The sequence below is a fragment of the Papio anubis genome, chromosome 19, assembly GCF_008728515.1.
Source record: "Papio anubis isolate 15944 chromosome 19, Panubis1.0, whole genome shotgun sequence".
Lineage (NCBI taxonomy): Eukaryota > Metazoa > Chordata > Mammalia > Primates > Cercopithecidae > Papio > Papio anubis.
Genome location: NC_044994.1, coordinates 23,306,009 through 23,375,003, shown reverse-complemented (window position 1 = coordinate 23,375,003; position 68,995 = coordinate 23,306,009). Strand labels below are relative to the sequence as shown.

Below are 68,995 nucleotides of genomic sequence, written 5' to 3'. Positions count from 1 at the left end.
GCAGGGTTGAATGGAGGTTCTGTTTTAAATTCTTTGAGAAATCTCCAAACTGCTTTTCACAATGGCTGAACTAATTTACATTCCCACCAACTGCGTATAAGCTTTCCCTTTTCCCTGCAGCCTCACCAGCAACTGGTTTTGTTTTTTTTTCTAAACTTTTTAATAAAAGCCATTCTGACTGGTTTGGGATGGTATCTCATTGTGATTTTGATTTGCATTTCTCTGATGATTAGTGATGTGGAGCATTTATTCATGTGTTTGTTGGTCACTTGTATGTCTTCTTTTGAGAAGGGTCCATTCATGTCTTTTGCCCATTTTTTAATGCAGTTATTTGGTTTTTGCTTGTTCAATTGTTTAAGTTCCTTAGAGATTCTGAAAATTAGACATTGTTGGATGCATAGTTTGCCAATATTTTCTCTCATTCTGTAGGTTGTCTGTTTACTCTGTTGATAGTTTCTTTCACTATGCAGAAGCTCTTTAGTTTAATTAGGTTCCACTTGTCAATTTTTGTTTTTGCTGCAATTGCTTTTGAAGACTTAGCCATAATTTTTTTGCCAAGCCCAATGTCCAGAATGGTATTTCCTAGGTTTTCTTCTTATAGTTTGAAGTCTTACATTTAAATCTTTAATCCATCTTGAGTTGATTTTTGTATATGATGAAAGATAGGGGTCCAGTTTCATTCATCTGCGTATGGCTAGCCAGCTACCTCAGCATCATTTATTGAATAGAAAATCCTTTCCCCATTGCTTATTTTTGTCAGCTTTGTCAAAGAGCAGATGCATGTAGGTGTGTGGCTTTATTTCTGAGTTCTTTGTTCTTTTCCATTGATCTATGTATCTATTTCTGTACCAGACCCATGCTGTTTTGGTTGCTGTAGCCTTATAGTATAATTTGAAGTCAGGTAATGTGATGAAGCAAGCTTACTTTATATAGACATTAATAACATTAATGAGGGCTCCACCTTCATGAGCTAATCACCTCTCAAAGGTCCCAACTCCTAATACCATCACCTTGGGGATTAGGAATGCAACATATTAATTTTGAGAGGACATGAACATTCAGACAATAGCAACTCTGAAAGAGAGCTGAAGGAAAATTAACTAGTTCTAAATGTTAGTAATTTGGATACAAATTTTACTGTATTTAGTAGACATTATTTGTGTTATGTGTGTTTTTGGGGCAGAGGGGTTAATAACTATTTTTAGGCTCTTTGTGAAGATGGGTTATTTTCCATTTTTATTTTATTTATTATTTGTTGGTTTCACAGAGCTGAGTAAAGTAAGAATGTCTTGACTCTGATATCATTTACTGCACATTCTCAATGTCTTCATTTTTGTCATCTTTGGCAGTTTCCTCTTTGTAGAAGCTAAAATATATATATTTTTAGCTTATTTATTCCTAATTATGGCTTCTAGTTTGTCAATAGTTATCTAATTATATCCCTATTTATAATTAAAGTAAATGTACTATGTCACTGAGGCATATTAAAATGTATACAAATTTAGATCTGCTCCAAATTCCAAAACTATTAACTTGGTTTTTTTTCCTATAACTTAGCTCTCTAAATTACAATTTCCTTATTTCGCTCCCTAGTGAATTTTGGGAGATTAAATTAGATACTTTTATGTAAAGAAAATAGCACATAATTTCTTCTCTTTTAGTGTGTTCCACTTTTCAGAATTTCTAGTGAGTGTTTACATATTTTACCTGTTTACTAAAACCTATAGTATGGGGTATAGATCTGACTTGATTTTTTCCACATATTAATATCTAATATTTAGTGATAGTCATTAAATATGATTTTCCTTTTTTTGTTTGCTACTCTGGTTCATAATGCATAATTTGTGATAATTGTCTCCCTGTATTTGAAATTTGATATTATATTGATATTTAAGTTTTATTTTGGCTTTCATGATTAAATATATTATTCATCTTAAAAAAGAATTCATTATCCTTACTTCACAAACCATAATGTTGTAAAAGGAAGGCTTTTAGGCTTTTGATAAAAGTGTTGGTAAAAGAAGACCAACCAGAAGGCTTCCAGGATTTTTCTAAGGAGGATTGAGCTCCATTAATAATAAAACCTATTAATTATGTCACTTGTCTAGAGTTTCCCCACTGCAAGTCTTATATTCCTGTTTTCCAGTCTCATGTTTATGTTTGTCTTTATACTGAAAGCAGATTAGTTTTCTTGGTGATGAATTCTCAACAGTCAAGTTTATAGAAGATGATGTATAAAGCAAAATATTAATTTATTAATTTGCAGTGAGTAATAGCTCTTTTCATGGGCAATAACTTTGAAGTTCATATCCTCTCTGCAAAGGATGCCCTCTGCTTGCTCTGCTTGCCCTAGCAATCAAGGTAGCAGTCCAAAAATTATTCACTGGTCATGAACAGAGAGCAAAGATGAATAGATATTTTGACATGCCCTTCGCCTAAGCTGCAGGAATATTTGATAAAACATTTTTGCTCTAGGAGAGGGAAAAATTACATTTATCCTGCCAGAGAACAACACTTGTTCTTGAGTTCAGCAGGTTCAGAATCTTTCCATACGTTTGATTTCATCTATCAGCTGATCTTTTATACTTTTTAAAATTTATTAATCTCACGGAGTTCTGGGAGTACATTTCTACTGCTACTATGATTTATTTTTTTTTATGTGAAGAAAGATACATTCTTGTCCCAACTTTAGAATCCCTTTTTTGGACTATATTTTTCAAATCTTTGAAAAATGTTTATGTAAAAATAAACCATTTTTTCTTTATCCTATGGCTCTAATGAAAAATTAGTTAAGTCTAAATTTTTACATAGCTCATCTTTTCCTAAAATGCATGTAAGATAATTGGCCGAGACACATTTTACAATCTCACAACATGTAGTCATATTGTCATTCAAAGAGGTGCCATCACACCAATGGGCAATTTGGAAAAAGTAGTTCTGTTTGGAGTGGTGAGAATTTGATAAGCAATTTGCTGTAATTGAGGGTGTCAGTTCTCTTATAGACTGTCAATGCAAAGATGGGTTTTAGAACCATGTGAGTATAAACGAACTGCATTTATTCATGTGCTGAACAAGTTTCTGTTTGTTGCTGTGCTGACTTCTGTGCATCACATATTAATTCAACATTTGTCATTTAATTATTTTCATACCCAACTAATGGCAATATAATGTAATTTTTTTGTTGTGCCTTAAAAAAAAAACAAAACAAAAAACAACAACAACAACAAATAAATGGGGTTTTGCTCTTGTCACTCAGGCCGGAGTGCAATGGCGCGATCACGACTCCCTGCAACCTCCGCCTCCTGGGTTCAAGCGATTCTCCTGCCTCAGCCTCCCAAGTAGCTGGGACTACAGGTGCCCACCACCATGCCCAGCTAATTTTTGTATTTTTAGTACGGACGGGGTTTCACTACGTTGGCCAGGCTGGTCTTGCACTCCTAACTTCAAATGATCTGCTTGCCTTGGCCTCCTAAAGTGCTGGGATTACAGTCGTGAGCCACAGTGCCTGGTCTGTTGTGCCTTTTAAAATAAGCTAGGTGCAAGAACATGTCTCAGAGAGTGGGTAAATTGGTATGATGTTATTAGTAACAACTTATTAAAATGTTGGGCTTATGTTTACAAAAAAATGATAACTTTGATGAATTCATAGCCTTTCCTTCTGGCAGTAGATATCAAAACCAATTATTCAGGCCATTCCTAAGTTTGTAATGGTAAAGCCAAGTCATGTATTGTAGAAAAATGGTTATATGTGTAAGCACTCTATGGGGGGCAAGCATCTAATTAACATAAATGATATGAAAGTTAATGACACAGGGGACCTGAAGATTTTTCTATTTCACACCGTTGGATATTGTTACCTAATCTATTAATGTGGTAGCATCTGACCCATTCTTATTTACAGGGAAATGTTCAAGAAAGGCCTGTCACGTCAGCAAATTCTGAGGTTTCTCATGGCATCTATTACCAGAGTGCCACAATATCCCAATAGCTGTTAACAGACCTTGACAAGGCTTTCTCCATATTTTTCTCCTATCATTTCAGTGCCCACTCACCCAAAGGGCCAGCTCCTGCATTTTTTCACTTCACTGATGCCAAAGCCTCTTTGCCCACCTGTGCAGCAGACGCAGGGAATTAACTATTTCCAGAAGTGACCCTTAGTTATTCACTGATGGCAGCTGGTTGTATAAATACACTATCTCCCTTATTTATCCGATGGCTTAACCACAGGGCATGTACTACAGTGGCTCCCAGTGTTTTCCCCAGAAGGACTAAGCTTTGATTGCCCATGGTTGTAACTGGCTTGATAGGTACAATTTATTGGTAGCTTTCCCTTGCATGTTTCATCTTCCTGTTACCTACCAGTGGTTCCTTTACCTCCTTCCAAAATTGCTCTGTAATCCTGTCTCAGAGTTTGCATCTGGGTGATCCCAATATAAGGCAGTGATCAAAACAAGCTGAGAATCACATGTCTATAATTCATTAAGCTGAAACTGGCATATACTTTGAGACACACAGTTAATAAATTGAATGGATCAAAATATTTTCCTTCGAAAAAATGTGACAAATTATATTCTGGGTCCAATCAGATGCAAACTTTGGTAAGAATCAGAGCCTGATATTCTGAGTAGTTTAGAGAAAGTTCTGGAGGCAGAAATTCTTCCTTCTAGGTTTTATATAAGAGCTAAAGAAAGAAGAGGTATGACTGAGAAACAGGCGCAGACTGGGATATACCAAGTTGCTCGGCTTCCTTTGTAAAACTAGGAAAAGCAGTTCTCTCAGGGTCAGCCGGAATTTGTCTTATTTGAACTCAATAGCCAAGCAGATGACTAGAAACTGGCATCATTTCTAAACTGTTCGACCAACCTAACATTCTCCATTTGTGCTTATTATGTTTGAGTTTTTTCAAGGCAATTCGTAGTGAGATTTAAATTTAATCTGTTGCTCAGTGACCTTTTTCCCTACTTTTTTTTTCTGTAATTGATCTGTCCAGGGCTTTTGTTTTGTTTTTGTCACTTGTTTTGCTACCTGCTATGGTTGGATCACTCACTCACTTGGATTATCGCAGTAGCTCTTTAACATATCTTCTTGATTTTTGTGACTTCCTTCCCAAAGTGTCAACCCTGTAGGTAAAATGTTCCTTTAAAAATACAAATCCAGGCTGGGCACAGTGACTCATGCCTATAATCTCAGCACTTTGAGAGTGCAAAGCGGGAGGACTGCTTGATCCCAGGAGTTCGAAACTAGCCTGGACAACATTACAAAACTCTGTCTCTACCAAAAATACAAAAATTGGGAGGGCATGGTGGCTCATGCCTGTAGTCCCAGGTATTCTAGAGGCTGAGGTGGAAGGATCTCTTGAGTTCAGAATGTTGAGGCTGCAATGAGTCATGATCATGCTACTGCACTCCAGCCTGGATGACAGATCAAGAACCCATCTCAAAACAAACAAACAAATAAACAAACAACCCCAAACCTGAACAAAGCACTCCTCAGCCCCAACTCCCCAGTAGCTCTCCATTACATTCAGAATAAATTTGTTAGGATGGCCTGCAAAGCCAAGCTCAATCTCAATCTTTTCCTCTGGGATCCTACCTCCCGCTGCTTTCCTTCTTTTAATCTCTCCACACACAGAGATCTTGCTCTTGCATGAATATCCCTCTGTCTGAAATGTCCTGTACCCAGATAGCCACATGGCTTGCTCCTTAATGTTCTTTACATCTCTGTTCAAATATTACTTTTCTAATAGAACCCTGCCTCAATTACCCTATATAAAAGTGCGTCCCTCCTGCCGTGCAATCCCTCTCCTGAATTATCCCACTTTATTTTTCCCTTGATCATTTACTGTCATCTAACATACCATATATGTACATGTTTATTTCTTTATTGTCAGACTTCCCTCATCTCCATTCTATCTTGATCATAAACTCCACAAGGAGAAGGACTTTATCTTTCACTGTCATGTCACCACTGCTTGGTGTAACTATTTGGAATTCAATAAATATCCGTAGAGTAAATGAATGAATACATGAAAACATTGACGAAGGAAAGAATATATGAGGAAATAATATTTAAATTGCTACCTGAAGGATGAAAGGATGCTGCTATATAAAAGTGAGGAGGAGAATGTTTCATGCAGAGTGAGTACCATTTGCAAAAGCCAAAATGTTTCCTTAATTAATTTCTTTTCAACTTTTCCATTACAACAATCACAGTGCAAATTAACGTCATCCACTGTGGACCAATGCTACATCAAACAGCTCCCTGCAGGCTTTTCTGGGACATTCACTGGAAATCCATTGAAATTTTAAAAATAGGGGGGTTGACCAAACACTTGAAAAAATGTTCATCATCACTGGCCATCAGAGAAATGCAAATCAAAACCACAATGAGATACCATCTCACACCAGTTAGAATGGCGATCATTAAAAAGTCAGGAAACAACAGGTGCTGGAGAGGATGTGGAGAAATAGGAACACTTTTACACTGTTGGTGGGACTGTAAACTAGTTCAACCACTGTGGAAGACAGTGTGGCGATTCCTCAAGGATCTAGAACTAGAAATACCATTTGACCCAGTCATCTCATTACTGAGTATATACCCAAAGGACTATAAATCATGCTGCTATAAAGACACATGTACGCATATGTTTATTGCGGCACTATTCACAATAGCAAAGACTTGGAACCAACACAAATGTCCATTAATGATAGACTGGATTAAGAAAATGTGGCACATATACACCATGGAATACTATGCAGCCATAAAAAAGAATGAGTTCATGTCCTTTCAAGGGACATGGATGAAGCTGGAAACCATCATTCTGAGCAAACTTTCACAAGGACAGAAAACCAAACACCACATGTTCTCACTCATAGGTGGGAATTGAACAATGAGAACACTTGGACACAGGAAGGGAAACATCACATGCTGGGGCCTGTTGTGGGGTGGGGAAGGGGGGTGGGATAGCATTAGGAGATATACCTAATGTAAATGATGAGTTGGTGGGTGCAGCACACCAACATGGCACATGTATACATATGTAATAATCCTTCACATTGTGCACATGTACCCTAGAACTTAAAGTATAATTTAAAAAAATAGGGGGGTTGACTCAACCTGATTAATATTTTGAAAGGTTACATAGGTTCATCTATACAAAATTGTTTGAAGAAGATTGATGTGGAAGCAGAGAGACTACCTAGGAGGCAGTTGCCAGTAGGATGGTGACAGATAAGGATTAAAACTATTAAATGGTTTGGCTCTGTGTCCCCACCCAAATCTCATCTTGGATTATAATCCCCATGTGTCAAGGGAGGGAAGTGATTGGATCGTGGGGGCAGTTTCCCCCATGCTGTTCTCATGATAGTGAGTGAGTTTTAATGACATCTGATGGTGTTATTAGCATCGGCATTTCCCCTGCTTGTAATTCTCTCTCCTGCTGGCATGTGAAGAAGGTCCTTGCTTCCCCTTCGCCTTCTGCCATGATTGTAAGTTTCCTGAGGCCTCCCAAGCCATGCAGAACTGTGAGTCAATTAAACCTCTTTCCTTTCAAAATTACCCGTATCAGGTAGTATCTTTATAGCAGTGTGGTAATTGACTAATACAAACTATTAAATGGCTTCATATATATATAGGTTATAAAATAAACAGAACTTCCTAATGGATAAAATTTGGGTAGTGAGAGAAAGAATGAGATCAAGGAGTCCTTAGTTTATGGCTTGAGTAAGGGGTAGATGGGATAATATTTATTGGAATGGGGAAACTCTGGAGGTAAAATCATAAGTTTAATTTTGAACATTTAAAAAGGGGTCTTGATGAGGTCTCACAGAATCAGTGTAAAATGTTAAGAGAAGAGGGCTTGGGACCAAACTTTGGATTGGATAAATGAGAAACAAGGGAAATAGAATGAGCAAGACTGGCTGATGAAATACAGGGGATATCAAGAGAGAACGGTATTACACAAGCCAAGACACAAGAGTGTTTCAAGGAAGAAAGAAGGGTTACTTTTTAAAGATTTTTCCCAGAGGTTAAGAAAGAGGGAGAACAGAAAAGTGGGCCTTGTGCTTGCAATGCATAGATCTTAGATAAGCTTGATAAGGACCATTATGACAATCTGATGGGAGGACTTTGAAGTCTGATGGGACATGGAAAAGACAGCATGTGTACATGAACCTCAAGAAGCTTGATGAAACAAGCAAACAAATGAGGCATTAGCTGCAAGGAGGGGTGCAGATGAAAATGTTTTACGGAGTGGAAGGAAAGGAAGGAAGAGAGGAGAGAGAGAGTAGACAGAGGAGACAGGAAGAGAATGAGAGAGAAGAGATAAAAAGAGAGAGTGGAGAGAGAAAAAAGATGGGAGAAAGAGAGAGGAAAGAGAAAGAAGATAAAAAGAGAGAAGAGAGAGAAGGAGAGGAAACAGAAAGAGAGAGAGAGGAAAAAGAATAGGAAAGGTACTATTATGGAAGGAGCAAAGTCCTTGATTTGAGCAGAACTGGAGGACTGTGTTTTCATATGAGTAGGCCACAAATCCATGGAATAAGCCCATGGGAGGGACGAGATGGGTGCAAGTACCAGTGGATATGGAGGTTTCGCAGAAGAAGATGAATGCATTTGAAATGGATGACTTTTGATTTCTCAATGAACAATAGGATTAGGTCATCAACAAAGAATGAGAAGGGAAGAGGGGGTGTGGGAGGCTTGAGGACAAGGAAGACACAGAGTAGCAATCTAGTATGATGAGATGGGACATCTATAAGAGAAGCAGATAGGATTTCAGGGAAGTATCTGATGTTATGCTGAGATTTGAGATTGAGTGTTTAATATTTAAAAAGTCAGCTCACTTGGATAATTTGTTTGGCTGTTTGTGTGGAGACATAGATTGAGGGCGAAAGGTCTGGGACGAGAGACAGAGAGCAGGGAAAGTAGGTTGAAGGCTTTCACATGAGTGAACTCTAGTTGTACTCATGAAGCTAGATTAGACAGAGAGGTGAAGCTGACAGTGAGAAAGTGGTGAGAGTCAAGACACTGAAGCTTTGATAAAGTGGAGAAATGACAACAACATGAGCCCATGAGCTGCAGGGATGAGAGGGAAATGGTCAGAGGCTGTAGAGGCAGAAACTGAGGCATTCCAGGTACCAATATGCCAGGTTATGACAAGGAAATGGCAGCTGAGTGAAGGGGGGAAATGGAGGTTTAGAATGAGAATCCAGGTCTTGGGTGGTTCATCCATGTGGATGTTTAAGTTACTATGAACACTTTCAGAAGTTGATAAAGTCACAAAAGACTTTAGGCCAGGACATTGGAGGCTTCATTAAAAGTGGAGACATTATGAAGAGGAGAGAGGGAAAGGATCATACGAGTCTGAAAGAGGAAGATTTTGCGCACCATGAAGTTGATAATAGTCTGGAAGTGGCACTGGAGAACAAAAGGAGATGCATCTCAGTAAAGATGAAAGGGTATGATTTAAAAGTCAAAAAAGAAAAGTCACTTTAAAAGAAATAAAATGCTGGTGTATGCAAAAATAAAAATGCAGAGTATGAAAGAAAGAAAGGTAAAAGTATAAAGATGCTACAAGTATCAAATAAGAACTAAAAATGCAGCTTTTTATCATCTGCTCATTTGTGGGGCCAACCACCTGGTCAAGACTGGGCTCTAGCATCTGTAATTAGTGGTCCAGAGAGTAGGTTCCTCAGTACACATTAAAAAAAAGACAGCTAGGAAATGGAGAATGAAAACGTATTTTAACGTTGCGAAAATAAAAGAATTATCTCTCTTCCAATACAGGATGATAATAATGACTAGATTTGATAACTTTGGTTTTACCATCTAAAACCTTCCCCTTGCTTACAATTCAGAAAAGATAAGGGAGGCATATTAATCATTTTATTGCTGTATGCATAACTCTTTGGAAATTACAAATCAACTTAAAAAAAAAAAACCAACAGATAACCAAGCAAGAAACTAGCACCCAAATAATCCAAAAATGTTTATATTGAAACTTGAATAAGAGAACCTTGTTTTAAACACCACTAGAGATGAATATTAGAATTTTAAAATGCTTGTAAAACTAATAGCAAAAGAAAAATAAGTTAGACTAGGTACAGTTTGATGATAAAGTGTTTAGTTGTTTAGTAATTCAAATACAGCTAAACTGGGGAGAGAATGTAGACAATTAAACAAGATTACACATTGTTTTAAAATTATTTGATGGATAATAGGTTGATCTTGTCAAGATTTGTCCTAACATAAATTGAATAATCTGGAAGTGGAAGACAGATTTGATTTCAAGGAGAGTAGCACTCTACTGTGGACTGCTGTATCCTAGTACAATGGGAAATGGGTCTTAAAAAATACCAGAAATTGTAAAAACAAAAAGTTGGAATTTATGAAATAGGCATGGGAAAATGTGGCAAATGCTTTAAAAAGTTTTTTTGGGTTTTAAATGTCTTTCCAAAATAGTCATGGGCATTTATGGTAAAGATTATAATGCCTTTCAACTTCAGCAAAAGCCAAAAGGTGTCATGTGTTTTGTACCATGAAAATCAAACATTGGTATAAATTCAGAAATAAATTGCCTAGATTACTAAAAACGTCTACTTACTAGAGTAAAAAATGTAATTTTTGAAGACATATAATTAAAATTTTGTCAGAACATTTTCTTGAATAAAAATTACAATGCTAAAAACTTTATACACAAATGTAGAACAGATGTCTAGATGAAGATATGTAAATATGCCTAAATATGTACTTTTTCTTTTGATTTTTCAGTGCAAATACAATTACATCAGGCAACACACTCAGAAGTAAATAATATGTAGCAGGTGTGTCTGGAATTCAGTACCAAAATTAGCTCGAGATGTTATTTTGGTTGATATTAAATGGTAAAGTATTTATAACACACTGATTTTTGCCACTAAAGACTACCTCTTTAGAAAGCCAGATAGATATTTTATAAACATTGTGGTTTGTTTTCAAACCATACATACATAGCATTAAATTACTACCTCTTTCTTCTTCATTTTGTTAAGAGCAAGTTGATCTGAAACTCAACTTGAATCCTAATTATAGTATTCACTTATAAAATGATTTCCATATCTCTTCTTGGTCTATGACATGATATATATGATCTAGAGTAAATATCTAAAAAGAAGAATGAAGTTCTGTCCAAAGCTTGTTCATTGAAAAATGACATGCCTTTAAATAACTACTAAAATCATTGATGTCTTAAAAAGGTAATTTTAAAATTTAGGACTAAACGGAAAATCAATGTGCAACCCTGGAAGAAAAAATTGGTTGGAAAGTATCTTCCCAGAAAGATAGATACTTCAATTTTTCTTGTTTTTCCCATCAATGTGCAATCCTGGAAGAAAAGTTTGGTTAGAAAGTATCTTCCAAGAAAGATAGATGACTCATATGGCTATGTTTTTTTCTTGTTTTTTTCCCATTGTTTAACAGTGTTTGGAAGTTCAAATGTAACTAAATTGGGGGGATCTTAACAACCATCGGATTTTAACAGCAACAGTTATTAAAGACAGTGATTTTGTTGTTTGCAAGACGACCTAAAAAATATCTCTGGAAGATATCAGATGTCTTAAGAAAAGGCTTGTGATGATATTTCATATCAAAACAGCAAGCAAGTTTCCTGTGGTCAGCTACCATTCCCTTTAATAAATTACTTAGTTAATTCATTAATAATTATTTCTATTCCTTAAAACTCCTGGACCCAGGCATACTCAAGTATATTTTAATAAATACCTTTTGACTTTATTCCTGGAAAGATTACCCATCCTTAATGAAGCCCCCTAAGTGGCAGAAAAAGAAAAGACTCCCTTTGAATGACTTTATTTATACCTCTGCATTTGGCATACTACAGACTATCAAAATTTTACATATTCTATGAGTTAAAAGAAGGTGTATACTGTGGCTTTTAAAATATTAGCCTTATCTGCTGTTATACAGAGCAAAACAGCTCTAGCTTAAATAATTCACTCCTATCCCCTTTTGACCAGTGTAGGAAGTCGAATATTCTTTGGCCTTGTAATTTCCTGGGAAATTTGAGTAATCGGGGTAAATTCTTTAAAAGTTGTATATAATTCACAACTCCAGGGTAAATTTTTTATTCTAATTTTATTTTGTCATATAGAGTTTCAGTTTAGTGAGCTTATAGTAACATTGTATTTAAGAAAGGAAAATGTTTCTCTACCATGCAATAGTAAATGTACCTTTTCCTTAGAATGCTTTCTTTTTAGAGATTTTTAATTGGGTAATACTATATAGCAAACACACAGAAATGGTATATCATAAATAGGACATTACTAAATTTTGAAACTAGAAAAATATGTTATACTGTATAATTTGGACACTACCTATAAATCAGAGCATAAATAAGCCCAGATCTTATTGACAAATCAAATCAGGAATTTAAAATTTATACTAGTGAGAAAAATTAGGGGGTTATCTATTATTATTTCACTCTTATCAATACAATATTGTCAACTCTGTTAAAGGTTTCTGATTGATCCCTGCAAAAGGGCAGCAGAGGTTGGCTAAAGCAACCACTGTTTTACGTGCTAAAAGCGAATAATTAGTATGGTATTACTTTACAAAATAATTCTTTTCCAACTTTCCCCATTAAACATTCTACATGTTCTAAAAACATTTTTTAGATCCCCTTTAAAAAAAAATTCCCCAAAGCTTAAGCATACTGCAAGCTGCTTCTGTTTTTCTTGTCCACGGCTCAGCCTATGTAAATCATTTTAACTTCAGAGCTATGTAATAAAGAGCTGGATATGAATGAATATCACATACTAAAAACAAAACCTGAAAACACAGTTCAGTTCCCATTTGCTTACTTGGAAGGTCATTTACCACTAGTGATGACAACCATGTCTGGCCTCACTTGCTTCAATTCGAGAAGTAAACTTAGAAAGTTTCACTTTCTTAAGTCAAAACCACAGTGGTAAAGGGAAAGGTGAGTGTGATATTCCTCAACCTCACCAGTAAGCAATATTCGTCAAGATTACATCTATCACTAAACACAAACTAGAATCAGAAGAATCCTTGACTCCACAGGAGATTTAACTGAGACCCCAAATTAAGATTCAGGCTCAGGCGTTGCTAGTTTACCCTGAAGAAACCTCATCCTATTGTCACTCTCTAATGGAATTTCCCTCCTAGGAAACACTTCCTAATTTGAAATTTATTTTATGTAGTGCAATAATTAAGGAGGAGTGCTTGATGGTTTGTGGACTTGACTATGTAGTCAAACTTAAAAAATTTTTTTTTTTTAATTTTTATTTATGTTATCTGTGAAACTGAGGGCATCTGGCACACATTTTAGATTTTTCCCACAGACATGAACACATATTGCATATTTAGTTCTTTTTAAATTTTGCTCAAGCTATATGGAAAAGCAAAACAGAGCAAGGACAATTATGCCAATTGCCGTTGTAAGGCCAGTTACACGCTGGAGATAGACTACAGGCCATTCAGGCACAAAGAAGGCTCTGCCTCAAGTTTTAGTTCCTTAGTCCTAATATAAGAAAAAAGTTTACGAATGCTAAGGAGAGCTCTCCCCTAGCAGCGGTGTTTCCATTTATTTTTCTCATTGTGATTTCTCACCTTGCTCCTAGATGACCTGAGCATGAAGTTGTGCGTTATAAATCACATTGTTAGTTTTTTAGTGGTGGGAATTGGATCTAAACCACAGTGACTATGAAAAAGTGAGCTGGGGTCCTGACTACTTGCTATATTGCACGGTACTGTACTTTGTGATTCGACTTCGAGCTGTGCTAGGGGAGGCAGACCCAATGGTTTGGTTAAAGTGATGGTCAGAGGAACTCCTCATGTGGCCAATGGTGGCTGTCCCTCCCAAGCTGCTCAGGCCAATGCCACCACCACTTATGCCAGCTCCACTCAGGGCCCCACCCCCAGCGCCCATGCTGGTGCCAACCAGGCCACTGCTGCCTATGCCACTGCTGATCCCAGTGGTGCCACTAATTCCAGTTACACCAGCACCAGAAACAACCCTCTCTGTCACAATCACATTGTGGGCATTGGTTAACTCGGGGTGCATACTAAGACTACCTATCATGCCGGAAGTTGGTTGGATTACTCTTTCTGTCACTACCACATTTGAGGACTCTCTAGGATGATGAATAGTCAGAGAGGCAGGTAGACTAGAGCTTGGTGCTATTACCCTTTCTGTCACTATGACATTTGACCCATCTCGCAAGTCAGGCATCTCTAACATTCCATGCAAATCAGTGCCAGAGATTGGGCCGACCACTCTCTCTGTCACCACCACGTTTGATGCTTGTCGGTTATCGTGAAAGTGCACAGAGGGCTTCAGAGTGTCAGAGGTGGTGTAAGACTCGGTCACAGTGACATTACCATAGCCCAGAGGATCGAGAATAGGCTTAGGATGCTGCACACCAGGTCCCGAGGGATAGGTGCTCTCAGAAATTACTGTGGTAGTGCCGAAATGTGGGGAGATTGGTGGGTGTCCACTAACAATGGGCTCTGTTTCCTGAGGAAGGCAAACTGGTTCAGTGCTTTGGGGTGGCCAAAAAGGATCAGGGTCTGGATATGATTCAATTTCTTTTCCTAGGCTGATGTCTGCCAACTTCTTAAATTTAGGTCCCAGAGTATCCAAGAAGCTGTCATCCGGATCTTCTCCAATGAAGCTACAGCAACCCACAGAGCCAGCAGGGGAACCTACACCTTCGATGTCATATATGAGCAAACAGTCATTGGATGGGCGTCCTTCATCTTCATCTGCATAAGCGTATGCTTTCTGGATTCATAGGGGAAAGAGAAAATGAAATTATAAATGCATATTTCGTAATAATAGAACTGCCTTTATCATTAGTTTTTCTTCCAGAGCATTTCCAAAGAGGAATGAAATAAAACAAGATTCTGACATCTACTAGAGACGCTTTAAAAATCATTTTATAATTGTTTGAAATAATTCGGTTAAAAATTATTTTAAGTATAATTCCAATAATGTGATTTTTAAAATTTACTTAGATGGACTTATTTATAATTGTGTACTTTGGACATAAAACCATACACACAAAAAAACACATGAATTATTTATAACGAAGTTAGAGGGAGGTATATAAAAATGCTGAACTTGAAGGACATAAAAATGTGTTGTTTTGTTTTTTGACTGGAAAAGGTAGTTCATAGTCGATTTGGGTTCACTCAGGATTTTGTTTCTTTCCTTCAGATGGAGTGAATATGATGATTCTGTGAAGTTTTATTGCAACATGGCTTTTTCAGCACAGCAACAGGAAAATTTGACTCTGGGTCTGTTCTACAAAATTAAAGGTGGGCAAAGACGTTTTTAAAAAATATAATCTCTCTAAATTCAAAGTAAAAGTTCAAAGACATATATGATTTTGTTTCATCTTTGCCGTTCATAGTAGTGGATTGTAAACTTTCAGGTTAACAGAAATATCTTATAGGAAACCAACTCATTGTGCCATTCATATAAAAAAAGTTATTGAGCCTTTGCTATTTGCCAGACACTCTGTGTTTGGAACTTAGCTATGCATAATGAACAATACCAGGTACAGTTCTTCTCTCACAGAGCTTACATTTTGGTTGAGTGAGACGGAAAATACAGAAGCCTATGGTCAGGAGGTGGCAGATGCAGGGTAAAGAAAAAGAAAATGATGGGTGTTGTTCTTTTAGATAGGGTAATCAAGGAAGGGGTCTCTGATAAAGTGATATTTGATCAGAGAGTGGAAGGAAGATATTTCTATGTTATTAAAACATAATATAAAATATTTTGTTATATATATGAATAAGTATTCCTATGGTTATCAACAAGCCTCATTACTGTCTATGGCTATATGAAGGCTTTTACCAATATTTCATTTAAAAACATCAGCCACTCTTTAAACCAACCACTAGGTTAGTTAATGAACCATTTTAGGCCAGAATGTAGAAGGACAGAAATGTTTTTCTAGTTGGTATCAGGACAGGAACTTCCTGAAGGTTGAGTATCATATGGTGTGTAACCATAGACAATTACATCTCTTCCTGTGAATGGCAAAGTTAATTCTCCTGCAGCTGCTTCTCCAGGTTTCATGCTCTTCCCACCACCTGCAGCACGTTCTTACAATGTTTTGGAAGTAGACTATGGCTCTTGACCCCACTCTTATTAACTATTGACTCTGTGTCTAGAGCTGAACTATGTACTGGCAATATAATGTAGAGAACATATGGGTGAGACACTAAAAGTGGTGGTAAACATATAAACTGACAGATTTCAGCAATGATAGGTTCTATAAATGTGTAAACAAAGTACTGCAGAAATAGAGATGAGAAAACATTACTCCTATTTTGGATGAGAGGGTTCACTGTAAAAACTTTGGAGGGAGAGTGATATTTGGACTGGGTCTTGAAGGATGGGTAGGAGTTTGTGAGAGACATAGTGGGATGCAAGCATTACAGGATGCAAGCACAGGATGAGCAAACGCATGGAGGTGAAAAGTCTGTGGCAAAGGTGCTCAGCAAGTGGAGTTGATGGCAAGGAGTAATTGGAGATGAGAGGGAGGGTTCATTTTGTGAACAATCTTAATTAACATGTTAAGGACTTTGGATTGCATGCCATGAACAAAAGAGAGCTGAGAGCCATTGGCTGTTCTTAAGTTGGGGAATAAAGTGCTCAGGTCAGAGCTTTAGATCTATAATTAATTAACAGCCTGGATTGTTGGACACAAAGGCTGAGAATCTAGTTAGGAGACTCTTGCCCAAGCCCCTTTAGGAATTAGTGAAAGCTTGGGGTGAAGAGCAGCGGGCACATGGATGGCGAGAAAGACATGTGGCTAGGGACCTTACCTGACAGAAGTAGCTTTCCATGAAATTCATATTCAGACCTCCTTCTCTACATTCCCTCATAGAATTTCTTCTTAATGTTCCAGAGTACTCTTGACATATCTCAGGCATTCCTGAAGTTTTAACTCCCTCTGTTAGTTCAAATCCTGTCATTCTCTCTCCTCCTCCCAGATCTTGCATTTCTCTGCCACCATACTCATTTGTATAAACTCCTAAAAGTGTTGATCAAATTAAGTTTATTTTCTTTAGTCTATCACAAACTAAAAAAATTAACAACTTGCCTTATAATACATGATTTTTTCATTTAGGTATGCATTTGTGAACAAAGAAATAAAAAGATAATACATAAAGAAATGAGATATAAATACAATATTGAGCTCAAAATAATATTATTAATTTGTTAATTTGATAATTATCTGTTGAGAGATTACTATATTCTCTGCTGGAAGTGAAGGCTGCAGAGGACTTGTGAAAATCTATGCCCTAAAGAGTTTGATTTCAACCTGAAGGAAATTGGAAGAAAAATACTCAAATTCTGAAAGTTAAAAAGATAGTGTAAGAATGCCCCAATGTGTAACTAGAAGCACAGGACATCCAGAAAAAGACATGAGAACCACTGGCTTTCAGAAAGGAGGCCATGGCTATGTGAGGAGAAAGGTTTTCATGAAGAATCTTGGGTTTGCACTTGGATGTGAGGAGTAAGTGGAAGCCTGTTACTGTATTTGAGGTAGATACTTGCTTCAGTAGCACATATACTAAAATTAGAACTATACAGAGAAGATTAGCATTGCCCCTGCACAGGATGATACACAAATTGGTCAAGTGTTTCATCTTTTTTAAATTAAAAAAAATAAAAAGAAATATTTGAGGTAGGTGAGATAAAATGATGACTGGGACCGTGGAACTGCTATGGAATGATGAATGTTGTCAGTGGGATATGTATCCACTGGTTTTAGTACGTAAAGGATCTTGAGTTTGGGAACAGTGTGCTTTTCATGTTTCAATTGTCCTTGGTACCTCTTATGGTGCTTTGTTCAAAATCTGTGCAAAAGTTTGTAGACTTAATGGGAACAAATGTGTAGATAAATACTGATGGATTTGATGATTTGATAAGTCTTGAGAACTGTTTTGATGTTAGTGAATGTGAGTCAACAATGAGATTCTGCTTTTGAGGTGAGAAGACATTGGGGTTGTTAATGAAAATGGACAAATCAGGTGGAGAAATAGATTTAAAGATTACTGTGTCCAATTCTTTGAATAAGTTCCAGTTCTACAAGTTATACACATGTCTATGCCTGTTAGAGTTTAAAGTAGAAAACAATGGTTACTGTTTAAAAAGACTAAGAGAAAAATAAGCTAACCAATAATATTTATTTACCTTGAGAAAAGTAATGTGATACAACTATTTTCACAGATATGGATGTTATTTTAATTGTTCTTTTATTATAGTGGTAGTTATCCAGTTACTGTGAAATTCTAATTGTTCCCTGGTTTCTGCCTGTGAACTGGTCTAGATTCCTGTTTTAAGGCAAGTTGTATTTATACAGTCTTACCCATGTGCTAGAAGAAACTCCACCACGTGCACACAATCTCAGTTGAGAGCTTTGAAAGATTTTGATAGTGTTTCATCTACTTGCTTTGAATTAAAGAAATTGGACAAATATTTTTTAGGTAATATTTGTGATGATACTGAAAATGGATGTAATTTTTTTCTATGTTATAATAAGCAGCTAAAGTCAAAGCAATTCTGAATCCTTAAATTAATTGTGTATAAAGATTTTAGCCTCAATCAATGAGCACAGGTCTATTTTAGTTGGGTTGTGCTTTAATTTGAATTAGTGTATATATGTGTATGAAATATGTGTATCTTGTCTGTTAATGAAATTTGCTCTATTAAATTAAAAATCTTGACTAAAACTTACTCATGGTTATAATTCAGTACTTCTGCATATATAGAGATCCCAATTTGGTCATCTTCTAAGTACTCTTTGACGGTTGAGGAAAATTTTTAAAATGCAGCATATAAGAATAATAATTACTGTAGGTTTTTCCTTGCCATTTAATTTACAAATTAGTCATTTAAAAAAGAATGATATAAACACTTTTGAAGAAAAATAAGACCATCAAACAACAATATGCAAAGAGAGAAAACAGACTTCCTAATCATTTGAGTTGTTAAACAATTTTTTTTTCTTACCTGAGTTGTCAATGCATTCAATTATATTTGCATTATCAGGTGGTATTTGTGGTATGATGGTGGTCATAACCTAAAAGACAGGAAACAACATTGCCATTTGTAATGACCAATGACTGTAATCTTTCTATAGTCATACATTTGGTTTATTCTCAAATTACCTCAGGTTTCCTGGAAAAAAAAATACTGTTTAGGAAATGCTGAAATCTATTTAAAATTTGAACTTCACTTAGAAAACCTTCCCTGGTTACTTCCATCTAATTTTGTTGTGCTTTTGATTCCTCTTCATTTTCCCCATTAGATTTCTCAGCACAAAAAACAGCATAGACTGTGAGTGATGGTGGCCATCTTGGTTCATGTGTAAAGACTGAATTTCAGTGACTACCAAAGGCTATTTATTAGAATATGGCACTTACCCCGGGTTCAGGCTGTGGTCCTTCTACTGCCCATGAATGAATTGCTCCATCTGAACATTCAGGAACAGGCTCAAAGCCAGCTGCACTACGAGGAGCACCTCCACAATCACAACAAATCATCAAAAATGGGACCACTGGTGGTAGAAGGATAGTAATACTAGATTAGCGCTTGGTGCAAATAAAAAACAGAACAACCTGACTTTTTATGGTCAAATTTGAATTCCTAATATAATTCCGGTTGGTTCTAAAATTATGAAAGTTTCAGAATACAAGCTGAATAATGGTCAGAGCCCAAAGCAAATGGGAGCTTCTGTATATTAGACTGCATTCAATTTTAGCTTGTTTTATAGTATTAAAAATTACAAATAGTGGGCCTGGCATGGTGGCTCACGCCTGTAATCCCAGCACTTCGGGAGGCGGAGGCGGGTGGATCGCTAGAGTCCAGGAGTTTGAGAAAAGCCTGAGCAACATGGTGGAACTCCATCTCCACAAAAAATACAAAAATTAGGCATGCATGGGGGTTTTGCCTGTAATCTTAGCTACTCTGGAGGCTGAGTTGGGAGGATGGCTTGAGCCAGGGAGGTTGAGGCTGCTCAACCAGGGAGGTGGGTGGTGGTTGTGCCACTGCACTCCAGCCTGAGTGACAGAGTGAGATCCTCTCTCAAAAAAAAAAAAAAAAAAATTACAGATAGTATTACATTATTAAAACCAATTAATCTTTCCATGTCATTATTTAGAAAAATATTAAAGGAGAGAAGAAGGAAAGATGAAAGGTCAGGCAATATAGTTGATCCTTTGTGTACTCTCCTCCATGTCTTTATTTTCTTCCTTTCACATATGCTTGCCTTTATTTCAATGGTAAAATCTTATTCATGCTTCCAGCAATTCTCCTTGAGGCTACTATTTCCCCCATGCAGGTGTCTTTTCTTTCAACAACTCTTATACAAATAGAAAACATCACGCTGCTTAGCAGTGTCTTCTGTTGTTAATCAAGTGGAGTTTTCTTATTTTTCTATTTTTTATCAGCCTCTTATATAATCTAATCTTGGTAAATGGTTTTGAATAAATGGATGAAAGACAGAATTTGTAAATTAAAAATGTGAAGAAGGAGGAAAGGAAAAAAGAAGGAAGTAAATTAGGGAGGAAGGAAGATAGTAAGGATAGAAATAAGGGAGAGAGGGAGAGAAGAAAAAAGAAAAAAAGAGAAGAAGCCCATGTGTTGGTTTTCTGAAAATCTACTAGAGGAAACTTTGGGTCTACAGGTAATGATGACTCGAAGGCCCATATATAATTTGTAAATCTTTACTTAACTACAGTACCCAGAGGTAGTCAGCAATATAAAAAACCAACTCAGGCTGGCCGCGGTGGCTCATGCCTGTAATCCCAGTACCATGAGAGGCCAAAGCAGGTGGATCACGAGGTCAGGAGATCGAGACCACCCCAGCCAATATGGTGAAACCCCGTCTCTAATAAAAATACAAAAATTAACCGGGTATGGTGGTGCGCGCGGGTAGTCTCAGCTACTCAGGAGGCTGAGGCAGGAGAATCGCTTGAACCTGGGAGGCGAAGGTTACAGTGAGCTGAGACTGCACCACTGCACTCCAGCTTGGGCAACAGAGAGAGACTCAATCTCAAAAACAAAAACCAAAAAACAAAAAAAACCCAAAAAACAAAAATCTCAACATGAAAGTCAGGTATTATTTACAGTAGTGATAATCAGCAGTTGGGTAATTAAGTTGCTCTTATGAAGTATTAAATTTAAATATTTTACAAGGTAAGTTGTAATCAATATGCATAACAAATAGAGAATGAACTCTTTTCATATGTATTTTATGTTATATTCTGCAGCTTCACTCGCATTTTTGCCTTCTTCCTGTCTTGGTTCATTTTGATGAGAATGCTTTTTTCTTTCTCTCTTTCCCTTTTCCCCGTTTCATAGAAATTTTCCTAGTTATTACTTCAATTAATTATGAACCAATAAGAATAAACTCTTATTTGTCAATGTAGAAATTTCATTTTTTGGAAATATGTTTTAAATTTTGGAAAAAGAACTCCAGCTTTAAGCTGTGTTATCACCATGACCAGACTTGTTTAGATGAGTCCAATATTGATGAAAACTTAAAACAAAAAATGAGTTGTTTAAAATCAGAGATAACCCAGTTCACAAATAAATGTAGCAAAAAATATCTGTCGCTGTTCATGTGCAAAGAAAAATGAAAGTAGAAAAAAAATATTTTGTATGTAAGTGCTGTGACTTTATATTTTGTGTGTGCGTTTGATTTAAATATCTGAGGTACCTTCTGACCTTAAGATTTTGATTCCACATTTGAAAATGACAATGTTTGCATTAATTTAATTGCAATGTGCAGACTACAACCTACTTACTTTAGAGGTCCTGTTCTCATTTCTCAAAGACTGTGCCATGTGGTTTATCTTGCTCTAATTTCTATCATCATTCAAGGTAATGTTAAAGGCCACCTGGAGAATCCACTGTATTCTACCTTTATGGCTAGACCCTTGACTAGTGCTACTCTAGTGGCCATAGAACACGCTAAATGCTTCCTGTGTGGTACTTCTTTTTCATCATCAAAGCATTGTTTTAAGGTAAGTGTTATTTCATACATGACAAAAACAAGGCTCAGAAAGGTTAGGTGACCTTCAGAAGAATCAGACAATTCGGCTTAGAAACCAGAGTTTAACCCTAGGGACTCTCCTTTTATTAATACTATGCAGTGTTAGTATTGATTCCGGATTCCTGATCGACGAGTTGAGCGGATCGATCTCGACGCCCGTGAGCGTTGTCCGACACGGATCCGGATCGACGGAATGGATCCTGATTTCTGCGCCCTGACGATCGATCACGCCCGCCCGCGCGGCAAGCGCGGCGCGCAAGTACCGCAAAGCGCAAGCAGTGGCAAGCAGCAGCAAGGCAAGTAAAAGCAGCGCAGTCTTTTCTTTCTTTCCTCTTTTTCTTCTGACTGAACCCCTGCCTCCTGGGTTCAAGCAATTCTCCTGCCTAAGCCTCTTGAGTAGCTGGGATTAGAGGCACCTGCCACCATACCTGCCTCATTTTTGTATTTTTAGTAGAGACGTGGGTTTCACCATGTTGGCCAGGCTGGTCTTGAACTTCTGACCTCAAGTGATCTGCCCGCCTTGGCCTCTCAAAGTTCTGGGATTACGGGCGTGAGCCACCAGACCCGGCCCCCTCTGTAGCCTTCTCTGATTGTCTTCTTCACTGCAATAGCAATTTGAGCCTGCTTGTCATGGCATTTCCCCATTACATTGAGACTTATTGCAAATAAGTTTTTATCCTCCACAGTCCTGTAAGGGGTCAAGAAGTTTAATTTTTTTCACCTTATAAACCCAGTGCCAAGCGTAGAAATTTCTTTATAATTGCACAAAATGAGAGTTTGTAAAATACGTTTTATCAAAGAATCAGAAAACGTATCTCTTCCCCCACCAGTGTTTGGGGTACACATATGCATAGGATTTGCTAAAGTACTCACGTCCTAAGACCAAGAACCCCATGATGAGCAGTCCAATGCCAGCAGGACCGAAATGCACATTGTCTGCGAATACTCCATTTTGGTATGCAGTAGAAGTTACTGGGTGAGAGAGGGTATCAATTGTGCTGGTTTCATAGTCAGTGGAAGAAGTACTTTCTTCTCTGCCAGTATTGGTAACTTCAGTGCTCGCCTGTGTATTAGTCCTGTCATTTCCATCAACATTTTGAATGTCAATATTAATTGTACCAGTGCAAGTTCTTTGAAGAGCATCTGTAATAACGTTCAAAATGGAAGAAATATTTTAGACATTTAGTGTAGTAATGGTTGGACAATACCAAATTATTTTTTACCTCAATATTTATTTCAATGTCTTTATTCCCATAATTTCTCCTCACTTGCCAAATCATCCCTTGTTTTTGACTCGATTTTAAAAATCAATTAAATTATTATATTATTATTATAACTATTAGTCATAGTAATACTATTTATTGGATTATTTCTTTACATTTGGATATTATTTATAATTGGACATTATATATAATTTGGATATTATATATAATTTGAAAAGTATAGAATTACAGAAAGAAGCAAAACAAAACCAGAAACCAAATTCATGGTAGCAGCACCCAAGGACAACCCTCGTTGATATTTTTTAAAATGATCTTTTGTCCTTAATTATAATGCCTAATGGTTGCTTATTATTTATGTTACACTGATGTGATCATATGGTTCATTCCTTTTTTTACTTTAAGCTATAAGTATTCTTTTGTATTTTAATAAACTTTTTATTAATATAGTTCCTGATGGTTATATAATTTTATATCAAATGGACCAAGGTTTACTTACCCAGTTGTCTATTATTGATGTGGTTTTCAATATTGAATTATTAGTGCTGTAATTAACATCTTGTGCATTCAGCTTGTTATATTTAAACTTTTCCTAAGATTATTGAAAGTGGAATTATTCAGCAAAAATATGGGAATAATTTGAGGTTGTTTTTGTAATCTTTATTACATAGATGTGAGCTCAGTTGTCTGACTTTATTAATTGATGTAACCCTAGAATCTGGCACAATGGCTGACATTTAGTTAGGACTCAATTATACACTTTCTAAATAAGTGAATAAAAACATTTCTGAAATATAACAGAAATACGTTTAAATCCAGTCTGTATGTTATCAAAGCCCATGTCCTTTCAGCTCAACTATGCTAATCCTGCTGTTTTGTTTTTGTTGCTATTTTTATCATTATCATCACATCCTTCTAAACCTATATTGTTATTGTTCCATTTTAAAAAAGAGACAACAGCTATAGATGGAATAAATAACTTCTCTAAGATTATATAGCTAGTACATGATGGTAGAAGACACAAATCTAGTCTTATTTCAGGACTCACGATCTTAGCTACTAAATTATACTGCCTCAAGTTGTTAAAGATATGAGTCTATAATGCCCAATGTGACAATTTTTGTTGGAAAGGGGTTACTTTAAAATGTGATAATTAAAATTTTAGTATCTTAAGATATATACAGCTTTCTCTAGAAAAGATAAAAATGTCAATTGATTTCTTACCATCTATAGAGAGAATTGTTCCTTGGTATTTTCCTCCGAGCATATTATACTGTTCCCTGGTAACTTTATTTTTCAAAGTGATTATGCCTGTTCTTGAATCAACAGCTAGAAGGTCAGCTGGATTATTTCCCATTACATATCTGTATTTGAAAGAAAATGATACAAATTAATGTCAGCTATCTAAAAAAAGAAATTTTATTTTAAAATGTATTTTTTTTTCAGTGAGTGGTTATAACCCCTAGATATAGTTTTCAATTACTAGAGACTTTATTTTTTCGGGGCAGTCTTAGCTATATGGGGCCACTCAGGGGTACATCAAGATTTATATTTAAGAAAAAAAAAATACTGAGCACCCATTTCTGATGGAGTGTCCTTTTATGCCCGGTTGGATATCAGAATAATCCTTTGATGCTTGCAGTCTCATTTTCATTTGATTTAGGTAGCAGCAGAACTATTACAGAAGACCTAGATCCTAGGATTTCCTGGGCTGCTCCTAATTCTAAACTTTTCTTTTACAAAGAAGTTATTTCATCAACTTGGCCTGCACTTCCCCCCTGTTTCCACTCCTCCTCTCCGCATACACTAGAACTTGAAAAGACCTCTTCTGAATTCCAAAATATGGCCTTGCCTTGAGCCTCTATTCTATTCTCTTCTCATCTTTGACTTCCATGTTTTTCTTCTCATCTACTATTTGTGAAACAAACACTGGTCAGGTAATTCTGTCTCTGTCTCTGGCATTCTGCTAAGCTCTGGGTTGGGTCTACCTTCAGTGAATTCACTCCTGTGGGGTACAAGAGAGCTCATCAGCAACATGGTACAGTGTGACAGGACCTCTAACAGAACTACTCACACTATGTGAGGAGAAAACCAAGAAAGAACTTTTAAAACACACGGGTGGGCCGAGTGCGGTGGCTCTAGCCTGTAATCCCAGCACTTTGGGAGGCCGAGGAGGGTGGATCACCTGAGCTCTGGAGTTGGAGACTGACTTAGCCAACATGGTGAAATCCCTTCTCTACTAAAACAAAAATAGCCGGGTGTGGTAGCATGTGCCTGTAATTCCAGCTACTTGGGAGGCTGAGGGAGGAGAATCGCTTGAACCAGGTAGGCGGAGGTGGCAGTGAACTTGGATCGAACCACTGCACTCCAGCCTGGGTGACAGAGTGAAACTCCGTCTCAACAAACAAACAAACAAACAAACCCCAAACAACAAAAAATGCATGGGTAAAGTGCTTCTCCCATTCTTCTTGTCACAGTCACATGTGCAAACACAGGTACATGTACACACACAGATTTTCTTTTGTGACTTGGTAGAAATATTTGCATATATAGTTTTAAAAAATGACATGGCATAGTTTTCCTTAATATAACTAATTTTTCATACCAGCGTTATTGACCCATATTGAATGCTGAATAAAGTGAAGAATATAATTGAAATGAGCTAATAAAATCTAATTGATTTAAAGCCGGGCAGATTTGCAATCGGAAAATCATTCCATAAACTCTTCTGAGGGACAAGTCATGGCCTATAGTAATCAGCTAATTGATCAGTAAGATACAGAAATACAGGAGTGTCAATACTTTTGAGATATATTATTTTCACACATCACATCTTTACAGTTTAACATCTTACATCTTGCATGAATTTTTATGTTTCCTTAAGTTAAACATTTTAAATGAACAGTTTATAGTACTTTTTACAATTAAATGATAGTTTCAAAACTAAGGAAAAGTACTTTAACTCAGATACTTATAATCTATAAAAAGAACATATGTACTTAAGTTCAGTATGTAAGGAAAATTAGTTGAAAATCTCACTCTTACCTAACAGTCGTTGAAGGTCCACCTGTGTCCAGGTCAGTAGCTACAAAGTCTCCCACTTTGTAATTTGATCCCATATTACCAGTTACAACATATGTCTTTGAACCTGGACGAAACACTGCGCCTTCAATTACATTTAACACAGTCACAGTAATTGCAGTTGCTGTCAGTTTATACTGAGACATAATTGAATGATGAAATTCAGCTTTATTTCTGACACCAATACTAAGTTGCAGATTCTGCATAGCTTCATAATCTAAGGGCTAGAAAATACAGAGTAAAATAGTTTTAGTATAAGAAGAGAAAACGTTCCAGGTGAAAGAGAAATCCTTTGATAATAGCAAAAAAAAAAATATGATTCTCTTTCTTTTATGAAACAAAAATGCACACAAATACACAATTTTTAATCTTTAATTGATGTAAATTTGTGCAAATAAAGTAAGAAACAATTCAATTGCCCTAGATTCATTGTTGAAAAGTTGCAAATGTATGATATGAGCTCTAATTGTTCACCAAACAAATTAAAAACTTAAAATAATATGGATAGTCAAATTTATGTATTTTTTAGTGCAAAGGCAATTTATCTTACCTTCAATCATTTTACGTTTTTCAGAAAGTAGCTATTTATTACACAGTATGGGTCAAATATATTAGGGTTTCAATCATTTGAATGGTTTTATCTATAAGAACTATTTAGAAGAAATTTCACATCTGTAAGTGTGACTCTTTGAACAAATCAGATAATATAATGTAATATATATACTATAAAGAAATATTTTCTTCAACTTGTTCTAGGAAATATTTATCTCATAAAATAATCAAGTAGTGATTTTCTTTATGAAAAATGATATTAATATCTACAACACATAAAATCCACAAACAATTATGCCATTAGGCCCATATATACCAAATATATTTTTCTAAAATTTCACAAGAGTAATTTAGATAAAAATAGAGATTCACGCATTGAGCTCTCTTATTTAGCTAAAATTTTGAACCTTTGTTCTAATGTTGGTTTTATTTGCAATTCAAAGAATGGCTGTAAAATCAAATGTATGTATACATTACACACATATAAAAATATGTGTGTATATATATATGTGTGTATATATATATATATAGCTATAACAAAGGATTTAATATATGATATGTCTGGGCAAACAATTATCATTCCCATTTTACAAATAGAGATATTGAGGACAGATAGGCTGAATAATTTTCTAAATAATATAATAGTTTGGGGCAAAATAGATTAGACTCCAATTTCCCCAGTATTGAATCCTAAATAGTATCATGGAAAGAATGTGAGCTTCATATCTAGAGAAAACTAGGTTTAAATGTTGGCTGTAGTACTTACTAGCTATGAGAACTTACGCAGGTTCTGTGCTCTCTTGGAGCCTCAATGTCTTTATCTGCAATATGGAAATAATATAACCTAATTTGCAGGGATGCTTTGAGGGATAAACTAAAGCACCTGCACACTGTATCAAGTTAAATATAAGCTGTAGGCATGGTGACACTTTAAGAAGACACAGGGGCGGGGCGCGGTAGCTCAAGCCTGTAATCCCAGCACTTTGGGAGGCCGAGATGGGTGGATCACGAGGTCAGGAGATCGAGACCATCCTGGCGAACACGGTGAAACCCCGTCTCTACTAAAAAATACAAAAAACTAGCCGGGCGCGGTGGCGGGCGCCTGTAGTCCCGGCTACTCGGGAGGCTGAGGCAGGAGAATGGCGTAAACCCAGGAGGCAGAGCTTGCAGTGAGCTGAGATCCGGCCACTGCACTCCAGCCTGGGCGACAGAGCGAGACTCCGTCTCAAAAAAAAAAAAAAAAAAAAAAAAAAGAAGACACAGGAGGCAAAAAGTCACAGATTCTTATGGGGACAGAGTTGTTTGAGAGTCTGTTTTCCAGACCTATTCCGAAAAAGAATAGTTAAATAAGGATTATATTTTACCATGAAAATACATATTGCATGAAACATATACAATCCATGCACAGCTGTTGTAGATTTTAAAAATGGACCCTACAAGTTGTGTAGCACAGGGAGAAACTTGACTATCAGCTCCCTAGGAGGCAAATTTTTTTTCTCACATCTCATGAAATTTTACTGCAGGTAAACGTGGACCATTAATATGGGGAGGACATAAGAGCATTCAGTTGTTCTGGACCAGTTGACTTGGACCAAATTGCCAGTATATCTGTGTTCCTAATAAGCCTTGATCAGCAGCCACAGTGAGATGGGAGTATGATAATTCTACATTTATAGTAATTTAATTTAAACTTTATGAAAACACACTGGAGGAATAAACACATTTTTATTTACATGATGGATATTCCACATGTGTAATAACTGACCTACAATGTTGACGTGGACACAGTTTTAAAGCCCCTATTAAATATACTTTTAAAAAATTCTTAAAACACTAACCTTAAGGATTAATTATACTTTGTTGTAAGCATAAAATATATTATTTTTAAAGTGTTTTCAATTTATATGATCTATTTGGGAGTAATGTATTGACAACATGTTTCAAGTTAAAATTCGATGCCTGTTTTTTTAAAATGATTATGAGCAGAAAGACTATACTAAAAAGCTCTATGTTACATATAAATTTAGAACGCAGTAATTTTTATTCTTTCACTAAGTCAAGTTTGTGAAATGTTAGCATCATTTTAAGTTTAACATTTTGAAAAAAGATTAAGAAAACAAAATATTTAGGATAATTACACCATACCTTAACAACCTTTAAAATTCCCACATTTGTTCTTTCGTTCATTTCTATGTCAAACCAATTTCCTTCATTTCCAGAGATAAAGAAAATTACCGCCATCCAGTTAGCTGAGAACTCTTCATCCAAATCAATTACTCTAATCTCGAGCATATTTGAATTTAGGGTATTTTCTTCAATACTTATGTCGTACTGAAACAAGAAGTGAAAACTCTTAGCACAAACTGTGTGAAAGAGAGAACTATAGTAGGTTATACTGGAATGTTGATAAATTCATTATTTAGAAAATATATCTGTGGTTTTCATCTCATTTTTCATTGCTTAAATCTATATATTCTTGCATAAACACAAGAAAAAGGTATATATCTACAGTTGGGTTGTATGTCAATAAACATAACATGTGCCTCTGTAAGCAGAATTGTTCATATATGTTTTAGAATATAGTGCATTTAGAGTTATTAATTCCAAGAACAAATACTTACTGAAGACCGTTCCATGTAAGGGATATTATCATTGACATCGAGGATTTTAATGTTGCACTCACATTCCGCTGACATGCCATCTGCCCCGCCGTCTCGGTCAGAGCCTCTTACAGCAAGAGAATACTGGCCATATTGCTAAAAATACATATTACAAGCAATATCACACTTGACGTAGACAGCCTTTACTTTGTCTTATGTAAAGTTCTTTGAAATGTTGGCTCAACATTTACATAAATCTATGATAGAGGGAGGGTTAACACAGAATATGGAAAATCCACAGGTTTCATGTGATTATTCCCAATAATGCTTATCATGCATTATTTAGATGATGCAACACTTTTTAAAAGGCTTCATTTCTTATTAATAATAATATGCCCAGATGTTGAAAAAGTTTATAAAGGGTAAAACAAACCAGAATGATCCCAAGGAGAGAGAGTAAGTTTACCAAAAGTTTATGGCATGAAAATTTCATAACCTAAATAATCAGCCCCGAGTGGGCAATAAGCATATAAAGAGGTAACATAGATTTGTGTTTTGGGAGGTAGTGGGTTGTGGCAATGGAGTTATTGGTGAAGTATCTATTCTTGACTCTATTCAATGGTGCTTACATTTCTAGAAGCTGGTAAAAGCTATGGAGGCTTTCTTTGACTCATGCAAAAATGCACACTCATTCGAAATGATGCATATGATTGAGGGGGTTTTATGGGGACATCTTGAGGTCTCTCCATTGACCCCAGGTTGAGAATATCTGCTCTGGTGGCTTCCCAATGGCTGCAGAGTCCCTTTCCTTCTGACAGCCCTTTCTTACAGTGCTTTACCATGAAAGCTCTTTTGACATGAACAAAACCCCACTGGGCGTTTAAGAAAGTTTGAGGGAGAAAAAAGTAAACATTTAATTTCTTCTAATGTTTATTTTCAAACATGCATGAAGGGAGACTTAGGTAACTTAGAAGCTTATAACATTTAGATAGTTAAAGAGTATTAAAATAATGTGATTTATCCTAAACCTAAAAGTTATCAGCAAAAAGATTGTCATTTTTAATAATTAAAACAAAATTAATTGAATACCATCAGAAAATAGTTTCCTCACTTATGCCCCTAATTTATGTTTAGGTCAGCGAGATTCTATTAAAAGACAATATTTTTTAAAATAATGAAAAAGCACATATTTTAAAACTAAATCATGAAATCACATAGCATGCTAGAAACCTCATAATGCTGACTTTACTGTGTTAACAATCACTAGTTATTTTCTTATCTGTAAACAAAAAGATTGATCAGACTGTCATTCTTATCCTGTGATTCATTTCCCAAAGTAAATGAATGGATGGTCTATCAATAGATGTTACATAGGAGAAAAAGGGTTCTGTTGTCAATGGAGCTTAGATCTGCTAGGTTAAAGAAAGAGAACTTAGTATGTAAATATTCTTGGAGCCTCCAGCATACTCACATGCATTGTAACTCACCAAAATGTGGACATATAGCAAGTGATTCCTAAATTCATTTTATTATAGAACACACTTTTTAGAGAAATAGAGTTTTTCATTGTACCTTAGGCATATTTTCATGTACTTTAACAATATAGTTTTCTTACATTGAAGCAAATTTTAATTAATTAACTATATGAAAAAAGCACAAAATGTAATTTAAAAATCCTCCCTTTTTCGTTTAAAAAATATTTCTTACATGAAAGAATTATGTAAAAAGTTATACAGGTAAAAATTTAAAACATCATTTTCTTTGTCTTTTTGTCTCTTCAGTATCCTTGCTTTTAGAATCAGTTCCTTTGAGACTAAAAATCCACAAAGAAAAAGAATTACCTCTCTGTCTAGAAAATTATTCATCGTTCGAATTTCTCCAGTATTTCTGTTGATAATAAACATTGGTGAATCTGAAGGTTCTTGTCTTATAATCTTGAAGGCTATTTTTGAATTCAAATTGTTTGGTTCATCTGCATCAGTAGCATTGAGTATCATCACCAGTGTATCTAGAAATCAAGGAAAATTGATTGTAAATGGGCGACTTACGTTTTTGTTACAGTATAGTATATCACCTTTCCAAAAAAGTGTTAGAGTTAGTTGATCCATATGATGTGGACTTCATTGTCTTACCTTTCTACTCCTTCAACTTATGAATATCTTGGCTCTTTTCTATATCTTTGCCTAATAAAAAGATCAAATTTTACTAGGAATCTAGACATTGCTGATAACTGGGAAACAAAGGAAATGTGTTATTCTGGCTATTTCTTCATCTAGTATTTTTTCTTCTTTTTTAAGGATGTTGTGGCAAAACAAAATGATAATAAGACCAGACCAACATTTTCCCAACTTTCTCAACACTTTCTAGCTATATGATCTTGGCCTCAGTTTCTATATCTATAAATGGGGATGATATTACTGCCATCCTCATTGAATTCATGTGAGAATTAAATCATTAATAAGAGAAAACTATATAAAGTTCCTAATGAATAATGCACATTTGATAAATATACATTATTACTGTTTTGTTTTGGGTGATCCTTCATCAAGTGTAAGGTAATTAGTAGATGTAAAGAAATGCTTGTTTAACTACATACATTGTCCTGTCTCTTATATTTTTCATTAATTTTATAAGTAGTTTTGATGAAGATTATTGGGTTATTGGAGAATGTGAAAAACTGCCAGTTGTCATTCATAACTTTGGAATTGTTCTCTACTCTCCAACTCCATTTCAAATACAATTTTCCTACAAATGCTCCAAGGCATCTGTCATCCCCCACCTGTATTCATTGTAGCATAACCTTTAAAATGTTTTCACTAGATAATTAACATTTATATACACTTATATAATTTATATAATTAAATTCCATGCAACTATTTGAAAGCAGTGAAACAATCTAGGTGTCCTGATATGGAAATATGTTCAAAATATATTTATATAAAAATTCCTGTGGATTAGTATGTAACAGATGATACCATTTATGTTAAAAAGCATGTGATTTATGTTTACATAAATAGAACGCATGTACACAGTGCATACCTCTGAAGAATGGTACTAGGAAATGCAGACAAAAGATTTTTGTTCCCTTTTCCTTTTCATATTATATAAATTTAATGAGCATTTTTATAATAACATTTTTAAAAGTTGAAAGTATAGGTACAGTATTTTAATGAATAAAAGTAAAGTGTAGGGATTTTTGGAATTCACAAGAAATTTTATCACTTCCAGGTTAAACCACAAAATGAAGTTTTGTGTGGAAGTGACTTCTATAAGTGATTTTAAAGTAGCTAACTTTAAAAAGGTAGAGGGGAGGGGGGGAACGCAGTATGAGCAGAAAAGGGTGGGATTGCCCATCCACACAGTTAGACTGGGAGGCTGAATTCACATCCCGATGCCCCTGCCACCACTGTGCAAAATGCCTTTAAAATTTCTTGTTAGGACTCTTCTACAGGGCTGGCCTGAGAGTTATATGAGAAAATCCTCCTCATTGCTTTGGAATCATGCCTTGTGTCTCTCAGTTTGGAGCTGCTTCCACAGTTGAAAGGAAAGACTTGCTATTCTGCATATTTTCTATGGTTTATCTGTTACGTTCATGATGTGTATTTGACATAGTTTAGTCTCCAGTTAGGTGCCTGCTTGTTAGGAGTGATTTGGAAGCCACTACATTACTTACTTGCATTAGAATTTTCTTCTATTTGTCCTACAAATGTAGCCATTGAAAACACTGGAGGGTTGTCATTTATATCCAAAACCCTGACTCTGAGCTCTAGCGGCCTCTCTAAATCTTGGCCCATTGAGTTCAGAGCTCGGCAGTAGATCTGGGAGAGAAAAGATAAATAATTATATTGTGAAACATAGATGTATTAAGTTCTTACTTTGAGCATTATACTAGCACTGTGGGGAATTAAAAGAATTATTATGTCTAACTAGAACATAGGCACAAGCCCTGCTTACAGTCACTAAAGGAAAGCAAATGTGGCATTCTTAAGCTAGGTAGTAGCTACATAGGGGTTTGTATTATTATTATTATTATTTGTATTTGAAGCGTCCCTAAGTGTAATGTGTACTATTTTACAAAATGGCATATTTCTATATATAAATGCATTGTGATACTAGCCTGGGCAATATAATGAGACTCTGTCTCTAAAAAAATAATAAAGATTTAAAAAATGCATTGTGCTCCAAGAAAAGCTAACAGGGTAGTGTGCCTTTTTAAAGTGTGTGGGGGATCATTGTGGTACAGATGGGAGAAATAAAGATTTGGAATTGAAGGCTAAAGAATTAAAGTTGTCTGAGGAATACAGGCAGGCAGTGTGAGTGAAAACTGCAAATATCGATTATTATTTGAAGGTATTTTGGGATATGGATTGATGGGGTTTTAATAGAAGAGGTAACAGGAGCAAAATAGGGTTTCTTTATTCCTATTTTTAATATTAAGAAGTGTTGGCCACGATGATAGAGGGGAATGGGAGTAGCCAAGGAGTCGGCAGAAGGGAGACAGTAAAACAGAGGTGATGGAATGATTCTCCAAGTAACTGGTAATTATAGGACGATGGAAATGTCTTGGAATACACTGTGGGAAAAAGCAAACAATTGATCCTGCTTTTAGATTTAATGAAGAACATTTCTGAGCTGGGCGAGAGAGAAATAATTGTGGGAGTTTGTGATGGATGGCCTCAGCCTTTTTTGTGAAGTTGGTCACAATGTCAACTGCTTAAAGTGGAAATGAGGTAGAGGGTTTGAAGGGATAGGATACTTAAACTATGTGACAGCTCCTATAAAGAATGGAGTGAGATTCACTTAAGAAAGGATGAATTTTCAAGGTGCATTCGGAGCTCAGGTGAGCTTGAGGAATGCAAATTTATAGGAAAGTATACTTGCTCAGAAAACAGTCCTGCAGTAGCTCTGGAATCATTACTTGACATTAGACTTAAAAGAAGCTAACATTCTTGACTGAATTTTAAAAAAACGAAAAATTAAAAAGTTAGATATTTGTCCTTCCAAACAAATACTCTAGTTTGCCAATGAGGACAATATAGACGTTAGCATTTTTGCTAACACTTAAGTGAAACATTTCCTTCTCTCTGAATCTTTGCATTTCTTTTCAGTTGTGGGATGCTCGTGAATTAAGAAATAACCAAAAATGCCAAATATTGAGACTCTTGAAATCAAATTAAGTATGATCTGAGATTAAGGGCTTCTGAGAAGAATTTCAGCATGAACATATATATTGACATGAAGTCCACTTACAATGAAGAAAGGAGTGACTTCTCGATCAACTATGGATGTTATATTAATTTCACCAGTTTTCTGATTAATGACAAAGATCCCATACGGTGGCTGATCAATTCCTACTCCAGAGATGCGGTATGTAACTTGCTGGTTTGCAGCACAATCTGAGTGAATCTGCAGAAGGAATACAAGTAAAAATATTACAGGAAGCAAATAGAGTTCTATATCTGATATATGACAGCTTTCTTGAGAGTTGTTGCATGTGATGACCTTGTTATTTAGGAAATGTTGACAATGGAGAATTATTTTCCTAGATAAGAGTAACAGTTACAGTTCTAATATTTTCAATGGTAACTGACAATGTAATTAAAGAAATTCAATTTCTACTTCTATCAAACAAGAAAAAAAGCAAAATATCACCCTAATATACCTAAGTCTATGCGATCATCATGCATACCTTCATTCATTCAACAGTTAAAATTTTATCTTGTACTATTTGCAGGGTCTGTGCTTGCACTGGAGCTACAGAAGGAAACTGCTTGCCCTCTTAAGGAGTTTACCAATGTTGTCATCATGCAACTTTAATCTTCAATTTTTTTTCAATGTAAAGTTTTCAAAGAAAGTAGATTTATTTAGGTGACAAGTGTTATCTGGGTTTGAGTGCAAGCTCTGAATTCTGAAAATGGGAAGGAAGTATTAGCAGAAAAGGAAGGAGACCACGCAAATAAATGGTTATAGAAACCAGAACTCTTTCTTTGAAATAAAATGTAGTTTGACTGTAAACAAATCTTAGTGGGGAGTCTTCGTGAGCGTCTATGTGGATGTATGTGTATATTTGTGTGTGTATCTGTGGATGTGTATATCTGTATGTTCACGAATTTGTGGGGGTGTTTCTAAGTGTGTGTGTGTGTATGTAGAAAGGAAGATACAGAAAAATGAGTAGAAAAGGGGTATGAGAGAGGGCACCTTGTGAATGTTAATAAACAAGAAAAAAGTAGGAATTCAATTCTAATACATTGTGAGTCAAAAAGAGCACACATTGAAAATTTTCCTTTGAATGTGCTGAAAGCCAAATTATTTATTAAAATAATGATCTTTTTTCATCTAGAGTTTGGGATAACACATGATCACGCGTATGCATTTCACCAAAGAGATGAGTCAACGTTTACCTGTTTCTCTGAGCACCTGCTTAATTTGTCCTTATGAGTTTCAGTTTTCATCATCTAGATGACTATAGTTCTGTTCCATATTGTAGTTTCTCAGTGAGACATGTTCACAAAATATTTAACAGACAGTTGCTTTTGAAACTTTATCTATTCTGATTTTCAATGTTATACTTTGGAGTTGATACTTACTTTGGCGATTGGATTCCTTTTTGAGTTGTCTTCACCTTCACGACATGCCGCTGCGAACTTGATCCATTCACGTTTCTGCCTTCGGATTGAATGCCATTTGATGGTGCCATTTTTAGTGTTATAATCTCTTACCTTAAATGACAGCAATAAAGAAATGGTATATATTAATTTGAATTCGTAATTCAAATTCCACTGAGATTTTTGGAAGAGCATATAATCTCAGAAACAGAGATATTTAATTGGGAAAATTGGTAATTTTGGTAATCTATTAATTTTAGCATTATATGAACTTATAAGAATACATTTTCTTCAGAAAATATATTGTTATTCTCAAATTATTTTCTTGTTTAAAAATTTGGAAAAATGGATTTGTTATATATTACCTGGATTCGGAATTCACTGTTAACTTCTACCACCACCTGTAAAAAATAAGATAATCACATTAGTTATTTTTTAATTAAATGCTTTGAAATTTATATCATCCAGTTACTTTAAAAATGACATGAAATCATTGGCTTGTGAGTCATTAAAATTATTTTATGAGCCAAATAGCAGGTGGATTTGGTTTATGTCTTGGGTCTGATGATGATGCTAAGAATTTTTGTTTTTACCTTTCAATTTACTCTTCTCTTTATTACTATTATTTTATACTTGTATTTCTCCCTAAATAAGAAATTTTCAACTTTTAATTGAATTTATTTGGAATTGCAAAGTATGAAAAATTTTATTTGTATCACTGATATAAGAAAATTATAGTTTGCATTTAAAAATACTAAGAGTAGTAATTAAAAAATATAAAAAAGTTCTTATTATAATTTTAATTGTATCATAAAAGAAAATATAAACAATGTCTCTGAGTATCTACTTTAAAAAAAAGTCACAATAGATAATTCAGAAAATAAATATTTATGATCAATATGAGAAGTGTAAAAAGATAATGTTTTTATTATGAGAATTGCATATCCATTGTGTATTTAATATTAATAATTATGATTATTATTACTCTTATAATTTATTAAATAATAACTGGGTATTAGTTTATGTATTTATGTAAATCTATGCACTTAATCATCACAACAAATACATGTGGTCACGACTAATACTATCTCCATTTTACAGATGAGGAAATTTGAGTCTTGGATATTAACCTATGGCTAAATATAATTCAATACAATTTAGCATAAATTTGCACTTGAGCTGTGGGTTTTACAATAAAATATGAGATAGCCTATTGCCTCAAGTAAATTGCTACTAAGTAAAACATGCTACAAAGAATTTATACTGCAACTTTAAGAACTCGAAAAATTCTGATTTTAAACAAATCTATTATCCTTGTGATTGGTAATATTTACATACAATGATAGTAATACAGCACGAAGAAAATAAAGAAAAGTAAATCGCCCAAATTTTAAAACATATAACTGAAATATTATCTGTAGAACCCATCTTGGATGCAGAACTGAAATGATGAAATGATGTTCATGTAAATGCATGCTCCTTGCTACCTGTGAATTTATGAACACTCTTCTCTCTTGTTTGTGAGTGTGGGATGGGAGATGGGCATACCTTATTTGTCTGTTTGAAAGCCATTTCTTCATAGCTGCAGAATTGTGCGTGCATCTGTTATCTGTTATTGCACTTCCCTTACTGCATTGGAGCATCAGTGCTTGCTGTTTGTTTTGGAAAACTATGCAGATGACTAAGAAATATTTCCAGCTTTATGAAGCTAGGTCATTCTTTTTCTCATGAGAGACAACTTGGGCAGAAGACCAAGTAGGTTTCGCCATACAGTCAGACTCTCAATTGGATCTGTAATCTAAAAACTGCCACGTCTGCTTAAAAATGTGGTGGGTTGGTGTAAGCTTATTTTCTATTGCTCAGAGTCTAGAATAAACTCTGATACAAAGTCACTCTTGGACTTTCAAAGGCAAAATAGTGAAATCTGAGTCTTGATAGAGTTGGAAAAGCTTCAATATATTTCCTCAATTCTCTGAACTTTAGTTTCCTCACTTGTAATGACAAAAGTAGACTAAATTTTATACAGGTAACTTTGCAGCTCTAATATTAAATGCCTGTGTGCAGTAGGAAAATATTGAAGTACTTAGATGTGGGAAGGGCATGATAAAATTGTGGTTTTAAAGCTTACTCTGACAACAGTTGGTAGGACTAGTGACAACAGTCGGTAGGACTAGTGGGAAGAGGCGGTGATTACAGACCTCTTGAGGGTCTCTGTATCAAAGCAGACCGGAGGTGAGAAGGAGGTACCCTGGAGCAGAGGCAGAGGGAGTGGACGGGGAAAGATCAAGGGATACTGCAGCATAGCATTGGCAGGGCTTGAGAACAAATGGGATGGGGGTGTTCAAGCGAGGGAGGAAGCTCAGGGGATGGCAGTTTTAAACTGTGGGACTGGGAACAAGACAGCAATAGAATTTAGCAGATTAGAACACATTGAGTTTGAGATGTCAAATAATGCCTGGGTGAAGATGATCAGCAACTGGAAACATGGATCAAAAGTTGAGCAAAAGTTCAAACTGGATATATAGATTTTGAGGTACATCTGCTCAGGCAGGCTGGTTGAAATCATGTGAGAATTTGAAATTCCTGAAGTAGAGGATACAATCAAGAAGCAGCCTGCAATTGAGGATAAAACTAGAAGAATTTCTACATTTATTGAACTACGAACAAGGACAACAAACGAATAAAAAAAAAAGGAAGGAGGGGGCCGGGCGCGGTGGCTCATGCCTGTAATTCCAGCACTTTGGGAGGCCGATGCAGGTGGATCACGAGGTCAGGAGATCAAAACTATCCTGGCCAACGTGGTGAAACCTCGTCTCCACTAAAAATACAAAAATTAGCTGGGTGTGGTGGTGCGTGCCTGTAGTCCCAGCTACTTGGGAGGCTGAGACAGGAGAATCAGTTGAACCCGGGAGGCAGAGGTTGTAGTGAGCCAGGATTGCACCACTGCACTCCTGGGGACAGAGCAAGACTTTGTCTCAAACAAACAAACAAACAAACAAACAAAAAACAAAAGGAAGGCGAGAAGGAGTGGTGAAAGAAACAATAGGAAAATATAATGCATTGTAATGGAGGTCAGAGGAAAAGGAAAATGGAAAGACAGATAGGGTTGAAAGAGATAATGTAAAAAAGTTGAGCAGAGTGAATTCTGAGGAAATCCTGAGGTTCTGAGGGACCTTCGAGAGAATATTTTTAGCAGGATGGAACATGCACTTGCTTGACAGGAAGGGGTTAGGAAATAAGAGGAGGAGAGGAAGACACAAAGATGGTCACTTTTTCAAGATATTAGTGATAAAAGGGAACAGAGGGACAAGATGGTAGGATTAGATATAGCATTCAATGACATTTTTTGAGAGAGGGGAACCTAAGGATTTTTGAAAGTTAAGATAGAAGCTAGGAGGAGATTTTGATTTAAAAGGAGATGTTCAGAAGGAAGATTCTTATAGAAGTGTTGTGATGGGGAGAGCAGGAGAGAACGGGCAGAAAAAGAAAGGACCTCAAAGACAAAGGCAAGGAAAGGTAGAGATGAAAATCAATCAATTAGGAAAGGGAAATTGGAAGACATTGTACAAAATGACCTAGACTTTGTCCCTGGAGTAAGGGTGAGGTGGATGGAGATTAAAATCAATAAATTAGGAAAGGGAAATGGGAGGACACTCTCCTAAATAACCTCACCTGTTATTTGCTGGCAATTAAGGGAGAAGTTTGGATTCCCAAATGAGTTTGGAGTGTGTGCTATGGAGGCTGTGATGGAGATTTACCTAGAGATGAACACCGGGGTTGTCAGGCTGAGTATATCTCAGCTGTCTTGCCCGGTGGATAGGGATGTTGGGGTAAGTCATTAAATCAATCTGTGCCTCAGTTTCCTCAGCTGTATATGAGACTAAAAGTCCCCTCTAGTCCTAAAATTCTGTGAAAGCAGTAAATAATTCACCTGAAATGCATCCTCAATGAGTTTTCCCTTCGTTTCTGTGTTAGGAACCAATCCATATATGTACTTTTTAAAAGCTACAGGAGACAAAATTGCAGGCTAATTTTATGAAATCCCCAATTACAGTAATTTTTCATGTTTTTCTTTTTAATATTGAAGTTCATGCTTCCTTGCACATAATAAAAATGGGCTTGAGGGTAACAAGCTATTTTTATTTTTAAAAATCTCTTGCATTTAACAATTGTGAGATGGTCTTCCCAGTCACTTTTTGCTAAGCATTCAATTCTAACGTAATTGTTAAGTTTTTGTTAAGAATTCAATTCTAATGTAATTGTTAACTTTTACATACATTGCAAGGATGCACTTGAAACAAAGCTAAAATATCACAATTTGCTTTAAAAACCTCCTCTTGCATTTACTTTGTACTGCCCTGACAAAGGCAGTACAAAGTCTGGGGTTGACAACAGCTCAATGGGTTAAATTCTCTAATTTATTCTTTTTGTTTGTGTTTGTGTTTGTTTTGTTTGTGTATTTTACAAGTACAAAATGAATGTGTATTATGTGGATCCAATGCTAGATTAAGACTTTTAAAGGCCTAAAAATATTATAGTAAGCCTCAGATGAAATGCAAAGTGAATTTAATACTACACTATTAAAATGCTGGGGAAATCCAGTATTATTATTTCTGTGTTTAATAGTGTAATAATTTTTTTGGAGTGTGTGGGGGAAGAGCTGTAAAAATTATTCAAAAATTTCCTTGTGGTACCTCTGCTGTGTGTGATTAGACATCTTTTGAGCAATCTTGCACTGATGCAGGGCACTATAAGGGATACAAAAGCAAATCAGACACAGAACCTGCCCTCAAATAACTTACAGTCCTGCAGTTTTACGAGCAACAGGCAACCATTAATTTGTAGAGATATGATTTCTCATTAGACAAGTATGGAAAACTGTGCCCTGTTCTCATAGACCAATTAAGAGCATGGATCAGCAGCCAATGGCATTTAAAAAAATTTGACCTGTCTAAGTCCATTGAAGGAATTTGTATATCAAGCATAATCAGCAAGGGTGGCATGACCCAGCACTGGGCAAGGGTGTTCCCTGAGTTGAGGGAGCACTATAAATCTAATTGCGACGCCTGGCAGAGCAGGCTTCCTGCTGATACGTTAGGCAATGTCTATTAGGACACAGGGATACTCAGCAGCCATGGTCTTTGATGAATGTATCATGGAGAAAGAGTTACCAGAAATTAAGTGCTCTGGGTAGAGATAAGATAATTTCTAGATTGATGAGATTTGTTAAACAAGTGAATCTTATTCCTAGGGTCAGCCTTTCAGATTTAAGACAGCATTCTTCAGTGCTTTAGGTTCTACCCTTTCCTAAAACAGGGATGACAAAATGTTTTTACTTTGCGGCAACTCAAACCAATTGAGCGATGATAAATTTGTACCCCCTGTTTCTGTAAAGGTGACAGAAGATGCTAATCCTAAATCTGCAGTGAAATAATAAAGCTTTTATGAACACCATATATAACTGTTAATGATGATACTTGAATGCCATTTGTAAGTTTCACTGAATAGGTGAACAGAAATATTCCTTCCATTCTCTATAAAATATTTTACTGAAACACTAATCTCTATGCTGTATATCACTATAATACATGCTCAAGAAAGTACAAAGAGCCCTCTCTTTTGCGTGCCTTCTGTTTGGTCTGCACTAGTTTGTTAGTCCTTCTTTTGCTTTAGGCATCTGTGAATGCAATTATGGGGACTTAAGATGTCTTCAAGTAAGTTTAGGAACTATGTAATGAAATGTGTTTTATTTTCTGTGCGTTTTAGCCTGAGTGCAGAAAGTACTCTTAAAAACTCCTGCTCGTATTTTACAGAATTTAATTTCAGTTCAGTTCAAACTGTGGAGTTAGTTTATCAGGTGGTCAGAGGGTTGGAGTTTTGTTTGTTTGTTTGTTTTGAAATGAAATATTAACCCATAGAAAGAGGGGGAACATGGTTAATATAATGCACCAAAATAATCAGATCATTCATGGTCATAGATAAAAGTCATTTTCTCTGTTCTTTGAGCATGAGCTGCAGAAATTTACCTTTTTAGAAAAAGACATCTTCATATTTGTAGTGACTTAAACGGACTAATTGGACCTGGCAAAGTTGCAAGTAATTTTCAGAAATCATTAAAACCATAGAGGTCCCGCTGGCTCTGTTTTGCTTTCCCACAGTGACCATGCTGTACTTTTTACCATTGTCATACACATGCACACAGATTTCTTTTATCTGGTGCATAGGAGGCATTGTTCTCTGGCCTAGAGAAAATACATTCTAACTCCTTTCCCTACTCCATACAATGATTATACAGAAACAAAAAGAAGAAAGCAAAATAGATGTAGAATTAACAAAATGTGTTTGACTTGCAGTGTTATAGCAGGTGTAATCTCTTGTCTGTCCAGGAGACTTGTCAGAACAATAGACTAGCCATAGAGCAATCTTGTTTGCTGTAAGAGCAGCTCCTCCAGCTTTGTTCTCCCTGATTCAACCCACTCATTTGAACAAGGTTCACAACCTTCAGATGCATTGAGCTGAATACACAGTATGCTTGCAAACAGATAGTTACCCAGTTCTCAGGTGGATTTACTTAAAAGACATGACCAATTTAAATATCTTAAAGGCCTTAACCAGTGTACAAACACACTTCCTAATGCAGATTCCCACTTACTGACTTTGAGTAGAGATGAATATAAAGACTTTACATAGATTTTTTTTCACTTTTTGGTAAAAGCACGCATTTATAATGGGACTAGAAGAAAGATAACTGAAAGAATTTGCTATAGTGGGTGGTTGTTTTGAAGAAAAAAGTATTTTAAAGAAAAATACAGATTAGGAAACTCCAAAGGACAATTACCAAAATTATCCCATGTGGCAAAATCAGTATTAAAATAAATTTTGATCTTCCAAACCTTAGAAAGTGAAATGTTTTCCAAAAAAAGCTGTTATGTCAATGTGAAAATGAAACATTGTAATTCATGATAGTGTAAGTTATTTGAGAAATAATTTTCATAAGGCATGTGAGAGACTTGTGATTGATTTCAGTATAAAATAAGGTAACCTCCTCTTCCCCCATTCCCCAAAAAACCCCATAAACCAACAAAAAACAATCTAGGCACAGCCAGAGAAAGTTCAATAAAGATAAACGATTTTGATGATGATACATTTTATTGAAGAATGACTAAATAGAAAGTGGTTGTTTAAAGACATTTGATATGCTGTAATTAATTTGAAATAAATAAATCAAGAAATAAGGTACATCTTAGAGATTCTATGAAAGTTAGTGTACACCTTTCTGAACAAGCTGATCAACTAAAACTATAATAGCCCTTAATGGATCAAATTTATTTGAAATTTTAAGTCAAAGTATTTGATTACTGACAATATGAAACTCTTGCATTTCAAATGACATACTGTATGATGCTCAGTGATCCCTACCAAACCCTAAGTAATGAAATCAACTGATCCTAAATATCCACTGAAAAGATCATGGGATAAGACTAATGTTTGAAGGAAAGCTTGGAAGTAAAGCCACCATTTTACTGATGCTCATTTATAACTAAATCTACTGATTATGTCCCACCTTAGTTAATAAACTGAATTCAAACTAACCAGCATACCTTGAATCAAAGATCTAACTTATTATACCAACCCAACATTCCAGTTCAAAAATCAAGCAAGTAGAAACAAATGTGAACCACAGCATTATACATCCTGCCAAGCTGGAGGGCAATTGACTTGGCACCTGCCTTTTTGAATTACATTAACCTTATTGTGAGAGAGGTTACAATTTTCAAATTTTCACTGAAAGTGAAATTGACATAATACATTAGTGGTACACTTAGTATTATCTCTACAAAGAGAAAACGAATTACATGTAAGGGGGCAATGGTAAAGTATTTCATCACATTCGTCTGACCATCAAGTGCACAACTTTTGTATCACAGTCATCACTGACATTCCAGTAGTAAGATCAAGTGTAATAATAGTTATATTTACTCTTTAATTGTAGCCACTTCTTCACGTCATATGTCATTTATAAACCTCCTATACTGCCATTTTTTGAAATTAAAAATGTTTTAAATAAAATTGTAAACAGTGTGGGGCTTTGTATATAGTGATACAGATTCTAACCAAATATGCAACTGATGAGTTTATTTGGATAGCGAGGCCAGCCACAAACTGTTATGATTTTAAATTATGTGGATGCCATTTTTATGTTTTAAAAATTAGAGTAATTCCACTATCAAATATACTAAAAAAAAAAAAAAAATTAGGTTAAAAACCCAGGCACACTTGTGATATTTAGTTTAAAAGCCCTCTTGCAAGAGATTTTGAACCACAAAGTGCTACTAACTAGCGATAGGAATTTCCTAAATTCAATATTTTCCCAGCATGACTTAGCAATGACTTCAGTGTCAGAGATGTAATACAATGAGTTGACACTGATGCATTAACATGATCTTGAGTCTTCAGTTAAAGAGAGAAATGCTATTGAAAAATCTAGTTCATAAAATCACCTTGTCATTAACATATATTTTAAATGGGTTTAGGTTAGAAATAATGCCTATTAATATTTTCTAAAAAGTTTTCACTTGTTTACAATGAGCACGATTATGAAGGGTTTTTACCAGAATCCACTCACCAGAAAAATGAACAGCACTGCAGCTACTCTGAAGAAACGCCAGTCCATCTCTGCTGGATTCTCTTACATCCAAGACCAAGGGAGTTTTGTTTGTTCTTCTCTGTTCTTTTTCTTTCTCCCACTCAGCTGGTGTCTGATTAAAATAATTTCTCAGTAGATGTTCTTACATGCAGGCTTTGAGGTGTTTCTGCCTTCCTCTGGGAGAAGGACTGAAGGTACGTATAACCAGTCTGGATCCCCACCCTAAAAACTTGGGCTGGTCTCACTGAAATGCTTGACAAGATCATCATTGCTCCCAGGTAAAAACTTGGGGACACACCCTTCTTCCAGCTGAAAAGCAACTCTCGATGGGGCAAGGAAGATTCACTCCTTTACTGAAGGTTTTCAGTAGCAGGCTCTTAAAGTGAACAGAAATGTGGAGGGTTATACAGGTGATGGGGGCTTCTCACCCCATGCTTTCTTTACAGGTAGTTTAGTTTCTCCCCATATTCAACAGGTAGGTATAACTTGAATGCTCACATTATTCATTCGATTAGCTGTTTGTAGCCAAACCCTAGGGTCATAGTAGAAAATTACAAACTTTCCATTTTAGTAGATGTTGGGAAACTTTCAGTTATTTTCAACTGTTAAGAGAAGGAAAATTTGCTAATGTGAGTCAAGTTTTTTTAAAGTTATTAATTCAAACAAGTAAAACCGTGATGCTTATAATTATTAGATCCTCTGCATAAGTCACAATTCTCATTAACTGACCAGCCTTAAGTCTAAGGAATCCTCCATTTTCCCTCTAAAGGAATGATTTTCTTTCCCTAAGTATTTTTCTTTCTTTATGATTCTTTTTTTTAAATGCAATAAAACAAAAATTTAAATATTACTAAACTTAATTAAGGGTGAATAGTGAGGACTATCAATTAAAATCCTGATAATAATTTTAAAAATGAGATTTGGTGCCTGAAATACTAATGGAAACGCAGAAAGCTGCTCAACAGGTGAGGTGGGTTAAAAGTCAATGACAATTCCCAAGCACAGAGCCAAGAATCTGTACAGTGAGCCAATTAGAACAAAGGGAATACACTGAAGAAATGGCTGCCTACACATGTAGATGGGAAACTGAATGCAGCCCTGTGGTTTGTGAAAATAAATAGCAACCTTCACAAGGCAGCATTTGGACATATTTTTGGACTCTATTCTCTTCCCCTGACAATGTCTAGTATAAATATTGTGAGTGGCAGGAAGCTCATAGGCACTGGATGCCCTCAGAGTTTGAAACGGCTACTTGGAACAAGAGACCTATCTGATGAGATGTTGATTATGGTCAAAAAATACTCAAAATGTCTCCAAAAGAAAAAATATCTCTGAGGGTCAGAGAGTCTATAGAAGGCTGTCATTTCACTACAGATTTGTGGCCAAGAAGATGTGTGGTTTGAATTTTCATATTATCCATCATAGACCGTAGAGGGTAGGAGATAAGCTGCCCATGTTTATTTGCAGTGAATAAGAATGCTTATGATTGTAAATAGCAGATGTAAATAAATAAAATTTAGAAAGATGGGTTGGTCAATTTTCTCTAATGAGAAATGTCAAGTAAAATAGACTGCATAAACCTATGACTTAGTCTGAGCAATATATTAGTATCAGGTTGTCTGACCATGAATAACAGAAGACTCATTGGGCACCAGACACAACTGGACCTACTCTTGCAGCTTTCCAGTGGCAAGTCAATGTGTATGTACCTTGGATTCTGGGCACGATGCTAGGACATGCACGGGGCCTTCTTCATCCATTAAATTACCTTTCCTTAAACCCAACCCTGACTCCACCTCTAACTCAATGCCTCACTCCAACCTTCCTATCTGACTAGGTGATTCATAAGGCAGCAACCTCCCAAACATCTTTCTGGAGAGGAGGTGTGGTAGAACTCCAGCACTGCAGAGCAGCGTCTGTGTTGGCAATCACATGAGAGCCAATTAGATGTTAAACACAGTGGGAGAGGGAAATTATTAATCACTTTCTCTCTTTTGCCTCCTTCCCTACCTTTTTCTGTTTCTTACTCGTTTTAATGTCCTAGAACAGTGGTATCCAGTAGAAATTTCTGCAATACGAAAATGTTCTCTCTTTATGCTGTCAGATATGGTAGCCACTTATAATGTGTGGCCACTGAGAATTTAAAATATGGTTATTATGACTAAGGAAAAGAATATTTAACTTTGCTTAATTTAAGTTTAAATAACCACATGTGGCTAGTGGTTACCATATTGGACAGTGCAGACATCGTTGCTTTTGTTGTCTATCTTCTCTCTTACTCCAAGATTTAATTCCTTCTGGTTTTTACAAACTCAACTCTCTCAATCTACCCTATGCCTTTTCTTAACTGAGAACTCCACCATTGTTCCAGCTTTCAATTAGCACATTTAATTAGTTTTCCTTCACGTACTCCTATCTCAGTTGGTCCTGTCCCTTTTCCTGACTTAGTGGTCCTCTTTCCTAATGCCAGTGAGTTAACATACTTTACAACATAGGCAACACAAACCGTTTCATTTCCGCATTCACATTGTTTTCAATTCTTTCTTCCAGCAATCTCATCTGTAACCTCACATCACACTGTTGCTTCTTCTTTCCCATCTCAGTGAACTCCTTTTCTTTACTCTGAACGTTGTTCAGTATGTGTACCTGCATGTACATAGCAACAGTTCTCATTTCATAAAAATTTTGTGAAATTTGGGGTGATGTTTCTGTCTGGAATTTCCCTGGTGAGCTGACAAAGTTTTCTATAGAGACTAAAATTCTCTAGAGAAAAGGATTTTCCTCTTTTTAAGAAGGCATTGCAAACTCCAGAATGTATCTTAAGTATTTGCATTTCTACATTTGTTGTTAGCTTGAAATATTGCAATACCTTCTAAGAAAACAAAATAATCAGCCTCTATAAAAGTAATTTTGAAAAACAAAATAATCTGCTTATTTAACTAAAGGTAACATGTTGTATTGATCTAGAAGTTCTCAAGCCTAAAGGCAGTAACTGTTTTATCCACCTTCATTTACATAGCATCCATAGCATGAATTCGTATTTCAGAGAAATTCTTTGGAATGTGCTTTTTTTCCATTTAGCAATAAAGTATTTTTAAATTGATATATAGTAGCTGTACATATTTTCGGGGTGCATGTGATGTTTGCATACCTGTATGCGTTGTTATAATGATTAACTCAGGGCAACTGTGACATCCGTCACCTCAAACATTTATTATGTCCTTGTGTTGGGAAGCTTACAATTCTTCTCTTGTAGCTATATTGAAATATACCATAAATTACTGTTAACTATGTTTTAATGTTATATGTGAACCTCTAGTTTTACATATGTGTCAAAATTTTCCTAATGAACTCTACAAATTGTTTAAAAAAAATAGGTGAAAGGTAAAAAACTTAAAACTGGAGGAGAAATTGAAGTAAATATGTTAGGCATTATATAAATAGAAATTTTCTTTTTGCCTCTATAGTGTTGTAATATTCCCATGAGATATATTGATTGTAGATCTTGTTCACATTGTTTAAAATTAAACTATTCCTCAAAGAGTCAATGTCACACCCACATATGTCTGGGAGATGGGGGTTGCATTTTAAATTAAAAGATACTTTTCTTTTTAATATATAACAATCACATGCAATGTCTGGTTGGTAAGTGGATTTTTGGTTTGGACAAAAGAGCTACAGAAGTAATTTTGGAATATTGAATATCTTGGAAAATAGGAACTATAGAAAAGTATGACCTATTTTATCAGGTTATATTATATTATGTCTTTTTATTTTTTTTGAGATGCATCTAGCTCTCTTGCCCAGGCTGGAGTGCAGTAGCGCGATCTCAGCTCACTGCAACCTCTGTCTCCCAGAACAAGTAATTCTCGTGCCTCAGCCTCCCGAGTAGCTGGGTCTACAGGTGTGAGCCACTACGCCCAGCTAATTTTTTGTAGTTTTAGTAGAGATGGGGTTTCACCATGTTGCCAGGCTGGTCTTGAGCTCCTGACCTCAAGCATTCTACCTTTCTCAGCCTCCCAAAGTGCTTGGATTACAGGTGTGAGCCACCGTGCCTGGCCATATTATGTCTATTTTTACAGATATGTGAATTATGTTAGGAGTGAAATGTCATGATGATGGAAATTTTCTTCATGATAATTCAGCAATGAAACAGATAAAATAAATATGACAAAATATTAACAACTGTTAAATCTAAATGATATCGTATGGTTTTCTTTGTTTTGTGTATATTTGAAAATTTTCCTAATAAAAGTAAAAATAATGAACTTAAGTAGATGTCAGCAAATTATTGCCATGGGTCAAATAGGGTCCACTGTGTGGTTTTTGTTTTTTTTTTTAGTTGAACAGTCATAGCCATTTGCATATAAATTGTGGCTCCTTTCACTCTACAACAGCAGGGCTAAGAAGTTATGACAGAGACCATGTTGGCGTAGAAAGCCTAAAATAATTACTTCTCTTGCCCTTTACAGAAAATGTTTGACAATCCCTTGACTAGATGAATAGATTATAGCTTGCAGTACAAATATGACTCATGAGTAGATTAGTTGATTTTAGGAGAAGTCACAAAATTGATCTCAAGGATGTGAACAGAAATCATGATGACTGAAAGTAACCATTAAAATTCAAAAACCTAGGCCAGGCGTGGTGGCTCTTGGCTGTAATCCCAGCACTTTGGGAGGCCGAGGGGGGCGGATTACTTGGGGTCAGAAGTTCGAGAGCAGCCTGGCCAACATGGTGAAACTCCATCTCTACTAAAAAATACAAAAATTAGTCAGGTGTGGTGGCAGACACCTATAATCCCAGCTACTTGGGAGACTGAGGCAGGAGAATTGCTTAAACTGGGGAGAGGGAGGCTGCAGTGAGCTGGGATGGTGCCACTGCACTACAGCTTGGGCAACAGAGCGAGACTCCATCTCAAATTGAAAAAAAAAAATTTTTAAAACCAATCACTGAGAAAAAGATATTTACAATAAAACTGTAGTTTTAGTTTTATATGTTTAGAGAGATTTTGTTTATAACTGACCAAAATAATCTACAGCCTAACTCTTCTTCCTTTCTTTCTAGATCTAAGGGAAATCTTAATTATTTTTCTCCAGTCAATTCTAGAATGAGAATTCAACGGCATTACATCTTTTTATGCCTTTCTCTATATAGAAACAATGTTTATGAACAAGGGAAAATCTTAAATGATTTTGAGAACTGTGACCTCTATGTAATATGTGAGTATTTTATGATGAAATAAGAATGGTGAAAGAGACTAAGCTATTATTGCTTGTGTTTTGAAGAAGTTAAAAATATATGATAATTCTGAGTATTGCTACATGTTCATCACTGTACTAGGCACTGTGTTCAAAACAATTTTGAACTCTGCTCTTAAGGAGCTTACCTTGTAGCTACAAACACACTGACACAGAAGTATTTCTACTCCCTTCTGGAAAACTGTTCTACTCATACACCTATGTGGGTTAGCCACCATCTAACTGGAGTGTTTGGATTTCATGTGCAACTTCAGGCTTTTTTTTTTTTTTTCTTGTAATATGTTATCACCAGGCCAGTTCTACAGCATTTATTTTTTTGGCCTACGATATTCCTTGCACTATACTAGTGACTGAGGTTACAAAGATGGATAGAATACGGTCTTTGCCCTCATGAGGCTCCAAGCTAAGTGGAATGGAGAAAACAACAGATTTTTTTTTTCCACTTGCTGAACAGAAGCGTACATAAGATGCTTTGGGAATCCATAGCCCAGTTTTATTGGAGGTGACATGAGAGAAATCTTATAATGTTAATGGCTACACATTTGTAGCATAATAGAACTGATTGCTAAAATACTTAATTGCTTCCTTTCTTTGTAGCTTACCTAAATCTCTCATCTTATACTTTAAATTTTATAGTGTTTAATTGAATGCAGCCATAGTCAATTGCTTCTATTGTCTGCACTTTGCCTTTCGGTCTTCATTTCTGCTCTCATTGTTTCTCTCCAGGCCCCCTTCACCTGGCGTTGCTGTGCATACTTCTGATTATACATTTTGTATCCAAACTCTTCGTCTTAGTCCACGTTGTATTTCTTTTCCAGAATAGTGTTTCTAAAACATTGCTTTCTTTATGTCATGCCTCTTCTTAAGAAAGTGCTGTAGGCTGGGCGCAGTAGCTAATGCCTGTAATCCCAGCACTTCGGGAAGCTGAGGCAGGAGAATGGCTTGAGCCTGGGAGTTCAAGACAAGCCTGGACAAAATGGAGAAACCCTGTCCCTACAAATGAATGTGAAAATTAGCTGGGTGTGGTGGTGCACACCTGTAGTCCCAGCTACTCAGGAGGCTCAGGTGGGAGTATTGCTTGAGGTTGGGAGGCAGAGGATGTGCTGAGCTGAGATCATGCCACCACACTGCAGCTTGGGCAACATTAAGACCCCATCAAAAAAAAAAAAAAAAAAAAAAGGAAAGGAAAGAAAAGAAAATGCAGTAACTCCATATTTCCTCTCAGATGAAAATGACTTTACGTTGTAAAAACATTATGGCAAATTTATGTCTGCAGGTTATTTATTGTATATGATGGAAACAAAGTGCCATCACCCTTATGGTCTTAAGATTTTTCCACCATTGCCTTTCATTTTTGAAGACCCGGCTTTTGATAGTGATGATACCAATATGAAAGGGAATAGTCGTGATTGACGTTTGTCCAGGATATTTTTCATTTATGGGTATGTGTATAGCCCATGGGCATGTAAACAGCTTACTCCATCATTTTCAGACACTGTTTTTTGACTGCAATTTTAAAAATCCAATTGCACTGATGTTTCCTGAGCCCTGGTAGGCACTGTGATAGTTGCCAGGACAATTAAAAAAAATTTAAATTTTACTTTCAGTTCTGGGATCCATGTGCAGAATGTGCAGATTTGTTACATAGTTAGAATGGTGATCATTAAAAAGTCAGGAAACAACAGATGCTGGAGAGGATGTGGAAAAATAGGAACGCTTTTACACTGTTGGTGGGAGTGTGAATTATTATTATTTTTTTCTTTCTTTTTTTTAAATTATACTTTAAGTTCTAGGGTACATGTGCATAACGTGCAAGTTTGTTACATATGTATACTTGTGCCATGTTGGTGTGCTGCACCCATCAACTCGTCAGCACCCATCAACTTGTCATTTACATCAGGTGTAACTCCCAATGCAATCCCTCCCCCCCCCCTCCCCGTGATAGGCCCCGGTGTGTGATGTTCCCCTTCCCGAGTCCAAGTGATCTCATTGTTCAGTTGGTGGGAGTGTAAATTAGTTGAATCATTGTGGAAGACAGTGTGGCAATTCCTCAAGGATCTAGAACAAGAAATACCATTTGACCCAGCAATTCCATTACTGGGTGTATACCCAAGGGATTATAAATCATTCTACTATAAAGACACACGCACATATATGTTTATTGCAGCACTGTTCACAATAGCAAAGACTTGGAACCAACCCAAATGCCCATCAGTGATAGACTGGATAAAGAAAATGTGGCACATATACACCATGGAATACTATGCAGCCATAAAAAGGGATGAGTTCATACCCTTTGCAGGGATATGGATGAAGTTGGAAACCATCATTCTCAGCAAGCCAGGAGAAATTTTTAAAAAATAGATAATAGAAGTTTCAAAGTTTAAGAAGGCTATCATCTTGACTGGATCTCAAAGGTGTGATGAGGCAGGCTTGTTCCTTTTACTAAGCACACTGACATATGTGGTATAGGAAAGACTTATAGTGTTTTATGAGCCCCTGCAAAAGGGAAATAATTTTCCCATTAAAGGAATTTGAGAGCACTTCATGGAAGAGGTAGATTTTGAAATTTTCAGGATGACTACATTCACAACAAATAAAGATACAGATGTAAAAGAAAGCAGAAAGAAATACATATTTTTCAGGACCCAAAGGAGTCATATTGGACTAAGTGTCTCACTTGTGAGAGTTAGCAGGGCTGATAATAGAATAGAGTGAAAGCAGAATGTGACGGACTTTGAATGTTCTGCTGAGAAATTTGGACTATATTCAATGGCAGATAGAGAACCAGTGTGGGCTTTTGAGCAAGGTATTGACCTTAAAGTTGTGTTTTTGGAGTTTGTCCTGGAAGCTCTGTAATGAGTGGGTAGGCAGGAGACCCTACAGGGAGAAAGATGAATTTGGAGGCTACCATAATAGTTTAGGTAAAGAATCTGAAATAGTGTGGTTTCAATGGGAAGGGGAAGAGAGATGGGAGCATGATGAAGTTAAAATAGACAGTAGCAGATGGCAGATTCAAAGGGGGTGGAGGAATAGGGTGATGGAGGCTCAGGGGAAACACTTTGCTACTTTTGAAATTAGGTGCACAGGGAAGATACTTATCCCATTAATAACAACAACAAAAAAAGAATCTGTTAGAGTTTTTTGTGGAAGAACTGATCAGTTTTTAACATGTAGTTTGTTTATGTTTTTTCTCTATTTTTACTTTAAAATTCAAACTTTTATCCAGATTTACAATATGTTAACATTTTGTCCTATTAGCTCTTTCTATGCATAAACACATCTTTTGCTAAATAATTTAAAAGTGAGTTGTAGCTATTGTGCCACTTAATTACTACAGCATATACCTTATAATAATAAAGACTTTTGCTACACAATCATAGTTTTAGTGTCTTTGTTGCAAAAAGTACTAAAAATTGATGCTAATGAGCTATTTGGCACGCTGAATGAAAAAGAATACATGAGTCCATAGTGTTCCTCAAAAGTGTTGTGGTGGTGATGAAGAATAAACTTTTCTTTAGGGAAGATTGCTAGTAAATAGAGAAGAAAATGATAGAAGCAGAAAATTGAGATATTACACCCAGCAACATAAATAAGGGATTCAGACCAAGACCATCAATGGGTATTCATATTATTGAGTAAAATTTGTTAGAAAACTAGGAGTTTACATGGTCTCCGAGTATCTCACCATCTTACTGATTGATAAAACCTAGTATTGTTAATAATGAGACAAACTGACAATATGTACCTCCTTTCATGATGTAATGAAAACTATACAATGTCACACACAGTATTCTTGCCCAAAATATTTAACCTGAATTATCAAAAGAAGAAACAATCCAAATTTTAGAATTTCTAATAAAAAATAACCTGGATCTTTAAAAAATGTCATTGTTATGACATACAAAATAGAGTAGTGGATTGTACTAGACCAAAAGAGACTAAACAGACAAAGTATGCGGGGCTTAAAACCTAGATGGGTTGATGGGTGCAGCAAACCACCATGGCACATGTATACCTATGTAACAAATCTGCATATTCTGCACATGTATCCCAGAACTCAAAGAAAAAAAAAAACAAATACGACGTTCAATCCTTAATTGGATCACAGAGCCTCTATCAACAATAAAGAATAGCAGTAAAGGACATTTTATGGGAAAATGGGCAATTTAAAATTTTGATTTTGGGCATTTTAGACTCTAGAAAAAAATAAAGTTTTTAAATGTTCATTTCTCTTAATATTTTTAATGTCATTGGTCTATGTGTCTGTTTTTATACCAGTACCATGCCATTTTTGTTTTTGTACCACTACCATGCCATTTTGGTTATTGTAGCCTTATAGTATAGCTTGAAGTAGGGTAATGTGATGTCTCCAACCTTGTTCTTTTTGCTTAGGATTGCTTTGGCTATTTGGGCTCTTTTTTGGTTTCATATGAATTTTGGAATAGTTTTTTTTTTCTGGTTCTGTGAAAAATGACATTGGTAGCTCCATAGGAATAGTATTGAATCTGTGGATTGCTTTGGGCAGTATGGCCATTTTAATAATATTGATTCTTCCAATCCATGAACATGACATGGTTTTTCATTTGTGTCAACTATAACTTCTTACAGTAGTGTTTTTTAGTTCTTCTTGTAGATATCTTTCACCTCCTTGGTTAGATGTATTCCTAGGTATTTTGTTTTCCTGTGTGGCTATTATGAATCAGATTGCATTATTGACTTGGTTCTCAGCTTGAATGTTGTTGGTGTATAAAAAAATGCTACTGACTTTTGTATATTAGTTTTGTATCCTGAAACTTTACTAAAATCATTTATCAGTTCCAGGAGACTTCTGGGGTAGAATCTTTAGGGTTTTCTAAATATACAATCATATTCTCAGTGAAGAGAAAGAGTTTGACTTTTTCTTTTCGTGTTTGGATGAGGCAAATTAAAAAAAAAATGAGACAACTAAATATGTAGATTGCAATACATGGTGAAGAGGTAATTGTTATAAACATTTTTGCATCAGGTGAAATAGCATAACGTGCTAAACAAAACCCACAGGCAAACTAGATAGGACAAAGAGGTTTTAATTTATATCTTTAGTCATTGACAGATGATAAAAAATGGTTCTGCAAACAAATTAGACAAAGACAGCAAACACAAAATGCATCCCAACAACAAGCCGAATGGAGTAATCATATTCACTAATATAATTGCTAATGTTTGAAATAATACACTGATGTATAAATTTGGGGAGCACAGTAAAAGAATAAGTCATGACCAATTGAAATTCTTTCTAAAAATGCAAGTCGGTTTAATGTTTAAAAAAATCTATTATAGTAATTAATCATTATAACAACTCAAATTAAAAAAATAACTTCTATGCATATTTGAAAAACTTGATATAATTAATCATTTGTTTTTAAATGAAAGAATAACTATAAAGAAATAGGGTGGTTTCTCACTTAATAAAAATAATGTATTATACAAAAATCTACTATTATTCCTAGTGTCCAAATGGTAAACACAGTCTTACTAAAATCAGGGGAAAAATAATCTCACTATTACATTCTTAATGTCTGTAGATGTAATAGCCAAAGGAAAATATTGGAAAGGAGTAAATATTATTATATGAATAGACCATAAATTTGTCTACATGGGAATTCCAAGAGAATCAATTATAACTTGTAAGACACATGAAAATTTAATTAAGAATGTTGAGTACATAATTAATAAACAAATTAAATAAATAATTATTAGTTACAGAATATAATGAAATAAATATGTCCCACTTAAAGTGGCAACTGTGAGTATAAACTATCTTATAAAGAAGCTGAGAAGAAATGTGTAGCACCTGTCTGACAAAAACTTCAGGCTTTCTCAAGAGACAGAAGAAGTCATGAATCAATAGAAAAGTGCTCTTGTTTTTGTACAGAAAGAGGCAATATCATAAAGAGACCTCCAAGTCTTTTGTGTGTGTGAAATTTGTCAAAATTATTTCATATTTCATATGGAACAACAAATAATCAAGAATAGAAATGAACATTCTGGAAAAGAATAGTAATTAGTAAAGTCAAGTCTGACAGATTACTAAACATAGTAATACTATAGTTATTAATGCAATTTGGAACTGGGAAATGAATAAAATCTTAATTAGAGATCCAGAAATAAACTTAATAGAAGAGGTAACAAAAGCTCTCTAGTCTGAAATAAAGATGGCTTTTCAAATCACTGAGCAAAATGTACATAACTCAAAAGATGGTGTTGAGCATGTGGCTAGCCACTTAGAACAAAATTCACCAACTTCTTATGCCAGAAAAAATTCCAGATGGAAAAAAGATTTAAATGTAAAAGAAACTAATAGTAGGGAAAAAATAACTGAGTAAAAATGGAAGTACCTTGAAGTGGGGAATGTCTCTCTAAATCCAGGACCAAGAAGGATTGACACATTTAGCAACATAAAAGTTAAAATGTCTATATGTTAAGTAAGCATAAGCAAAACAAAAAGAGTGGCAAGGTAGAATAAAAGGTTTTTTACATATATAACAAACAAAGGTCTAGTTTCCAAAATATATACTTAACTCTTGTAAAACTATAAGAAAAAAATTGATGACTCAAAAGAAAAATAGGCAAAAGAAATAAAGAGGTCTTTCACTTACATGAACACAAATAGGTCTTGCATTTAAAAACATATAAAATGGTTGATATGCAGAAGTAAAGATGTTCACCCTCAGTCAAAATCAGATATATAAATAGCAAAAAACACCAACAACCAAACAAGTAAAAAAAATTTCATCCATCAGATTGGCACTTTATAACAAAAGTACTAGAGTTTTGTTATAAATACTAGATATCTATTGCTGAGGCAGAAGTAGAAAATCATTTACTTGACTGAAGTGAAAGTGTAAGTTTATATAATGTTTTGGGACAGCAATTTGACAACAGCTAACAAAATTAAAAAATATATACACTTTCATGCAACAATTTCTATTCGTTGAATTTAGCTCAAGATACACTGGCACAACAGATTAAAAATTACCTACGAGGATATTCATTTCATTGTTTTTGTAATAATGAAAAGTTCTTAGCAACCCCAATGTCTATTAGAATAGAATTTGGTCAGAAAATTTGGGTTCATTTGTACGGCGTAACAAAAAAAAAATGGCAGATCTTTATATATTGATAATGAATGGTGTCCAACTTACAGTAAGTGTAAAATCAAGTATGTAGAATAATGGGTCCAATGTGAACACTTGTGTATAAAAATAAAAATATGTTGTGTAGATATATTTTATATATGCATAGAAATTTTTGTAATTATTCACTAAAATCTGTTAACTGAAGAAATAATTATATGCTTAATTTTCTATTCTTATACATTTCTACAGTTTACGATTAAGAGGCCTTTGTTTTATAACAAAAAGTAAAAATATTTTAAGCTTCATAATTGACTTTCTGCAGCAATGTACATATATAGTATTGGCACAGCAACTCGATGAGATGATGTTTTGTCCATCTGAGGATAGAGATGAGGATTAAAGATGTATATGTAAAAGTTGTCAGTTTAAAGGTGTTAATGATATCACATAAGTGGAGGAAATCATTTAGGGAGAGCTGAAGAGAAAGACATGAAAATATCCGAAGAGCAAACTGGCTTGTCCACGTTTGCTTAGGAAGAAGAGTCAGCTAAGGAGACAGAAAAGGTGCTTCAAAGAAGTCATAGAACTAGCTCAGTCCAACGTAATTTAAATCAAAGGCAATGCTTCGAGGTAAACAGTTTCCATGCGACTCCTGAAGATAGGAGAATAGGAAGAGCACTGGAATTCCCCTGATGTTCTTTCCAACTTTCTGACTGTTACTCTTCTGTTTGTTTGCCAGTATATTCTTCTCTAACCATCCATTCAATGTATCATCACATGAAGCTTGGGTCTGTGTCCCTCTTTCCTGTTTGTTGTCTCTCCCAAAAGTGATCTCATGCAAATAACAACTTATAGATAGATTATCCAGTTGAGGCCTTTTCTCCTGAACTCCAAACCTACACATCCAATTGCCTACTTGATGTTTCTCTTGGAATTTTCAAATACAATTCAAACTCAATGTGTTGGAAATTCATTCTCACCTTCACCAGTGATCACTTCCCAGAAAATAATACCCCCATCTATCTAGTTGTGCAAGACAGAAATCCAAGAGATATTATCAACATTCTTTTTTTCTTACCCTTCTATTTTAATCCATCACCAAGGTCTATTGATTTTTACATCCAAAATATCTCTCAAGTTAATTCACTTTTTTCCATCTTGACTACCACTATGTTAGCCAGGTGATTATTGTCCTTCGCCAGAATTTTTGTTATAACTTTCTGGCAGGTCTGCATCTATGCTGGCCAGTCTCCAATCTGTTTGCTACACTAAAGGTGGAAAAATAATTTCAAAGAGCAAACCTAAGCATATCAATTCCTTTAGAGAAAAAAAAAAAAAAAAAAAAAAAAAACACCTCTTGGTAACTTTTAGAATAAAGGGTAACAAGAGTCCTTCGTCTGGACTGCAAGGTCCTACATTATCTAACACTTACTTATAAATACAATATTTATTGCCCACTCTCCAGTCTCACCTTATATCACATTCAGTCCAGAGGGAGCTCTTGGGACCCTTGTCCATCTCCTCCTTCACATCTGTCATAGTTGCCAAGTTTACAGGTATTCGTGTGATTGTTACTCTCTATCCTCACTACCAGACTGTTATGTCCCTGAGAACAAGTAAAACGTTTTAATCGAAACTGTGTTCTTGGAACCTAGCATATAATAAACATTTTTGGATTAATGGATAAATGAATGAAAGCAAAGTGGAGTTTCAAGAAGGAAGGGTATGTTTCAATCTTCGTTCAGAGATCTGAGAAGATGGAAGTAAATCCTAAAGAAGCCAACCAATTTGAAAATAGATGATTGTTGGAGAATTCCAGAAGCACTTATAATTATGTGGAGGTGAGTGTTGACAAGAATATCCAAACAGACTATGGGGTATGTTCTGGAAAGGGAAGGAAGCAAAGAATAGATCCCTTATATGATTAATTCTGAAGAAATGCAGAGTATGGGTTTGGAGTCTGTGAGGTCAAAAGACATATGTATGTTTAATACAAGCAAAGGAATGAGATTTCCAGAAGGATAGTAGATTTTGGTTGTAAAGCTTTCATATTTGAGTTCAGATGTATAGAAGTAAAATGATTTCCTAAGGCTTAGGATGTGGCCATGAGAACCGGAGTTCATGATGGTAGGATCTGTACTCTAGAGCCTGTGTACATGCTCCCTGAGAAGTAAAAAGGGCCTTAAAGTGGGGGAGTATGTGTCCCTCCCTCTGCTTCCTTACCATTGCCCGGGACCCAGTATACACATAATAAATATTTTGAGTTAAATTGAATTAAAGGCCTATTTTTTCAGAACGTCTGCCACTTCAGGTCTTAGATCATCTCTCTAGACTGTATCTCACAGTTACTGCCATATAAACTCAACTTCATTACAACTTCTTGAATGAATAATTAGTATTTTTAAAGCCATCTAATTCCTCATCCCTTCATCCCAAGCAGTGATATATATATATATATCTATATATATATATATATATCATATTTTTCCTACTGCTAGGGACTTCAAGAATTATGTTGCAGTTGCAGCCAGTGAGCAGCAAATTGTTTTTGGCAATTATGGCAAGAGTTACAACAAGAAACAGGTTTTAAAAACGTGTTTCTGGTTCTTGGGAGGGTTTTTCAACTAGAGCAACTGCAAACATCATCAAATTTCCATGATATAATCAGCTAGGTGGTAGGAAACGCTGATGACTAACCTCTGGAAATGCACATGCAAGCAGTCAAACTTGTATGTTGTGAGTCACAGAACTTTAGATTTAGAGTTAGTGAGAAGAACACCCAGGAAAATCTGCATACATTCAGATATATTGATTGAGAGGTAACACCTAATTCTATCAGGAATCTTGTGTCAATGTCATATCATTAACTCTAACCCATATTAATCATATCAAGCAGAATCTTAGATATGATTCTGGAATCTTAGCAAAATATCTTACCATTGAAAATATTTGCTTCCATCCAGAAGTATTAAATTTGATGCCAATACATGTCTTACTTAATAGAGCATAGAAAATTGTGTCTAAAATACACTTAAAATGTCTTGCATAATAGAGTATATAGAAAACTGTTTTCCAAAGTATACTTAAATTGTGAATTCTTAGGCTTTATTTTATGTTTGATTAAATCCACATTTCTAGAGAGTGAGACCCACAAAACTATAGTTTTAGTAAGCACCCAAAGTGGATTGGATATACTTTAAAATCTGAGAACCCTTTTTATAGATATTTGGTTAATAAAATTTTATTTGTAAAGATGTTCTCGTGCATTTATCACAACTGTTACAAACAAGTACAGACTACAGTGATTCTGAGAGTATTCCATTACTTAAACTCTTATTGCCAGTTTATGACATCTCAGCAATGGGAAACAATTTGAATGTTGCTGTTAATCAGAGGAATTGCTTGGCATAGCAGGACAGAAAGCGAGCTTTGGAGTCAGACAAAGCCGAGATCAAATCCTGGCCACTTGATTTGATCTCGAGTGACCTTGGCCAAATCAATTAATGCTCATAAGTCTTAGATATTCCCATTTGAAAAATGGAGATACTATGTTGAAAAGACAAGCAAAAGTTTATAGAAACTAAATAAGGGGAAGGAGAAATCTTGGTGAGTTTGCATAACTTCAGATAGTGCAACTGAGATGAAATGACGTGTATGAAGGGAAGTAGTGAGAGATAAAACCAGATAGATGGTTATGAATGGCCTTATAGCCACTGGAAGCTACTTGAACATGATGATATTAATTTTCCAAATCCCAGATTGTTGCCTGATGGTCTTTATTTTATTAGAGATATCACTGGATATCTCTAATATCCTTAGATATCTTTTCTGTCCTCTACTTAAATCATCTCAGCCTCTCACTGTCTAAAGATCCTGAAGCAGATGACAGGGACATTGTTTTGGGAACATGGAAGTCAAAAAAGGTAGTGCTAATCTCTCTGCCAGCAAAAAGGGTTGCCCACGACAATTTGAGCACTTTCAGTGGAAGCTGCCAAGCAGTCAGAAACACACACATGAACATGGAAGCAGAATGCATTGTTCATTGAGCGTTCACCATGCTAGGATCTGAGAATATGAATATAAGTGAGAATATGAATATAGTAATATGAATATAAGTGAGAATATGAATATAAGTGGGTTAACAAACAAAGTCTACTGGAGGAATATATGTAAATTAAAATGTTATGTGACAATTTCTGTAATAGAAGTTTGTACAAAATTCTGTAGGAGAAAACACTTAATTGTCCTAAAGAGTGAGAGTAGTCTTCGGAGAGGAGCCAACATTTGAAATGGGTCTTAATGAAATGTGGAGGGTGTTGTAGATGAGGGAGGTGGAGAATGCATCATCCTAGAGGAAACAGAGTTTTCCAAATCCTCAGTAAGCCAAAGCCTGGAGAGCTGAAAGAGACAGGACTTGGCAGCTGACTGTTCTTGGGGTTAGCTTTGTTGTAATTAGCCTAGCCTTATGTTATTCCAATGGGAGACACAGACGAACTTCCTTCTTCAGCTGTGGAGTGGGCTGCAAAGGCCCTCACAGGAATGGTATGTCATGTGGGTTATCATTCTCTTCCCTCCAGCATTTCCTCACCAGGACACACCCTAGCAGGTGGCTTTGCAATCATCACTGGCCTGCTCACATCAGCCCACAACAGAATTGTTTTCTGAAGGCCAAGTGCTGCTTTCCCAGTGCTCCTTCAACAGTTGGTTTATGTTACTCACCTGCAAGTCATCTTTGGATGCTCTGTGATAAGCTTTTCCTCCTCAGCACAAGTCGAGAATGAGGGCCCTGATGGGAAAGTTTCCTAGCCATCTTATGTATACAACCAGAATCTAAAATAATGTTCTTAAATGCTAGGCATTCCTCTCTAAATATTTGCTTAACAACCTATTATTGTTGCTTATCTATTATATATCTTCTTTTCAGAGGATGTTCTCGGCCTGTGTGTGTGTGTGTTGCCGTGTATGTGTGTGTTGGTGCATATGTGCTTGTTGTTTTGTGTGTGTTGCTGCAAACTCCTCACAACATACCAAAGATTCTCCTTTTCTGATTGCCCTTTTTATTGACAAGATTTTTGGATCTGGAAATGTTCCATGGGACTAGATATCCCATTGTGAAATCTCCATGTCTTTCTCCCTAATTCTAAACACAGGGGCTTTTTGACATTGAATGGGGTCTCACCCAATAAAGCTGTGCTTGAGCCAGGGTTCCCTCATGCCAGGATCCTTGGTAAGATGCAGGTTAGCCTTCAAGAGTTACTTCCTCTTCAAAGAGGGCATTTCCCAGAGACCTTCTCTGTTGTGAAGGAGGTGGCACAAATAAGGTCACACCCCTGCACTACAGTATGGTCTGAGTGCCAGCAGGAATTCCACCTCCTCCTCAGAACACCCTTGCCTCCACCCACACTCACAGCCAGTATACACTCACTTGGTGAAAGAATACCCATCAATTCTTATAACAGAGAAAAGATCCTGGTAGTAAAATGACTTGAGAAAGTGATGCATAATAAATTTATAGAGACCCGCCAATTAGTAAAATTCAAGAATTTATTTATTCATGCAATAAACATGGATTGAGTTCTTATTATGTCTCAGATGCTATGCTGGGTGTTGAGGAATGAAGATACTCATAAGGAGGTCATAGTCTAGAGAGCAAGATGCCCTCATGGAGAAAATGCAAGCATTATTTTGTATTTATAGGTATATTATTTATTTTTCTCAGGTCAGAGGAGCCCAGCCTGTAAGCTAGGAGCTTAGAGGGCTGAAATAATTGCAAGGAACCTCTGAAATCTTACATTTACTCATCAAATTTTATAGACTTATTAATTGATAGTTACAAATTTATATATTTTCCACTCATTACTTAAAGTAAATGAATAGTAAATATGTCCAAGTAGCTATTCAAATTTTCAAATATTTATAAAAATCATCTCATTTATAAAATGTAATAAAATTAATAAAATGTAAATTAAAATAATTGTAACTTTAGTCATTTTTTGATAGATATTAGTAGTAACATTGCAATATAGTAAAAAGGTTTTATATAAACACAAGCTTAATCAATATTTAAAAGGAGACTCCCATATTCCAAAAATATAAACCTCCAGAGAGCCACTGACCATTTAAACTGCGCTAACATAAGTGAGCCAAGGCATAGTTTTTAAAGCAAATAATGAGTAATTTATTACTATTGTTTTTTCACCCACAAAGAATTTTCAGTTTGTAATATTTAATGCTATAGTCTTTGATTTATTCCACTAGTGTTGATTGAGTGCCTACAACTATATGCTGCATCTGGCACAGAATATTGTATAAAAACTTTATATGATTTTTTGAGATTAGTTAACAAGATATATGAATAAGTTAATTTCTCTGTAATGACTATTTTTTCTCATTAATTTGTACATAAGATGTTAATGTTTCAAATAAAATGTAATTGCCCTTGCTAAGTAATACTGTCTAGGTAAAAATGCAGGAAAAAAATGAATGCAGCACAATGTGTTTTTTATTACAAAAACTGGAAAAACCTTAGACATCCTCTAATCTTCTCCATGACCTGATATTTATTTATTTATTTATGTATTTGTTTTTTCACAAATACCACCTTTATTGTTAGCAGGGTCCCTACTAAGGGAATAGCAGAGGTTACAAATATGAAAAAATAACCCTGCCCATAAGGAAAAATGGGTGTAAAACAAACAGATACACAGATTCTGGAACTTTACCTTTGTGTCTGTTTCTGCCTAGACTCCTCTTTATGAGTTTGTTTATTTTTTAATATTTATTTATTTATTTATTTATTTATTTTTATTTTTTTGGAGACAGAGTCTTGCTCTGTCACCAGGCACCATCTCTGGTCACTGCAACCTCTGCCTCCTGGGTTTAAGCGATTCTCCTGACTCAGCCTCCCGGGTAGCTGGGACTACAGGTGCATGCCACCTGTATTTTTAGTAGAGACCTGGTTTACCATATTGGCCTGGATGATATCTATCTCTTGACCTCGTGATCCGCCCCTCTCAGCCTCCCAAAGTGCTGGGATTACAGACGTGAGCCACTGCGCCCTGTCCTATTTTAAAATTTTTTATTCTACTTTAAGTTCTAGGATACAAGTGCAGAATGCGTAGGTTTGTTACATAGGTATACATGCGCTGTGGTGGTTTGCTGCACCTATCAACCCGCCATTCAGGTTTTAAGCCCTGCATAAATAAGCTGTTTGTCCTAATGCTCTCCATCCCCTTGCCCCCAACCCCACGACTGGCCCCAGTGTGTGTTGTTCCCCTCTGTGTGCCCGTGGGTTCTCATTGCTCAACTCCCACTTCTTGGTGACAATATGCGGTGTTTGGTTTTCTCTTCCTGTGTTAGTTTGCTGAGGATGATGTCTTCCAGCTTCATCCATGTCCCTGCAAAGGATATGATCGCATTCCTTTTTATGGCTGCATAGTATTCCATGGTGTATATGTGCCATATTTTCTTTATCCAGTCTATCATTGATGAGCATGTGAGTTGGTTCCATGTCTTTGTTATTGTAAATAGTGCTGCAATTAACATACATTTACTTGTAGTCTTTACAGTAGAATAATTTATAGTGCTTTGCGTATATACCCAGTAATGGGATTGCTGGGTCAAATGGTATTTCTAGTTTTAGATCCTTGAGGAATCGCCACACTGTCTCACACAATGATTGAACTAACTTGCTTTCCCACCAACAGTGTAAAATCATTCCTATTTCTCTACAGCCTCACCAGCATCTATTGTTTCTTGACTTTTTAATTGTCGCCATTCTGACTGGCATGAGATGGCATCTCACTGTGGCTTTGATTTGCGTTTCTCTAATACCAGTGATGTTAAGCTTTTTTTTCATGTGTTTGTTGGTCACATAAATGCCATGACTTGGTATTTAAATTACCCTCTTATATCACATGTTTGATGGGAAATTGTGAAAAATTTGTTAAACTTTTAAAAGTTCATAAATGAATAAATGTATTGCAGTAACCCTAAATAGTATTGTTTACATTTAAATAAGTAGAGGAATATAAGCACCGAAAGTGAAAATGTAATATCAGATCAGAAATTCTGTTAGTGTGATTATCTACTACATGCATTTTACTGCAATAGGGAGAGCAGACAAAAAGATTTTCTAATTTAATGAACATAGTTGAACACCTCCTTAACTCCTAACTTAAAGTATATTTTACATGAAATGTTCACTTATTTTGCATTCTTATGAAATGAATCAATCACCATCTTTTGAAACATCCTTATTTTTAAGGACAGAGTATATAGTTTATTTAATTGTCCTTGAATTTCAGAAAGTTGTGGCACTTAAAACTGAAGATTATCTAAACTTGCTGAAACATAAGAGGATGCTTTAGTATTTTGGGTCATGTGTAGGACTAGCCAATACTTGATAGCATTGAGCAAATGAGTAGATTGTGGCAGTCTTATCCATCTTCTCAATCTAACTGCTTATATACCTAAGGGCCTGTTGCTTACTAGGGGCTGTTACACATCACGATGGCATTTGTAGAATCTAGTCAGGTAATCGCTTTCCTGAACATTGGACAGCTGATGAATTTGTGAGAGTGATACATACAAAAGTTTACTAGCCCCCTACCTGAAAGCAGTATCAGGTCAAAGTGATGATGTATTTGTATTTATATGTATATTATTCACCAAATTTTCTAACTTGGGGGTAAATATTTGATTTAAATAGTAAGCCCTTAATTTCAAAATGATTTTGGAAACTCTTGCGTGCATCACCTTCACAAATTCATCAACAGTCCAATGTTCAGGAAAATCATTAGCTGGCTGGATTCTACAAAATGATGTTGAAATTACTAAAAGCTAAATGGACTTTCTTTTACTGCTTAACTAAATATTTATTTAGTTATATTTATATTATATTTATATTTAGTTAGGTATATTAGAGATACCTCCCAGATAACGCCATACCCATAAATGCTACCTCACACTCAGCTTATGATGCATGCATCTCTAAATTGAATTGGAAAATCACTTGTGAAACTCAGGAAGCATTTGACCATTGTCCTATGTCCACTGCTATCTTACTATCCTGTGAGCTGGTATAGTTGCTTTGTGTCAATATTACTATTAATTTGCTAAATTAATAGGTCTACTAAATGTATATTCTCAGTGAGAACTTGTTAAACGTGTTTGTTTCTAAGTAGGTGTGTCCAATTAACATAAATTCATACTCAGTCTTGTTATTTCTTTGGACCAGCTGAAGTTATTCACACAGAACTTAGCTTTGAAGTCAATGCATTCTTAATATTTCAATTACAGAAACTTTAAGAAAAGAACTAATTTTTTAAAGTCTCACATCATTTGTGACATTATAAATGAACGTTTCTTGGTAGTATTCCAGAAAGTTACGGTTAATTTTTTTAAAATCTTTTGTTCATTTTTAATTAAATTGTTCCTTGAGAAGAACTGCCATGTCTATTGGTCTCAGGGTTCTTTTTCACAGAGTAAAAATGGTATGTTGTTTAAGTGTGGCCGCTTTTAGTTCTAACAGGTTGTGATTCTAGGAAGTAAATATTTTTGTAATAAGTACATTTTCTTATGAGAAAGGAAACTTTAAAATTGCATTAAGAAAAGCTGCTGCACAGTTGGTTTTTTTTTTTTTTTTTTTTTTTTGAGATAGATTCTCACTCTGTCGCACAGGCTGGAGTGCAGTGGCGCTATCTCAGCTCACTGCAACCTCCACCTCCCAGGCTCAAGCGATTCTCCTGCCTCAGCCTCCTGAGTAGCTGGGATTACAGCTACTGTAATCCTACTGTAATAGTAGCTGTGACAGGCGCCCACCATCATGCCCGCCTAATTTTTTGTATTTTTACATGAGACGGGGTTTCACCACATTGGCCAAGTTGGTATCGTACTCTTGACCTCAAGTGATCCGCCTGCCTCAGCTTCCCAAGGTGCTGAGATTACAGGTGTGAGCCACCACACTCCACCACAGTTGGTTCTTATTGTAAAGTATAATGCCAGTGTTTTATATTTAATTGGAAAGAATATGCTAATTATTAACATCAATTTATTGCCTTAAGAGAGCCTATGCCATCTTCAAAATTTAAAAAAGTCTGTCAAATATGAATGTTTCTTGTGAATTTCATCTTGTGGAGAGTAAGATTATAAGATAATGGATGAAAACTTCATCAGAATATCACTTTGATCATAAAACCCTAGAAAAACCTCTAAATTACCAAAAAACAGCAATATACTTTGTGAGCATAACCTTACGTAGTGGTATAAAGTTACACATGTCTGATGGAGGAGGTAGGGTAGTAGTCGTGGAGTGTGTCAGCCTGGGTTTAAACCCAGGTCCAATCATTTCCTATCTATGTGACCCTGGGAAAGTTATTTAATCTTTCTGTGCCTTAGCTTCCTTATTGGTAAAATAGGACTAACACCAGCACCTACCACATAGTGTTAGGAGAATTACATGATTCAATATATGTGCCAGGCACAGGATAAGTGCTGAATAAGTGTTGCCTGTTATAATTACAACACAGAAATGTATATAATATATTGAAGTACATGCATCCTATCTAAATTTCCATTATTTTTTAAATGTGTGGTTGAATTCACAGAAATTAATTCTGCACATGATATACTTGGTGTATTTGGTTCCTTCCTCTGGTGTGTTTATTAATTTATATTTTCTTCAGCGTATAAGTATATACACTGGGTAAGAGTATAAAAGGTATTTCTTGTGATGGGTTATGGTAAGAAAAAAACAAAAGGGATTGAACGTGACTGTCCCATAGCATCCAAATTCCTCCCTAGTTAAGTGTCTTCTGAAAATTAAAGCCTTAGTTTTTTTTTTTTTTTCTTTCTCTAGTGAACAATGAGCAGTAAAACTGGCTCCAGGGATGGAGAGTGAAGATAATGGTATAACTAGCTTGGGAGAGCAGGCGATCCCCTCAGGGTGTCCACTGGGCGAGGAGCAGAGGCGGCAGGTGGGGAGGTAGAACTGGGTGGAGAAGTCCCAGAGCAAGCAGTAACCTGTGCTCAGACTCTGGGCTGGGCTGGACTGATAGGTGGGGAGGCTTCTCTGAGATTAGGCATGTTTGGTCCTTGAATGGATTGAGTACAGGTTGAGAGAAAGGAGAGAAAGTGTGAAAGTGTTTTAGGGCATGTGATGCAGTTCTGAGGAGGACAGCACTGTTGAAACTTGGGAGGGAAAAGAGAGGAACAGATGGCGCAGGGGCAAATGGTGAGAGATGTTCAGGGGAAGTGATAAAAATGAAAGTTGGAATCAATTGAATAAGATTTGGGCCAAGTGTAGTGGCTCATGCCTGTAATCCCAGTACTTTGGGAGGCTATGGTGGGAGGATCACTTGAGGCATGGAGTTTGAGACCAGCTCAGGTGACATGGTGAGACCCTGTCTCTACAGGAAAAAAAAAAAAAAAAAAAAAAATTAGTCAGGCAAAGTGACATCCACCTGTTAATTCCAACTCCTCAGGAGGCTGAAGTGGGAGGATTCCTTAAGCCCAGGAGTTGGAAGCTGCAATGAGCTATAATTATTCCATTGTACTCCAGACTGTGCAGAATGAGACCCTATCTCAAAAACATAAAAAAAGAGAAAAGAATCTGTACACACTAGACCCCTTATGACTGCAATGATGTGCTAGTGCTCCTTAAGCTGTAAGAGCAAAATTGAACAATGGCAAATCAATGCAATGGTGTGGTTCACAGGTTGTACTGTTTGCAGTGTTGATGAACAAAAAGTTGTTGCTGCATTAGTAAAGTCTGAATTTCATTTCTGGAGCTAATGATGAGTTTTATCTAATAGTAGTCTT

The 68,995-nt window shown here is 35.7% G+C and overlaps 1 protein-coding gene and 1 non-coding gene across 2 annotated transcripts; one reads left to right on the top strand and one right to left on the bottom strand.

Annotated features, from left to right (window-relative positions):
* Nucleotides 1-9,868: 9,868 nt before the first annotated feature.
* Nucleotides 9,869-47,451, bottom strand: DSG1 (desmoglein 1). The gene is made up of 15 exons (XM_021930248.2): nt 47,300-47,451; nt 36,512-36,554; nt 36,129-36,260; nt 34,792-34,947; nt 33,215-33,359; nt 31,383-31,549; nt 29,563-29,697; nt 29,087-29,272; nt 26,354-26,613; nt 24,533-24,672; nt 22,962-23,231; nt 19,456-19,589; nt 19,043-19,112; nt 16,849-17,057; nt 9,869-14,794 (listed from the first exon to the last, which is right to left on the bottom strand). Exons 1-15 carry the CDS (start codon nt 47,449-47,451, stop codon nt 13,739-13,741), a joined length of 3,255 nt encoding a protein of 1,084 aa, XP_021785940.2. The 3' UTR covers nt 9,869-13,738.
* On the top strand, nt 17,581-17,682 carry LOC116271585. The gene has a single exon (XR_004180198.1). It is a non-coding gene; the product is annotated as a U6 spliceosomal RNA (small nuclear RNA).
* Nucleotides 47,452-68,995: the final 21,544 nt, after the last annotated feature.

Excerpts from the sequence above, each read along its gene's own strand:
- DSG1 (XM_021930248.2), bottom strand. The coding sequence starts at position 47,451 with ATGTACATGCAGGTACACATACTGAACAACGTTCAGAGTAAAGAAAAG. Across the intron at positions 34,948-36,128 it reads AAAGGAATCCAATCGCCAAA|ATTCACTCAGATTGTGCTGC; the intron begins GTAAGTATCAAC and ends TTCCTTCTGCAG. Across the intron at positions 19,113-19,455 it reads GACCACAGCCTGAACCCGGG|GTTATGACCACCATCATACC; the intron begins GTAAGTGCCATA and ends CCTGTCTTTTAG.